Source organism: Thermobia domestica, chromosome 10 (genome assembly GCF_964235325.1).
Source record: "Thermobia domestica chromosome 10, izTheDome1.hap1.1, whole genome shotgun sequence".
NCBI classification, from domain to species: domain Eukaryota; kingdom Metazoa; phylum Arthropoda; class Insecta; order Zygentoma; family Lepismatidae; genus Thermobia; species Thermobia domestica.
Genome location: NC_137463.1, coordinates 248,900,499 through 248,972,587, shown reverse-complemented (window position 1 = coordinate 248,972,587; position 72,089 = coordinate 248,900,499). Strand labels below are relative to the sequence as shown.

The following is a 72,089-nucleotide window of genomic DNA, read 5'->3' as shown; positions in this document are numbered from 1 at the left end:
ATTTCATACTTAATTTTTTTGTTCATACGTCTCCCCTCTTTAGTCATTACTCGAGAACGAAATGTCGAATCAACGGTGGGTAAAAGATCACAGTTATTATTTTAAGCCTAGATTCATGTAAAGTACCACTGGATAAGGAACAGGTCACGTGAGAGAGCTACTGTTAAACCATAAGAGAAAATGCATGACGTCTTGGGCATATGAAAAAAAATAAATCCGGAACTGAAAACTGGCTCACATTCCACATCCGATGGTTACATGAATGCAATTAGACTTTAGACGATCACAATGTTCCTATACAAAATCTTGATCAGACATTTTAATATCTAGTTCTGTCATTCTCTGCAATTGGCGGTGGGCTATAGATCCGAAATGATGCCCTTTTGTACAAACGTTGGTCTATATTTAAATAAAAACAAGTTTTTTGTGTGAGGAATAATTTCTTAAATTTCGTTGGTGTTGTTTCCGAACACTGTGTATAATTGTATTTCTTCTCAAATCTATAATGCAAACTGTGGGTTCTCGGAGTTTACCCGTTTCCTTCTCCATTACCATTCTACCATTCTTCCATAATTATTCACTTTCATTAGTTATGCATTTCCTTTAGTCTACAGAGCATAGGCGCAGAATGTTAAATTAATCTTTATTTTATGTATTTTTATTCCACTACCCTTTAGTATTTTATGTATTATTTGCATTAAGTATGGCATAACATAACGCTGATATATATATATATATATATATATATATATATATATATATATATATATATAAGAGTTTGGCACATTATTATATAAGTATGTAAATGTATATATTCGTTTCATCCTTATCACATAAACATGCAACTGAAAATACATATATGATAATTTGCGGTATAATTACAAGGTTTATTATAGAGTGTGTTACAAAAATGTCCACAAAATTTTGCAAATAGATTCTTCACATCAAAATAAGAAAAAAGTTCATAATGACTTGTGGTCGGAAATGCATAGTTTCGCAGTTATAGGGTGCCAAAAACCTGAAAAAATGAACTTTAAAAGTCCACAGTTCAACTACTATGGGACCGATTGTAGTCGGGTCAAGATATCACTGAAGAACTAGTATGTGAATTAACCGAATATCCATCTTTCAGAAACTACTTGCACAATCATTTTTAAAGAGCCTGTTTAGGAATTCTTGATCACTCTCCACCTACCTCTCTAAAAAATTTGTGTAATGAACAAACTCCATGGCTCTGGATAAGTAGAGTAGCAAATAAAACACAGTTCTGACCAGAGCAGAATGAAATATATTAAAAACTATACTTACAATGTGTTACAGTTTCAAGGGCTCATTATATTTTTCTGTTGGCGCGGAATTGCCTTTATCCTCATTGGTTCCCTCCGACCAATGAGATAGAAGAAAGGGCGTGGCCTTTCACTTTCTCGTGTATATAAGATCTGCTGTCACCTGTCTTTTCTCAGTGTTTGTGTCTGATGAAGAGGACGTTATACTGTCCTTGAAACTGTAACACATTGTAAGTATAGTTTTTAATATATTTCATTCTGCTCTGGTCAGAACTGTGTTTTATTTGTTAAAAATTGGTGTACATGTACTGGAGCATTCTTAAACATGCATGGATTTTTGGATAGTTCACATACCAGTTGTTCAGTGATGTCTTGACCTGACTACGATAGGTCTCATAGTAGTCGAGCTATGAATTTCTAAAGTTCACTTGTTCCACGTTTTCGGCACCCTATAACTCCGAAATTAGCCACTTTTGACCACAGGTCCCTATGACCTTTTCTTATTTTGGTGCTAGAAATCTGTTCCCAAAATATTGTGTCCCATTTCTGTAACACCCTTTATGTTTATTCATTAAAAAAAAAAATAATAAAGTCCAATTCAAAAAGCGGATTATATTCTTTTAAAACACTGAAACAGAGATACGAACAATTATCCGTTCGAACTTCTAATATTATTTGTACCCTTTCCCCATATTGACCTGGGTATAAACACATTGTGTACGTAGTTATATAACATACATATGATATCCTTGTATATAATTATAATCTAATCTATGTACTGTAAAGTGCTAATAATTACTTGTAAATAAAAATAATGCAAAATACACTAACTTGGTAGCACTGAGTTTTCTTGTACAATTGCTTCAATGCAATTTAAAAGTATTGTCACTCTGATATAATGTATATCAGTAAAATGTTTGTAAATAAAACATAAATAGTTTTGGAAATTTGACGTTGTAAATAGTTAATAAAAGTACATAATAATAATATATATATATTTTGGTCAATGCTATCTTCAGTGACATGTATTTACAGGGTAGAAATTTATATAAATCACACTGGTAAAATATTACAACGGTGTTTATTATTATTATTATTATTATTATTATTATTAGTAGTAGTAGTAGTAGTAGTAGTAGTAGTAGTAGTAGTAGTAGTAGTATTTTGCAAGTATAAAATATTATTAACTTGTGTTTTCTACGTTATTGACTTATGTTTAAAAGTTATAAAGTGCGTTAACTACATTATGTTAAGAGTATTTATGTTTTGTGTTCACAAACTTTGTGTTTATTGATGTTAAAAGTTTAATTCACAAGATAGACGTATAAGATGGAGTCATGAACAAATGCAAGAAAATCAGAATTCCGTTTCACGGTTTGCCATGTTGTAACAGTCTAGAATACAAAAATGTATACATATATGTACTTAAAGTAGGTTCATATTGAAGTAGTTGGATACTAGTAGCACAGGTTATTTTGTAAATTTGACAATAATTTTATTTAAATATTTGAATGTATATTACCAACATTGAGCGAGACATCCATGTTTAGAAGAATTTTGTGTGAGTGATTTAATTTTGACGCCAGTGTGCGTATACTAAATACAGGGTTACCATAAGTGATTCATCCGTTTTGAAAAGGCTATATTTTCAAATGTATTACACACACACACAAGAAAGATATATATGAAATGAACCACAAACTCACCAAGTTTGTACTGTGTGGCAATACGAGTCGATTATCTTTCCGATCGGGTGTGGCAGTACGAGGTTAGTAACTATCGAAAATGGAGAGAAAGCAAAATAAAAGACGTTGAGTATTGTCTAGACGTGTGTCGTGTCACCAAAGGGGCACATATTGGTGAATATTTGTAGAGGATGTATAACCTGGGTGAGTTTATGGTTCTGTTCACACATCTTTCACGTGTGTACTTATAATACTTTTGAAAATATAGCCTTTTCGAAATGAATGAATCATTTTTGGTAGCCTTGTATTAAACGCAATATAGCTTAGGTGAAGGATTCCCAACTTCTTTCGATTGACGGCAGACTTAGGTTGGGGGTCTTTACTATTGACTTATACTGTCTCTTAACTTACTATTGCAATAAATAAATAAAATGTGTCGTATAGACTACTATCTAGACTCTTATAGGCTTCTGCATGGCATAATATTCATATTTAAATTCTAAAATTTCGGAACATAATTGCCTTAGACGACCATCCGTGATGAATGGTCAGTTCAGAAAACAGAAGCTAGTCCATACCACAGATACCAGCAATGAATATCCATCTACCACTGCATATTTCTTAAATTTAGGGGTTCCTTCACTAGTTGTTACGTACCATTATAATTTCGGTATCGTTAATTCGTAAAATGCATTTAAAAATCCAAGAAGTAGCTTATAAGAGGTTAAAACAAGCAAAAAAGTGAAAATAACAAAACATGACCATACCCGAAACTGTAAACACATCAGCTGCGGTTGCCCAGCATTGCTCTTCCCGGAACCGAATTATATATAAACTAACTCGTACTCTCAATCTTGTAAATAGTTTCTTTGTGTTTGTAAGTTGGAATAAGTATACACAATAACAATACCGCAATAATAAATGTTATATCTTTAAAGATATCCTTTACCCAAATAGTAAAATATCGTATCATTGAGTTTAAAAGCATTAGTAAGGACTAATGAGTTGCCAGGATTAAATTCTTGAATACATGGATTACGTCGCTCATTCAATAAACCATGAGTTGTGCTTCAAAGTTCTACTGTATCAATTGTTAAGGATTGTTCTTTTATTCAGCTGAAATTTATTAATCAAGTAAAATATTAAGTTTACTCCTCCAATGATAATTATATTTCCATGAACTAAAAAATTCTCTTACCAATATGATTGCCTTGTCTCTTGCTAGAATATAGGGCCGAGGTGGCACAGTGATAGAGCGTTCACTTCTAGTGCATAGAGTCCTTGGTTCAATCCCAGCCCCCAAATGAGCTTTGTGGTGCACAAACATCGTGTGCGTGGGTCTTCTTATGGTTCTCCCGTTTCCTCCCACTTTCTTCATTCCACCATTTTATTCATTTCTCATCATCACCGTCTCCTTTAGCCTAGCCGGTATAACCATGGGACGTAAAACTAAGATTTCATTTTCTTGCTAACATATATTTTGTTCAAAGAAATAATTCTAAAGGAAAACTCCATCTTATATATGGATGTCGAAATTCATTTTAAATCTTCAGTGATTTTTGTTTTAAATTGTCACAAAGTAACTTCGTAGATAATACGTAAATGTGTGTGTGTCTTGCGTTCGACTGCATTATCGTGCTGGCTTACGTTTATATTGAATGTTTGTACATGTAACTAATTAAAACTTCTTTAAAAGAATAACAGTGCTGAATTTACAAGTATGATATAAAAAGATATGCCTCATTGTAAAGAAAGATTAAAATAAATGCTAGCTTGGCATAAGCAGTATATATAAGTTCGTAATTAACATTAAATTTCAAATGTTTAGAGTGGTATTTGCATCAAGATATTTTTACCAAATTTTCTTCTATTTAAAATCACATAGATGCACAATCTCATATTATAATAGTAGTAACGGAAAAGATTATTTCTTGACACAAATGAATACTGCCTAGCAAATAAATATTAATGAATATGACTCATAATTCATGTTGTACTGCCAAACTTTTCTTCCGATGAAATAAACAGTTTTTTTGCTTGACATCGGAAAATGGTGAATCATTACCTGAAAAATCTTTTTAAAAAAAGTACTGTATTTGAAAGAAAATTGTAATCTGAAAAATACATTTCTATGATGCCTGTTGTTGTGTTATTGTTCCAAGATGTTTAAAAAGTGAAATAATAAAAAAACATAAATTGTTTGCAGAGTGCTTTTTATTTAGTTTTTTTTTTCAATGACATAATCTTATTAGAAGTTATCTGGAGAGTGAAGAATTTCTCACTTTACTCGAGGAGTGTAGGCAAAATACAGGTTTTATCAAAAAGGACTTTACAATTTTGAAAACTCATAGTTATTTATTTATTTATTTATTTATTAGCTTACCGACATAGTTTTCATGTCATTTTGCAGCAAAATACATCAAGTTTTTTTTTTATTTATACGCGCCGAGAAGCACGCCGGGTTGACTTTGTAGGACTGTTTACAAAGCTTTGTCTCACTTGCTTTACAACGTCTTCAGACGTACGACAACGACCTGAAGATTTGTTGTGTCTTACCGAACATCCAGTTCCAATAAAACACTTATTTTTTTTTCTATGCCACTGATAAATAGTAGGCCTACTGAGAGGATCTTTACCATACTTTGTACGAAAATTACATTGTACAGTTCTCGCAGACTTGGATTCTTCAAACCAAAACACAGTTAGAACGCTCGGGATCTGTAAAGGCAGCCATCTTTGTTGGAACTGCCTCTAATGCTTCCGGTGGCTTATTTCTGAACTAGTGTACTACATGAGTCAAACCTTGATGTATTTTGTTACAAAATGACACCAAAACCATGTCTGTAAGATAAATCAATATGAGTTTTCAAAGTTGTAAAATCCCTTTTGATATATCTTGTAGTAACATAATGGGGGAAAATTACTTACCACATAATTACTTACCATACAATACCACATAATTTTGTCCTCACAAAATGAAAAGGCAAGCAACATTAATCAGTTAAGGAGATTTCTTGTTAAGTGATAAGGTTATTTTTAGTGGTAGAAGAAACCACTGCTGATAATAGTAAACTCTGGCTTGACATTTACCAAAATTCTTTGTTTTATTTCTCTACAAGATACTGACTACAATTAAGAGTGATATCTAAGACATCAATTTTTATTACGTTAAACAGAGAGGCCAGTGGGACATTTTCGTGTATGAAGAACCCATAACTGTAGTACATGAAAGACACCAAATGATGATCATTAGGACACTATAGTGAATGAAAGACCCTAACTAATGATGATTGGGACACTGTAGTACATGAAATACCCTGACTGGTGATCATTGAGACACTGTAGTGCATGATACTCTGACCGATGATCATTGGGACACTGTAGTGAATTAAAGGCCTTACTGATTATCATTGAGACACTGTACTCCATGAAAAACATCAATTGATGATGGTTGGGAGACTATAGTGCATGAAAGACTCTCCTAACTGATAATGATTGGGATACTATAGTGCATGAATGACCCTCCTAACTGATAATGATTGGGATACTATAGTGCATGAAAGATCCTCCTAACTGATAATGATTGGGATACTATAGTGCATGAAAGACCCTCCTAACTGATAATGATTGGAATACTATAGTGAATGAAAGACCCTTGTAACTGATAATGATTGGGATACTATAGTGCATGAAAGACCCTCCTAACTAATAATGATTGGGATACTACAGTGAATGAAAGACCCTTGTAATTGATAATGATTGGGATACTATAGTGCATGAAAGATCCTCCTAACTGATAATGATTGGGACACTATTATGCATAAAAAACCTAACTGATGATGATAAGTGGTCATGATAATGATATTGGGAGAAAAATATGGCTTTGCAGTTCGAACCGTATTAGAAACTCGAATTCAAAGATTTTTGCACATTCGGGTTCGGGGCCACAAGCTGGTAAATGACAGATGCAAGTAGACAGAAGATATTTTCAGCCATCATACGCAAGTATTAACGTAGCAATAGTTTTTCACCGCAATGTCAGAGCTATCGTAATCACCTTGATAACATAGGTAAATACTTCTAATTTCAGTGATTTAAATACCTCTGTTCAATAAAAAACGGAAAATTATTTTCACTCACATTACATACATCTAATGAGCTTTTATTGACAAGGTGATATAATCGTTATATTTATTTATATTCCCTACTATTTTATCGCAAAATCGTGTTGGAGAGCAAAGCAATCGCATCATCTGATATTTCAAGTACGTTAACAATCAAATGAAATGGTGCGTTGAATATCGTCTCAATAGAGTCCTGATTTCATTATGACCTGAAGTTTGACTTCTGGATTGACCATGTAATGTTATTTCTTCGTTACCTTCCCTGATTCAAATATACTTTGAATACTTATAAAGTCCATGAGATTACAAATGAATTGCACCACAGTTATGCACTTTTAGATTATATATTTTTTCACATATACCTTATTTGTCACATTAAAATAATATACATCCAATTATAACAATATGGTTGTTAGTACTATATAACCATGTCAACCAGATAAACAAGTTGTCATAGCAACAACAACAAGAAATATCTCGATATAATATAAATATTTAAATTGTTTTTTCATATATTTCTTCTTCTTCTTGGTAGCTTGTGCCCTTTAAATAGCACTTTTGCCCGTAAATAGAAATAATCTTTAGGAGTACATACAAAAATATATACCATCGTTGTATAATGGCTTCCGAACTACGGGACTTCTTTAAATTCATTATAATTGAAGAAAGAATCTTGGACCATTAGACATTTCATATACACTAGTTACCTTACTTTTTGAATAGCCTTCATATATATAAAAATTACAATTGAAAAAATATATTTTCATTTTATCTCAATATCATTCTTACATTTATTCAATAATCAATTTTATTTTAATTCTATAAAATTATCGACGAGAAGACATTCAAAATGTGGTAAATTCGTTGGTTAATTTTAGGTCCTAAATAGATTCTTTAATTCGATGCCATTTATACTCGTTAACAATAAAGTTAGTATGAGTTAAAATACAACGCAACATGTTTCATTTATTTGGGCATATTTAACATAAATTTGATAGACAATATTTGTATTGATGCATAGATATAATTACATAGAATGTGATCGAAGTAAAAATTACAATGAAATCATAACCTAAATAGATTCTAATAGGTTCATATATAGATTAGAAATTACGTTTAATTCTCATGCACTCCTTGTAACCAATTCCGCAAACCGAGGTATGGATTTTCTAAACCAGATACATCCAAATCTAACAAATTAATATACGTAACTGTATAGAATTCAACCGAAGTATGAATAACAAATGGAATCATAACAATATTCAAAGTGAAACAAAACAAGAATTAATTGAATATGTTTTTGACTGATGCCGTAACTTTGGCCCTAGTTACATTATCAAAAGATTCGATTAAGTTACATTGAATGGTACAATCTTGAGTACAGTCCTGTATGTTATTTACTTCACCAGTTCATTGGTTCCTATTTTGAAAATTTCTCCCACCTATGTAATTACTTCGAAATCTGGGAGTTCGTGAGAAATTAGCTCCATCATTCACATTATTACTTCGAAATTCCAACGATACCTCGCGTATTACGACTACAATCCTCTCTAACATTGATATTTCGTACAGAAATATTATTAGCTTGGTTTCTGTTAGTATTGCCTTGCAATCTAGACTGACTCTCATAATTTTGAACTATCATTATTAAATGATTGAAATTAATACACTGCGAAGATATCAATTACTTGCTGTAGTCTAAACGGTAATAATGTTCTTATTGATGCAATAATATGTGATTCTTGCTGATATGGATTGATCTGCTTCAAGTCATTATATGTTGAAATTACAGAATCTGTAATACTTTTGTCTACTTTAGGATCAAACGTCGGTTTCTAATTTGAGCATCTCGGTCTGCTAACATAAAATCATTTTCAAACTTTGCTAAGAGCGCATTTTTAAAATCTGAATAACTACGCAGGCTACCTTTGATCGCTTTATGCAATACCGAACAAGGTGGTAACAATACATGTGGCAATATTTTAAGGACATTCGCCTTATCTATACTAATTAGATCACATTCTTCTTGAATTTTTTTCCAAAAAGGTACTTGCTGGGATATCCTAAGTTCTACCGCTGAATTTAGTTAAAGATCTGATTTCACTGAATTTCACGCGTTTACACTTAGCACTAAAATAAGGCCTATGGTATCGTCCTCAATATTAGAGATGGTGTCCTCCGTTTCGGAATAACCTTCTGATGGGTTGCTGTCTTCTTCACCGGGTCTTGATTCATTTCTCCTATGTTCCTCATATACCACGTTGAGGGCAGGATCAGGATTACACTTTGCAGTACTGATTTTCTCCTTGATGGCCTGCACCTCTTCTTGCAGTCTCCGTATTTGATTTGTATGTTCGTTGACTTGTGTTTCTATTACATCAACAGTACTTCTCACTTGCAAAGCTATGGAGAGTATGCTCTATCCTACTGTCGGTTATTTCCAGTTTGGTTTTTGTCTGCTGCGTTACTTACTCCAGTTTAGAATCCATCAGCTGTCCTATTTGTAGTTTCACTTGTTCCAATCTAGAGTCCATCTGTTGGGTTACTTGTTCCAGTCTGGAATCCAAATTTTGTGTTACTTATTCTAATCTGGAATCCATCTGCTGTGTCATGGAATCCATCTGATGTCCTATTTGTTGAGTTACTTGTTCTACTCTGGAATCCAATTTGGAATCCATCTGCTGTCCTATTTGTTGTGTCATTTGCTCCAATCTGGAATCCAAATTTTGTGTCATGGAATTCATCTGTCGTCCAAGCTGTCGTAAAAGATCAAACACCTCCGATGAATTCTCAGTTGCTGGAATATTATTGTCTTCAACTTCTGTACTGGTATTCATTTTATCTCTTCGATATGTTTTTCTTTTATTACGTAGTAAAATGTACTCCGTGATGTTGAGATAGCTTACTACACTTCTGACTAATCTCAAGGTTCCACGGTTCCGGCACCGTATAAATATGTAACGTTATTTCTTCGTGGACTGAGGTGTATAGAATGACTCCAGGAAAGCGGGGGATAAGGGGATCTTACCCGGTAACTTAAAAAAAAATAGTCTTCGCACATTGCATTTTAAAGCATTTTTGACTTCAAAGCTAAACAAATTTATTTTATACCTTTAATAGTTTATTCTTGAAAACTGGTAGTAAAAAAAAACACACACACACACACTTTACAACCTTGTTTTACAATTTTAGTAAAACTTAAATGATACCAAGTCGAAAACAAAATAACGATAAAAGGTAGTGTGAAGTGAATAGTCAGAAACGATAAAGTTTTAAAACAGGTTTTAGGCCTACAAGCCTACAACTAATGTAAATTAGGCTTAAAAAGTATAGTTAAAAAATAGTTGAAAATTATTATTTTTATCTAAACTCGCTTTGCTGCTCGCTATAAAGTTTGTTACTTTACAGTTTATTTCACCTTCACCTTCACCTTCACAGGGCCAAAAACTTACTGTCCTTTTTCATAACAAACAAACTTTTGTGTTACTTTTGTTATATCCAATATGTCTAACATTCTTTTGTGAACTTAGCAAACTGCTACATGGTTCAGCCTTTTTGTGGTCATAATTGACCTAAGATACTAGAAATATTAGGGGGGAAGAAAACAATTTTGCAAATATTGAGAGGGACACGTGTCCCCAGTGGAATTGACGCCCGTGGTAGTACATAGATTGAGAAAATAATGATCAACATTAATCTTCGTTAAACACGATATTTTTTGTTACTTCTCAAGAAGCAACCCCATTTATTTTTTCTTGGTTTAATATTTTATTTTTGGTGTATATACAGTTGTCATGTATCGTCCATTCATGGCGCCAGTTGGCTAATATCACGTATGGCTATTATTGTTCTGATATTGAGATATTAATATTAATCAGCCTTTACATACTGGATTCAAGTTACTTGTCAACGTCTGGTGAGTAAAAGACACCCTGCGCTTACTTTGTGTCTGTCCCATATGAGGGATGACGTCCCTCGGTGACAGTACCGTGCCGTAGAGGTGGGGCGAAGGCCTCGGGCGCCGAAGTAAGGGGGCGCAAAATGAGAGAGAGAGAGAAAAGGACAAAAGAGGAAAAATTACTTGGAATATATGTACGGAGATGCCGTCGTTTAGCTCTCGCCCCGGGTGCTGATTTTCCACGGCATGGTACTGCTCAGCAATCAAAATACCCGGGGAATTGTGGCGGAAGAAAAGAATCGGGAAAAAACGAAGCTACCTGGGACTATTATGTGAAGTACTATCAGGGCGTTTGCCTGGTGTGAATGATGAAGACTTGGGATACCTTACTTACGATGGCTGGCCTGGAAAAGCTTTTACCTTTTTCGATCAAGGATACTCACCGAATCAAACCTATGTACCGTTTGCACGAAAGAGAGAGTGCTAGTGACTAAAGTAGGCAGAGCCCCTAATTTAAGAAAAACTATCAAGCCCGTGTGTACATATTAAAGAAAGCGGAAGGAACAATACTCACAGATACGGATAGGACAGTATTTTGAATAGATAGAAAGATTTCTTTGACAGTTTGCTCAACACGAAGCCGGAAGCTAATGTACGTGGAGAAATTGAATTGCATACAACAGAGCCATTTCAGAGCCTAACCGACCAGAAATAGAAATTGCTATAAAGAAATTACAGAAACACAAATCTCCTGGCGTAGACGAAATTTCTGCTGAGTTAATTTTAACTTGAGGAACGAGATACACAAACTCATTCTCCTCATCTGGAACAAGGAGAAATTGCCACATCAGTGGAAAGAATCAATTAGTGTGTTAATTCAAAAGAAAAGCGACAAAACGGATTGTACAGAAGTAATAATTATCGAGGCATCTCCCTCTTGTCAATCCTATGAAATCCTCTCAAACGTACTGTTATCAAGATTGACTTCATATGTAGAGGAAATTATTGGAGATAATTAGTGTGGATTTAGGCGAAATCGATCAACTATCGACCATATATTTACCATTCGTTAAGTACTCGAAGAGAAATAAGAATACAGTATTCCGGTACAACAATTAATTGATTTCAGAAAGGTCTAGGATTCTGTTATGAGGAAAATATTGTATAGCATTCTTTCTGAATTTGGAAAACCGAAAAAGCTAGATACATTGATTAAGATGTGTTTAATTGAATCCCAAAATCCAAGTAGGAAAATATTTGTCCAGAAGCTTTCACGTCGAAAATGGTTTGAAACAAGCAGATACGCTGTCCGCATTATTATTCCATTTTGTTCAAGAATACGCTATAAGGAAAATCAAATATAGCAACCATGGCCTAGAAGTGAATGGCATTCACCAGGTTACAGTTTATGCTAATTATGTAAATCTGATAGAGGATAATACGAGGATAACAGAACTGCAGAGGTTTTATTAATAGCTCATAGGGATATGGGTTTAGAAGTAAAAGCAGATAAAACTAAATGTATGAAAGTTCGCCGTGCCCGCAATACTACAAATTAATGGATATGTTAAAATATCGAATAATACTTTCGACTAAGTGGATACTTTCAAAGATCATTGAACAAAACCATATTCACGAGACGAGAAAATTATATGTCGACTAATAGCAAGGAATTCGTGTTGTTACTCAGTCCAAAACATTTGTTTTTTGCGAATTCTGTCGAAGAATTTATAGCTTGAAATACATAAAACAATAATCACGCTGTTGTACCGTGTGATTGTGAAATATTCTCGCTCACTGTAAATGAAGAATACAGACTGAAAGCATTTGAAACTAAAATAGCAAGGCAAATGTTCGAACTCATTGGAATTGCGACAGACGGGAATTGCGAATGGTGGAAACTTCTTAACGAGGAACTGCATAATTTATACGGTTTGCATAACAAAGTTAGGGTCATTAAGTCTACGAGACTCAGGCGGGCAGGTTCTATAACTAGAATGGAAGAAAGTCGAAATGCTTTCAAAATTTTAACTTGAAAATCAATCGGAAAGAGATCATTTGAAAGACTTAGGCGAAGATGGGAGGACAATACTAAGATGAATCTCGCAGAAATAGGAATACAAAGTAGAAACTGGATCCAGTTGACTAAGAACAGAAGCAAAGGGAAAAAATTTCGTGAATGTGACATGTAACCTCTATATATGTCACAGTTAATTAGTTAATTAATGATAAGAAATCTTAAAAGTAGATAGAGAATATTTCTTCTCTAAGATTTCCACACAAGACACAAACTGGAATAGCAAATGAACAGCCAGGAGACTGAAAAAATTGCCTACTATGTGAGACTATCATGCAATTAACGTCGTACTGCCTAGACGATACAAGCTAGGCTTGGAAACGGATAGCCAAGAAACTGAGAAAATCGTTCACTATCAACAGCTACGATATAATTAACGCCATATTCTATGCAACATAAGAACATGGACGACAGTTAAGAGATTGAAGAAATCGTCTATTGTGTGGAGCCACATTGCAATCAACGTCATACTCTATACGAAATATTGTGTGTTTGGGTTTCCTCGGAGTTCTCCCGTTTCCTCCCACTTTATTCATTATACCATTTCATTCATTTCTCATCATCACCGTCTCTTTTAGCCTAGCCGGCAGAACCATGGGACGTAAAACTCAAAGATTTCATTTTATTTCTATATAAGATACAAACTGGGGTAGTATACGGACAGCTAAGAAATTGGGAAAATCGTCCACTATGTAAAGCTACGTTATAATTAACGCCATATTGTGTAGAACATTCGAAATAGATGACAGATGGACAGCTAAAAGATTTAAGAAATCGCCTATTGCGTGGATCTACAATGCGATTAACGTCATACAATATAGAAGATACAAACTGGGTTACAGTGTTGCCACACTTGGTACAATTGTACCAAATTCAGCCCTTTTTGTCATTCATCAGCCCATTGGTACCACGCTGGCATTTTCAGGCCCTTTTGTGAAAAAGTTGGTACAGTTCTATCCAATTCAGCACCATTTAACAAATACTTCGTATTATAAATACTTAAAATTATTAATAATGTGTAGTGGTGTCTTTCAAGAAAGGTGTTAGGACCCTGGACCGGTTTTACATTTTTTTTTTTTTTTAATAATTGTCAGTTTACTTACCTTGTATTCTTCTTACAGTCTATTATCCTCCTTCGATTGTGGGATAAGCGAGAATAAGGTGCAATAATTTATATTTTAGTATTTTATTATATCGTACTGTTAGCACACAAACTCGAAGATTATTGATTTATTCCTCGTTTTATATATATTTTTATATATGGCCATAATACCATTTTAGTTTATTGGTCACCTTGAAACAAAGGCGCGTTTGGTTTTCTTATAATACATACCGAAGATGATAACTGTTTTCCCTTTTAATTTGTGGCCTCTGTTATACTTCCTACATGCGAGAAAAGTTTTATCTACTTTCACGGTTGTTCCCGGTGATCCTATTTGGATGTTTTAAAAAAAGTAATTTTTAAAAAGAGCACTTTCTTGATTTTTACTCTTGGAAGAGCGGGGGAGGGGAGTATTCTAGAACTTTATCTCTTTTAGTTTCGTGTTATAGAGCCATGTATTACAGTGGTATAAAATAATGCATTCAGCCATTTTTGTTTCAATTTGGTACTTTGTTTCAACCCACTCCAGAGCTAGGACTGTGGCAACACTGCTGGGTTAGCAAACGGACAGCAAACAAACTGAGAAAACCGCGTACTATGTAAGACTACGGTACAATTAACGTCATATTGTATATAAGATAAGAACTTGGATGGCAGACGGACGGCCGAGAGATTGAAGAAATTGCCAACTGTATATGGGTACGATGCACTTAACGTCATACTCTTCTGAGATGACACAGACAAGAAATATACAGATAATAAACAAAAGCTTGAAATCACGTGGCAGGACTCGTGAGAGTCTGTCACAACAGAACAAAAGAAGAACGTACTAAAATCTTCATACCTATAAAGAAAATTTATGAGTAACGTAAGGTTCAAAAGAGTTTCTACTTTTGAATTAAATTAGAGAAACGAGCTAAACATTTTCGATATACAGAGTCAGCGGGAAAATCATAGACTTTTTCTTGAAATCATAGAACGAAGTTATAGTCCTACATTTGAAATACTAGGAATATAAAAAAATATTTATCTTGCCTACAGCCAATGAAGTCTTGTTTATGGATAATAAACAGAGGAGAGAGAGATGCGGAAAGTATAGTTTTTAGATTGACATAATCCAGACAAAACTTGTGTACCCATGCGACGAATAGATGCCCCACAAATTTTGTTTCAACAAGATGAAACGAAGGCCCATACATAAAACATACAACGAATGGCTATTCTCAGAAGGTACACTCGAGAAGTGTGCCCTCGGGATTTATGTAAAATTGATTCAGATGCAAAGCTCTTCGTGGCCCAATATGTATTGTGCTCATTTGCGCAGCCCGTACTGGTAATTTGCATATTTATGGACCTTCATATGTCCAGAATTCAATCATACACTACTATAACGCTCGGACACAAAATTACTTTTAGTTTCTTTAGATGTAACTGGACATGAATGGGGGCGTATGCAAAACAAGTCGGATAAAGTACTGCTTCTCTGATATGTTACCCCCGGCCGCCATCTTGGATCCACCATATTGGATTCAACTTTCGGCTTTGCAAATGGGAATAGGTGCAAGCAACCCCCAGGTTGAGATATTCTGCTCTAAAGTTACCAAACCCGCAAAACACCCGACTTTCTCCCTCTCCTCCTAGTGATATCAAATGGAACAGTTACAAAGCAACACTGTCTTGGTTTCTAACTCTATGTTATTGAATTTCTTACGTGGCTATTACAATCCGGACATTAAGGGAATTACGAAAAACAAAATTTTCGAAAATGAAAACTGTACATCTGTATATAAAATAAAAGGAGAATTTGAATTCCAGCGAGCGATGAAAATAAAATAAACAGAAACTATCTTTTGTAGTATTATTTGGTTATAATGCATTTTCTGATTATTATTTTTAGTAAATTCAAAATAAATATTACTCTTAGAGATAATTTAGTGTTCAATAAGTATTCCTTCAGGTTGTTATAGAACCGCTGTCTTGTGCGCTATCGTTTGTTGTTTGCTGGGCTAAAAGAAAGTCTAATAATTAAAAAAAAAAATCTGTATTTATACTATGAAGTCAAATCTTTCAGACGTTTTAATGAGATATTTAAGCTTATTTCTTGCTAAACCAGATCCTCGATTAGCGGTTGAACATGCCTTATTTTATATATTTCCCTCCACCCCCCCGTTAAGCCCTAAACAGTTATCCCAGGTTAAATATCACGGGTTTGCAGTGACTTGGCGTCTCAATTATTGACTGTGAAATAACGAGAATTTATTAGCTAATGAATAGGGCAACCAAGGGCGCTGATTTCTCTGTAAGTTTGGGTGCGCCCATTCAGATGGGTTGCAGACAAGAGTATAAGAAGGCATAGGCTATATCAGGATTTTAAGACAAATTCATTCAAATTATGCCGAATATTAGATTTTCATTTTTAAAAAAAATACATATAACAATAAAAATGCATATAGAAATACACGTAACAATACATATAACAATAACAAATACATATAAAAATACGTATTCATAAAAATATATAGGGCGGCCCATATGAGCTTTGGGGGGGGGGCTCACGATCGGCGCCCTTGAGGGCAATCCAAAAACATAAAAAGCATAACAGCAATTTAGATATATGGTTGGTATCTTCAACATGGTTGTGGTTGTCTAAGGGTCCATAAGAAACTAACTTTAAAAGCATAATAAAGTATAATTTTAGAAAATAAAGCATAAAGCACAATTTAAAATATATAGCACAATTCTTGGAAAATTCTGTTTAACTGCAAATTTAACATACTGTATTAATATTTAAAAAAAAAAAAACAATATTTACAATGCAATATCATTGAGAACATAACAATGCAACAATGAAAAGCTTATTTTTATTTCTGTAAATTTTCCGGTCTAATCTTTTGACGTGGAGAAAAGAAAAAAGAAGAAGAAGAAGAAAACTTCCGCCAACAATGAAAAGTACACAAAAACTCACACTATATTGTTATGTATACCTCACGAACTTGAGCACTTTCTGTACTTTTTGGTGGCATCTTTTAATTTCCCTTTCTGTTTATATACACCTCTAAGACGCACACAAACTGACTCGGGTAAAGCATATCTCTTTACAGTGCATTAAGTAGAAAGTTTATTAAATATGAAAGAAACTGGTTGCATAAAATATTAATAAATCTTCTTGTGTACTTCAACCATAGGTTGGTGGGCAACATGGAAATTTTAAAACTTTTCTCTCGCTTGAGAGAGCTGTTTTATACTTTGATAAGGCCTCTTCTTCGTAACTGCATGTAGATATTCTATCCTTGGTCTTTCTCTTCCTGGTTTTCCTTCTGCCTTTCCTTCTATCGGCACGGTGATCCAATTGGAGTGCCGAATAGGATGGCCAAGCATGTTGTTTCTTCTTTTTCCTATTATGTTCATGATCTTTCGTCCTTCGTTAGATTCAATTAGTACGTATTCATTCCTTTTCCTTTCGGTCCATGATATGCGCAGCATTCTACGCCAACACCACATTTCAAATGGTTCCAGCTTGGATATTTCAGTTATGTTACTTTCAGGAGGACGGTGCAACATGCCACACATCAGCTGCATCATTGTCCCTTGTGCATGAGATGTTTACACCAGAGAGGACAATCAGCAAAGGCTTGTGGTCTCCTCGGTCACCAGACTTGTCCACGTGTGACTTTTATTTATGGGGACTGTTAAAGGGAAGAGTATACGAAACAAATCCACACACAATTGAAGAACTCAAGACCAGGATCCAGGATGTCACCAATAGCATTACAACACAAGAACTGACAAGGGTATATATGAATCTCCTCAATCGTGCTCACATGTGTGTTGAAGTGGGCGGAGGACACTTTCAGCACCTGCTGTGAAGGCTGCTGTGAAGGTGAGTAGTCATATTCAATATATTACATTTCATTTATGTGTTGTAGTTAATCATATTCAATACATTACATTTCATTTTATGTGTTCACTTTACGGGCCGGTTCTACGTGCCGCACCCTGTACATTTCACTCACACTCACATTCATACAGGACAATGTATACTTCAGGTTGCATTTAGTTGAATTAAACTAACCTAACTACATTTCTATAGACATTTATTACATTTCACGAAAACTTAATTCGACAGGAGAAATTTCGATACATGAAAAGAAAATAAGACTAGTAATAACAATATGGTTTATAGACATGCATAGAAATTTGTTACTTTTCAATATCTAATAACACATTTCTCTTTGTAGATATATTAAAAGTTGGATTACGTTTTAAAAAAATCGACAAAACGAAAGACGAAGAGGGAAAAAAAATCAAAGGTCAACATTGAACATATTTAAGATTCAGTACAAAGAATACATATCAATGTGAAAGAGGAAAGAAAAAATATAATTGGTTAATCATTTTTCTTTTTAAAAAAAAGCACTTTGGTAGCATTTTTATTGAGTCTCTGTCTCAAGAGGAGAAATTTCGACAATTTTATGAGTCCTTTTCTCAAGTCGATAATAACTCCTTTATCAACTCTCTTTATACACTGTGATTGGCGTCCATGAGAGTATTTAATCGTTTGTCTTAACTACAGACGAAAAAAAATAGTTTCTTCATATTATATATATTTTTCATTTAGTCACTTGACGCACTTGGTATAAAAATTCAAAATTTATTAAGATTAAAAAAATATATATATCGAATCCAGTCCCAGACATTGGGAACATATTTCCATAATACTATACGATATCTCAATGGACCTATCTAGGTCCTGTATTCACATTACTAAATTATTAACCAAAATCAGTTCATCGAATTTTTTCTTGATCTAGATCGTGTAGTCAAAAGATTCTAGTCACTGAACTGACGAACGACATATAGTTAGGTTTCCGATCGTAAGGGAAGGATTTGGGGCACACTGTTTCATAGTTTACTGATTTCACTATTGTTTTACAAAATAACTTTAGATACAGATTAGGGTTTTTTTTTACGACCTGTTACTTGTTCTATTTACATGCAACATTTAACATAGTATTAAACTTTAATAGTTACGAACATTACTAACAAATCAGTAAGGTGTCATTTATTACAAGTTACGCGGTAATACTTTACAATCACAAATAGTTGGTCAGAGTCGGGTGTCAAAAATCTATGGCAACCTAAACAACCAGGGTAAATACCGAGCCCTTTACATACACATTCGCTCATATATATATATATTCATATTCCTCAATATAATAAATTTTATTCTAATATCAATCTTAGTATTTCATCGACAATTCTCTACATAACCTTTTCATATTTTATGAGTATCCACATTTTCTTGGCTCAAAATAAGCAAAAAACCCTGACTAACAAAATTCTTTTCTTTTAATAAGGTTGCAACATTGAAATGTATATATAAACCCGATAATCAATAATAATTCAATTTTATTAAGATCCGCGTATAGAGAAATGGTTGATAGTATTTAATAAGTCGACACAAAAGTGGAAATACAGCAAATAGAGCAGGCACGTAAGTTTCCAAACTATGTAAGCACACATATATAAATGTATATACAGAGAAAGAAAGAAAAAAATCAAGATTATTTAAAATTAGTGGGCCCAAACTACTAATACATACACACCATATAACCAATCAATAGAAAGAAACCAGAAGTCAGTAATCAATGGGTATAGTTTGTACGATCAATGAACAATAATCAAGTTTCTGGAAATCTAAAATCGTAGTGTACCCTCTCGTCAGTCCCTCTCATGGTGGATTGAGTATCGTGAAAATGGTCCTGAGTTGTGCTGAAATACCGGGAAATACCTGTTGATGTGATTTCTGCACCTTCTGTATTCCTCTTCTTTGTTTGATATCTTGAACTGTCTTCTTTGCTCCATAATTTCGAATATTTCTGCTGTAATCCAGGATTTATATTGGGTTATCGTTTCTCTTCCTATGTGCTCGTCGGCAGCTTTTGTAATCCCTGTTTTCATGGCTTCCCTTTTCGAGTGGATGTCATCACCTACTAAAGTTACATTAGACGTCTCTTTGTCTGTCGCATTTGCAAATTCCCTTTTCATGTTTTTATCTCTTCTAAGCTTGATTGTATTCCATCTTTTGTTTGGTGCTAACACTCTTTTCCTCTTTAGTCGAAGTTCGCTCTTCATCAAAACTAAATTCTGGTCTGAGTCAACGTCTGCTCCTGGGCAACTCTTACTGTTCTTCACTTGATTTCTAAATGCTTGTCGGACCAATATATAGTCTATTTGGTATATTTCTTTGTGTACTGGTCTTGTCCATGTGTATCTTCTTCCTAGTGGTTGTTCGAAGAGAGTGTTTGTTACAGTCAGATTATAGCTTTTGCAGAACTCAAACTAATCGTGTACCTCTCGCATTCCTTTCTCCTAGGCCTAAATTTCCAGTTACATTCTCTTCTTTGCCTTCGCGGTCTACTGCGTTCCAGTCACCCATGATGATTAAATTGTCTTGGTCTTGAATTTTCATCAATACTTCTATTTGCTCATAGGTTTCTTCTACTTCCTCATCTGTGTAGCTTAATGTAGGCATACATACTTGGATTATCGTCATATTCCTTGGTTCGGTTGCTATCTTCAACATTACTATCCTTTCATTGTATCTCCAGGTCCCTATAACTTTCTGACCTATCTTCTTATTCAGGACAAAATCGACTCTTGCTGTACCGTTTACAGCAACTGAATAAATCATTCTGAAGTCTCCGCTCCACATGTCTCCTCCATCAGGCCACCCAACTTCACTGATTCACAAGATATCTATCTTCATGCGTCCATTTCTTTCCTCAGGTTTTCCAGTTTTCCACACTGTAACAGTGACCGCACATTCCAGGTTCCTATCCTGCAGGGGTTTCGTTTGATGACGACCGAGGAGGCCCTGCTTTGTTTCCCTCCAGTGCCGGGGACGACCCTCTGTGAAACAGTAGTGTCGTATTTCCTAATATTGCATTCTCTTCTCTTTCCGTGTTGTTTCCTAGGGACTGAGTAAAGTGGTGGTGTCCCAGGTCCTCCCACCTCGCAGTGAAACAGCCATAGAGGACATCCTGTCCCTGCCTGTTTTTGTCCACATCTGAGCCTTGCCGATGTCAATCATCTTCAGCCTCAGTGTGGTAATGGTAGAGCTGCTGTCCACTAATATAAATTAATAAATAGATCAAGATATTTAAAATATTTAATGTATAGTAAATATTACAGATTATACACGATTAATGTAACACAATTATTAAAATTAACAATAAAGCATAATTTGGAAAAAATAAAGCATAATTAAACAAAAAATAAAGCATTATGTGAGTTGTTCTACTAATGAAACAATGTATTCGAATATGCTTACAACAGTTTATCTAGAATCCGGCTTGTCATTTGGGGAGGCAGAGGGAGCAATTGCGCCCAAGAGTTTGAGGAATACATATACTTTAATAGATTGTCTACTAATATATTAGTAACAAACTTGAAAGTCCTATGTCGGTGATGCTCTTGTCCTCTCTAGTGAAGTCTGAAATGACGCCTCTGTCTAGAATAACTCAAATCTACCCAATTTCTTATGCATTTGACCACGAAATGGGTTCATACGTCACATCTAACTTTAATTTTTAACTCAAATCTCGTAATTGGATAATGTGAACAAAAAAAAGAAAAAGAAAAAGAAAAAGTTAGCAGAATAAAAGGGAAAAATAACGGAAGATGGTAAAACTGGATGAGATGCTATTTATTTTTTCTCCAGCTTTATTTAATATTAATTTGAGGCAAGGGCGCCGATTTTTCTGCAACTTTGGGGGGGGATTCTTTAAAAAACACATATAACAAGAAAAATATATATTCATAAAAATACAGTAGGGTCCACATGAGCTTTGGGGGGCTCGGGCCTCACGAGAATCGGCGCCCTTGATTTGGGGGAGGTGTTCCAAAATGATCTTTCCAACTTTCTCGTTTCCCTGTGCTATTTTCAGCTAAATCTCTTCATTCTTGTTGTATCACAAATGGCCAGTCTTCAGAACGGCGTAATGAGAACTTAGATCGGGGGTAGGAACCTCAGAACCTCTCTGGTTACCCCACCATACTCCCATTCAAGAACACGTATTTTCCACTGTGAAAAGAAAGAAGAAAATGGGAAACAAACATACAAAAATAATAATTCTCATTGAAACAACATTTTAAGGAGGGTCAATTTTCAAAATTCTGTGGTGGAGGAACCCAAAACCTCCCACTACGCCTGAGTGGTATTCTATACCTTAAGATCCTCTGCTCGTGAACTGTGAGCGTATTTTATACATCCCCATACTCGTTTTCAAAACCCGGCGCCCTTCAATGGAACTGATGTTTGGCGATTTGTAGTAACTTTTTCGGATAAAAGAAACAAAAGATACATACTTATGAGATAAGGACTCATCACACACTAAAATCACCGTTTCACTGTACTTACTTAAGGGGCGGACAATGGAATGAGTCTTACCTGTACTGAACAATTTCAATCAAACTGCATTGTTATGTTTGTTCACATTGTAAGACACTTATAGAAATACACGGTAACATATTTAGACCCTATAATAGGTAATGATACGAGCAAATGCAACAAACTTTTTCTCGGAGGTACTCAAACTCGTATGCCACACCTATGATTCAGGAACGACAGTTCACTATAAAGGCATAAGCTTGGACCAATGAAGTCTTCAGATTAGTATCATGTGCTACACTGGCGTACTTAGAAGTTAGTCAAGAGAGGAAGTTCAACCCCCCAAAACCTTCAAATTCCTCCCGAAGCAAATTCCTAGGCACGTGCCTGCCCACAATTGTCCAATAACGCCCTAAAATAGTAAGTTAACTTACATACACACTCACACAAGCACATGCACTGTTTCTTAACTCATGAGAATCTGAACCTAATACGCGAAATTTCCGAAATGTTCTGCTCTGTCATATACTCTGAAACACCTTGGCTTCTTGCCAAGTGAAACATAAGATATCAATCAATTTCCCGCTTTGATACGGAGGTGTAGCTAAGGTTTTTAGCGCCTGGGGTCGAAGTCAGTTTTCGCGCCCCCTCCTGGAACCCTGGTGGCAACGTGTGAGCCACAAAAGAATACGTTATGCTTTTCCGGAAATTTTTGGGTTTCAGGACATGAAAGGCTGTATGTATCTCATGGTATATTTTTAGGGTAAGAATATGAAAAGCAATAAGGCAAGAATAAAATAATTAAGGCAATAATAGTACTTTTGAGAATATAATTGAATAACAGAGAAGATAGGGTAAGGCCGAAAAAATGCATTTTTTCAAGTCTTAATATCGCAGAGAAGTTGCGAATTGGGGAGACTAAACTCATCCCCAAGAATAGGTTGCTCATTATGATTTTTTTCGTAAGGAATATAATGATATATTATATATATGAAATATAAACAAAAAAGTACCTTAGTCGTTCTTGAGGAGAAAATCGTACGAAAAAATCTCACCCCAAGAATAAACAGTGGCGCATCTAGCCTGGAGCCGGGGGGGAACTAGGCCATTCCAGTTTTTCAGTGTCAAAAATATTTGAAGCTATTATTTATATATTTTTGGAAAGTTCATAATAAGCATTGGCTTTTATTCTTTATTGGAAAATTTTAGAAACCTTACATTAGTTGCAACTGCAGTTTTTTTTTTTTTTTTTTTTTTTTTTTTTTTTTTTTTTTTTGTCATGCATGTGTAAAACAATACTTGATGTCCACAATATCGAGTCCAATCTATCCATAATATTCATCGGGAAAAACTTTTGGAAACTTCTGGAAGACCCATGAAAAATTGTAAACTCGTGATATACTTATCATAGTCTGAGTTCTGGCTGGCCCCCCAGGTTTCTAACTTGTAAATCCGCCACTGAGAATAAATTACCCGCAGTAGATTTTCAGGATAAATGACTTATACAATATTGCCAGGTTATTAATGAAATATTTATTTATGAAGTATGAAGATAATCACCTGAGTTATATTTTCAGTAAATCGTCCAGAACATCTCTCCACCAAGAATGAGTTACCTCCTCTCTCTACTTCCCAGAGATATGACTTACACCATATGATAGAGTTGTTTTCTTTTCAAAAATTGATTTATGAAATATAAACAAAATTATTAGAGCAGTTTGAGAAAATTGCATTTTTTTTTTTTTTTTTAAGTTTTACCCTTAAGTAAACTACCCTTATTTTTAGGCGTAGGAACAAAATTCAGAAAACCTCCCCATAGAATCACATAAAAACCTTAAGTTTAAAATTTAGTTGAGATACCTTGAACGGCGTGGCCTCTAGTCGAATGTACATCAGGACGAACGCATGAACAGATGAACAGATGGCGAAAAATACATTTTCGGTATCTATGGGCCATGAAACGTGTAAATCTGTCGAATACTCGAATTTTATTTATTTCATGATTACCATACTTTCTTCTCTCCTTTCGTCGGTCGAAAGTGAAAAATTGCAAACATGTAGAAAATCGAATGATCTATAAGTACCTACAGGGTGGCCACAAAGTCAGGTTACCCCTTGATAATTGCTAAAGTAAGTTTTCCCGTTACTCCTTTATAAATGCACATGTAAAGTTTTCCATTGTTTTAGATTGTGTGAACGATGACAACACCAAAACTACTCCTTCAGATGTTCGACGCAATACCAGAACGCGGCAAAGTGATCCTTTCCGATGAATGTGCAATTTACTGGAGTTCTGGCGCAAGTAATGTGGCCCTTTAGTACAAGGACAATGTATGTTAAGAGTTGGAACATAATCACCTGTATGTGATGATATGGGCAGGCGTGGACAGCAGACATGTGTTTGGGCCATTCTTTTCCGATGGTGTTGTGAATCACCAGCGATATCTGGACATGCTGCAGAACAGCTTTGCTCTTCTCTTGGAGAAACACGGAATGAAAAGTACATATTGGTTTCAGCATGATGGGGCACTTGTCTATTACGCCCTCATTGTATACGAATATCTTACGGAAGTCTTTCCTGGGCGTTGGATTAGTAGAGGTAGTTCGAATATGCACTACTTGCATGGCCAGCACGAAGTGCAGATCTCACCACCTGTGATAGTGCACTATGGGCGTTCATAAAGGGCATCGTTGCACAAAACCGTCACAATGTCACTGTTGAACTGACAGAAGCTGTGAAACAAGCTTTCATTCAAATTACACCTGTAATCCTTAGCAAGATGTCGCACAGAACCTGGCGGCGTATTATCCTTTGTCATGAGAATGACGGTCAACAGACTGATACCTTGAATACTTAATGTTTCCTATCTCAATAAAACTTCTAGAAAGCATTGTTGTTCTTGTACTTCAGTTCTTTCCGTGTAGTTATATATGTAAGTTTAGTGGTTTATATTACTTATTTTCAGGGGTAACAGCACTCTGTTGGCGTATTATCCTTTGTCATGAGAATGACGGTCGACAGACTGATCCTTTGGATACTTAATGTTTCCTATCTCAATAAAACTTCTAGAAAGCATTGTTGTTCTTGTACTTCAGTTCTTTCCGTGTAGTTATATATGTAAGTTTAGTGGTTTATATTACTTATTTTCAGGGGTAACAGCACTCTGTTGGCGTATTATCCTTTGTCATGAGAATGACGGTCGACAGACTGATCCTTTGGATACTTAATGTTTCCTATCTCAATAAAACTTCTCGAAAGCATTGTTGTTCTTGTACTTCAGTTCTTTCCGTGTAGTTATATATGTAAGTTTAGTGGTTTATATTACTTATTTTCAGGGGTAACAGCACTCTGTTGGCGTATTATCCTTTGTCATGAGAATGACGGTCGACAGACTGATCCTTTGGATACTTAATGTTTCCTATCTCAATAAAACTTCTAGAAAGCATTGTTGTTCTTGTACTTCAGTTCTTTCCGTGTAGTTATATATGTAAGTTTAGTGGTTTATATTACTTATTTTCAGGGGTAACAGCACTCTGTTGGCGTATTATCCTTTGTCATGAGAATGACGGTCGACAGACTGATCCTTTGGATACTTAATGTTTCCTATCTCAATAAAACTTCTAGAAAGCATTGTTGTTCTTGTACTTCAGTTCTTTCCGTGTAGTTATATATGTAAGTTTAGTGGTTTATATTACTTATTTTCAGGGGTAACAGCACTCTGTTGGCGTATTATCCTTTGTCATGAGAATGACGGTCGACAGACTGATCCTTTGGATACTTAATGTTTCCTATCTCAATAAAACTTCTAGAAAGCATTGTTGTTCTTGTACTTCAGTTCTTTCCGTGTAGTTATATATGTAAGTTTAGTGGTTTATATTACTTATTTTCAGGGGTAACAGCACTCTGTTGGCGTATTATCCTTTGTCATGAGAATGACGGTCGACAGACTGATCCTTTGGATACTTAATGTTTCCTATCTCAATAAAACTTCTAGAAAGCATTGTTGTTCTTGTACTTCAGTTCTTTCCGTGTAGTTATATATGTAAGTTTAGTGGTTTATATTACTTATTTTCAGGGGTAACAGCACTCTGTTGGCGTATTATCCTTTGTCATGAGAATGACGGTCGACAGACTGATCCTTTGGATACTTAATGTTTCCTATCTCAATAAAACTTCTAGAAAGCATTGTTGTTCTTGTACTTCAGTTCTTTCCGTGTAGTTATATATGTAAGTTTAGTGGTTTATATTACTTATTTTCAGGGGTAACAGCACTCTGTTGGCGTATTATCCTTTGTCATGAGAATGACGGTCGACAGACTGATCCTTTGGATACTTAATGTTTCCTATCTCAATAAAACTTCTAGAAAGCATTGTTGTTCTTGTACTTCAGTTCTTTCCGTGTAGTTATATATGTAAGTTTAGTGGTTTATATTACTTATTTTCAGGGGTAACAGCACTCTGTTGGCGTATTATCCTTTGTCATGAGAATGACGGTCGACAGACTGATCCTTTGGATACTTAATGTTTCCTATCTCAATAAAACTTCTAGAAAGCATTGTTGTTCTTGTACTTCAGTTCTTTCCGTGTAGTTATATATGTAAGTTTAGTGGTTTATATTACTTATTTTCAGGGGTAACAGCACTCTGTTGGCGTATTATCCTTTGTCATGAGAATGACGGTCGACAGACTGATCCTTTGGATACTTAATGTTTCCTATCTCAATAAAACTTCTCGAAAGCATTGTTGTTCTTGTACTTCAGTTCTTTCCGTGTAGTTATATATGTAAGTTTAGTGGTTTATATTACTTATTTTCAGGGGTAACAGCACTCTGTTGGCGTATTATCCTTTGTCATGAGAATGACGGTCGACAGACTGATCCTTTGGATACTTAATGTTTCCTATCTCAATAAAACTTCTAGAAAGCATTGTTGTTCTTGTACTTCAGTTCTTTCCGTGTAGTTATATATGTAAGTTTAGTGGTTTATATTACTTATTTTCAGGGGTAACAGCACTCTGTTGGCGTATTATCCTTTGTCATGAGAATGACGGTCGACAGACTGATCCTTTGGATACTTAATGTTTCCTATCTCAATAAAACTTCTAGAAAGCATTGTTGTTCTTGTACTTCAGTTCTTTCCGTGTAGTTATATATGTAAGTTTAGTGGTTTATATTACTTATTTTCAGGGGTAACAGCACTCTGTTGGCGTATTATCCTTTGTCATGAGAATGACGGTCGACAGACTGATCCTTTGGATACTTAATGTTTCCTATCTCAATAAAACTTCTAGAAAGCATTGTTGTTCTTGTACTTCAGTTCTTTCCGTGTAGTTATATATGTAAGTTTAGTGGTTTATATTACTTATTTTCAGGGGTAACAGCACTCTGTTGGCGTATTATCCTTTGTCATGAGAATGACGGTCGACAGACTGATCCTTTGGATACTTAATGTTTCCTATCTCAATAAAACTTCTAGAAAGCATTGTTGTTCTTGTACTTCAGTTCTTTCCGTGTAGTTATATATGTAAGTTTAGTGGTTTATATTACTTATTTTCAGGGGTAACAGCACTCTGTTGGCGTATTATCCTTTGTCATGAGAATGACGGTCGACAGACTGATCCTTTGGATACTTAATGTTTCCTATCTCAATAAAACTTCTAGAAAGCATTGTTGTTCTTGTACTTCAGTTCTTTCCGTGTAGTTATATATGTAAGTTTAGTGGTTTATATTACTTATTTTCAGGGGTAACAGCACTCTGTTGGCGTATTATCCTTTGTCATGAGAATGACGGTCGACAGACTGATCCTTTGGATACTTAATGTTTCCTATCTCAATAAAACTTCTAGAAAGCATTGTTGTTCTTGTACTTCAGTTCTTTCCGTGTAGTTATATATGTAAGTTTAGTGGTTTATATTACTTATTTTCAGGGGTAACAGCACTCTGTTGGCGTATTATCCTTTGTCATGAGAATGACGGTCGACAGACTGATCCTTTGGATACTTAATGTTTCCTATCTCAATAAAACTTCTAGAAAGCATTGTTGTTCTTGTACTTCAGTTCTTTCCGTGTAGTTATATATGTAAGTTTAGTGGTTTATATTACTTATTTTCAGGGGTAACAGCACTCTGTTGGCGTATTATCCTTTGTCATGAGAATGACGGTCGACAGACTGATCCTTTGGATACTTAATGTTTCCTATCTCAATAAAACTTCTAGAAAGCATTGTTGTTCTTGTACTTCAGTTCTTTCCGTGTAGTTATATATGTAAGTTTAGTGGTTTATATTACTTATTTTCAGGGGTAACAGCACTCTGTTGGCGTATTATCCTTTGTCATGAGAATGACGGTCGACAGACTGATCCTTTGGATACTTAATGTTTCCTATCTCAATAAAACTTCTAGAAAGCATTGTTGTTCTTGTACTTCAGTTCTTTCCGTGTAGTTATATATGTAAGTTTAGTGGTTTATATTACTTATTTTCAGGGGTAACAGCACTCTGTTGGCGTATTATCCTTTGTCATGAGAATGACGGTCGACAGACTGATCCTTTGGATACTTAATGTTTCCTATCTCAATAAAACTTCTAGAAAGCATTGTTGTTCTTGTACTTCAGTTCTTTCCGTGTAGTTATATATGTAAGTTTAGTGGTTTATATTACTTATTTTCAGGGGTAACAGCACTCTGTTGGCGTATTATCCTTTGTCATGAGAATGACGGTCGACAGACTGATCCTTTGGATACTTAATGTTTCCTATCTCAATAAAACTTCTAGAAAGCATTGTTGTTCTTGTACTTCAGTTCTTTCCGTGTAGTTATATATGTAAGTTTAGTGGTTTATATTACTTATTTTCAGGGGTAACAGCACTCTGTTGGCGTATTATCCTTTGTCATGAGAATGACGGTCGACAGACTGATCCTTTGGATACTTAATGTTTCCTATCTCAATAAAACTTCTAGAAAGCATTGTTGTTCTTGTACTTCAGTTCTTTCCGTGTAGTTATATATGTAAGTTTAGTGGTTTATATTACTTATTTTCAGGGGTAACAGCACTCTGTTGGCGTATTATCCTTTGTCATGAGAATGACGGTCGACAGACTGATCCTTTGGATACTTAATGTTTCCTATCTCAATAAAACTTCTAGAAAGCATTGTTGTTCTTGTACTTCAGTTCTTTCCGTGTAGTTATATATGTAAGTTTAGTGGTTTATATTACTTATTTTCAGGGGTAACAGCACTCTGTTGGCGTATTATCCTTTGTCATGAGAATGACGGTCGACAGACTGATCCTTTGGATACTTAATGTTTCCTATCTCAATAAAACTTCTAGAAAGCATTGTTGTTCTTGTACTTCAGTTCTTTCCCTATAGTTATTTACGTACGTTCAGTAGTTTATATTACTTATTTTCATGGGTAACAGTACTCTGGTGACGTATTATCCTTTGTCATGAGAATGACGGTAGACAGACTGATCCTTTGGACATTTAATGTTTCCTATCTCAATAAAACTTATGGAAAGTATTGTTTTCATGTCATTCAGTTCCTTACGTGTAGTTTATTTATGTATGTTTAGTGGTTTATGTTACTTATTTTCAGGGGTAACGGGACTTTCCGAACACCCTGTACGTATAGTGGCATGTAAACCAGCAGCCGAATGTCTCCTCTCAGAGTTCAAAGGATATTGACCGCTCTAACAAGGAAAAGAAAGTTGTTTGTTTTTCTCAATTACAATTTAAAGTTTCTCGAAGGTGCAATATGAAAGCCTATATGTGAAAAGTTTCAGTTCATAGAACAAAGCGAGAAACATAATATAATCATAAAAGATAAGATATCTTAGATTTGTTATAACATTATATTTGAAAAAAAAAAATGGGGGAATACCTTCAAGTGAATTAGATTGTAGAAGAGAAGATAGCGATGTTCCCTGGAGAAGTTCTTCGCCAACAGAAGCTGAGATGAGAGGGACTTTTCCCATTTCAGGGTCAATTGCAGGTTATTCCAAGAACCTTGAAAGTTGTGGAAAAACTTTGATCATTCAATCGTAATGGAACAGCTTCTGCGGAGCCATAGCTGTTATGGTAGGCTGAAAAGTTCATGTCTCATTTTACAGATTCACAGACACTGATAACAATATTGTTCACAATAGGGAACTAAAAATCATTTATATGATTACCTCATTGGAACAATAGACGAAATCCCCTTCAAAGGCTTTGCACGAATTAAGTACTTGTATTATAATGTTGAAATGTCTTCTGAAGGGCCATTAAAGTAACCATTGTTAAAGTCCAGGAAAGGAGATACTCAACTAAGTAGTTGCTTTTGTGAATTGAAAACAGGAAAGGAAAAATACAACGTTGTAATCTTCTGAGCGACTATTAAAATCAATGCCACGGGGGAAAGTGACTCTTACTTTCCATCTAGAAGAAACACACACACATATATATTATATTATATTATATACACTTGTGGAAAAAAGTTAGGGGAACAATCCAGAAAACGTAAAATATGACCGAGGAAAATTGAAATTACCCATATATTTGGTTATATTGCGTTTGTTCCATGGTCACTTTGCTGGGCGATCAACATGATCTAACTCAAGGCGTGATTTAAGCACTTGAATTAAAAACATACGCAAGTAGACATCACAGTAACATAACAGAAATATTTTTACAGCTAAACATCCCTCTAGTAATGGGATGGTCCTCTCGCTCCAGCGGCTGCAACTCTTGCACATCTACTTGGCATGGATTGGGTAATACTGTCGATGTTCGTGTCTAGGATATTTCCCCACTCCTCCACACTGAGAAAAGAAATTGTAGGTGGTGTACTTAAAAAGATAGATTACATGCGTAATTCCTGTAGTTTTTTGACTTAACGTACAGCAGAAGTATAACTAAAAACGCATGTTTTATAATACTTTCTGTATAAGTGTTCCATCTATTCGTACTTTCTGTATGAAACAATGTAGGCGGCTCACATACAAATGGACGTATATAACATATAGCTGACGAAGGTAACATAAGTATATGCATGTGATATACGGAAAACTGTTAGATATCAGACATCCTCCAACGGCATGATGTAACATCTAAGGGCAGTGCCTATGTAGCATATGGATAACGTATGCTCCGTACTTATTTCTATAGTAAGCAAGAGGATAAAGTATATTTGTACAATATACCGCTGTTCAGAGAACGGATTTTTCTCTGTGCAGTATGGTCATTTTCAATTGTTGGCGAGTTGTAGGAGGTGCTAGTCTAGTAGTAATGTGTTTGCCGGGTGTGTTATACAAATGTACAATGGGATTTCGGATTAGCGGGAATACTAACTGTCTGCAGCACCATATCTACCAGAGGCGCCGGATTCGGACCCCCCCCCAAAAAAAAGAAAATTCGATTAACATTGGTATACTTTCTTAACACAACTATATTTGTTTAACAGAGGAATAAGTGGTGTACCCTCAAGATTTGATTTTACACTTCATCTGTACTCTTTCCTATAAAAAAATCTAGTTGTGTCATTTTCTTCTGATAAATATAAGTGGAAGTAATAAACAATTACTTACCGTCTTTACGGATGCAGAATAGCACAGATTTCATACTACATAGATGTATTGGACTGCCTAGAACCTAGGACCCTTACCAACAAAAAATTCTGGGTACTCGCCAGATATGTTGCAATGTACCATTACAGTCGGGGTAATGAAACTTTTGTTTCGCGAGGCCCAATATTTTTTGAACGTACTGTATACTGTAGATTTTTCAATATATATTCTTCGGACCATGTAGTATATTCATTTGTTCATTATTAAAACCAAAATTAATGTCGAAGCTTTGAGTAACCCAGTAGGAATTATATTTTGGGGAATAATATCTTTATTTATACATTATTTTATTGTAAATCCTGTATATGGACATTTCAAATTGGATGAGTATTGAAACTATACACTTTAATGCTATACGAAAACATAGGCCAGCAATTGGGCAGACATTCTTGAAATTATCCATCAATCTGATATTTGGCAGAATAATTTAGTCCCTCTTCGTCCCTCTGAGATGCCCATATCCTCTCAAAATCCGGTTTCATCCAGTTTTTACTATTTTCTATTCGCTTTATATTTTCCGCCGCCAAAACTCTTTATTCTGATTGGAACTATTTCCGACGCTAGTACAGGGTGCGGCACGTAAAACCGGCCCGTCGTAATATTTTGGTATATTGTGTTTTTGGCAACACTTAAATAATCTACCTTCCTACCAAGAGATGGCGTGTCGAGGTCGGGTCGACTTACGTGACCTGCAGCAGTCACGTGCAGCCGCAGCCAATGAAACTTGTCGAAACCAGTTGAGAAAAAGGCCTCGTTGTGTTAAGCCGGGTGAGTGTCAGTGTGTGATAATACCGTATTCGATACCCGAGCGTGTTGCCATTGTTGAAGGGTTCATTCTCACTGGATCTTTTGTAAAAACAAAGAATTTGTTTCGGGAGAAATTTCAAGGACGTTCTGTGCCAGCAAAAAGCACCATTCAGGAATTGATTGAAAAATGGCGGCGTACAGGATCGGTTCAAAATGCTCCCAGGAACAGACGACCATCTGTCTGCACACCTGAATTAAAGATGCAGGTGGAGGAGATAATGACAAGAAGTCCTCGAAAGTCAACCAGGAGATTGAGTCAACAGGTTCATGCGAGTGAGAGAAGTTGCAGACGTGTTTTAAGGGGACTGAAGTTAAAACCGTACCGGATAAGTGTTGTGCAAGAACTGAAGGAGCCTGACCTGCAGAAGAGGGTGCATTTCTGTTCATGGCTGTTGAGCAATGTTGCCAGTGGTTTCTTGGATCCACTAATGCTCATCATGAGTGACGAGGCGTGGTTCCACCTGTCTGGGTACGTAAATTCCCAAAACAACCGGTATTGGTCGACAGAAAATCCACACGCAATCCACCAGGTACCCTTGCATGATGAGAAGATTGGTATTTGGTGTGCCATTTCCGCCACACGCGTTATTGGGCCCATATTCTTTGAGACGACAGTGAACAGTGACGTGTATATGGGAATCCTGGAGGAGTTTTATACACACTTGACCGAAGAAGAGCGTCAGTCATGTTACTTTCAGCAGCACGGTGCAACGTGCCACACATCAGCTGCATCATTGTCCCTTGTGCATGAGATGTTTACACCAAAGAGGACAATCAGCAAAGGCTTGTGGCCTCCTCGGTCACCAGACTTGTCCACGTGTGACTTTTACTTATGGGGACCGTTAAAGGGAAGAGTATACTAAACAAATCCACACACAATTGAAGAACTCAAGACCAGGATCCAGGATGTCACCAATAGCATTACAACACAAGAACTGACAAGGGTATATATGAATCTCCTCAATCGTGCTCACAAGTGTGTTGAAGTGGGCGGAGGACACTTTCAGCACCTGCTGTGAAGGTGAGTAGTCATATTCACTACATTACATTTCATTTATGTCTTGTAAGTAATTATATTCAATACATTACATTTCATTTTATGTGTTTACTTTACGGGCCGGTTTTACGTGCCGCACCCTGTATTAAGGCGCGATTCTTGTCATTCTCTACTTGGGACGAGCTTCGAGTAAGACATCTGTTTCCGTTCTAGAAAATTATGGATTTGGGATAGAAAAGCAGTAAAATCCAGACAAAATTAGTTTTAATTAAGGAATAAATAGTGAGGAAGCTCCTGAGAGTCCCAATTCAGTGAAATTTCGTCTCAAACTGTCAGAAAATTGGTGAAATATAGAAGTCAGCTTGACAGACGCCATGTTTTATATTAATAAGTAGCTGTAGACAGGTTTCTTCAAAGTGAAGTGCATCGAGTTTCTGGTTATTCTTTAAGTGATCTTTTATACAGTTTGAAGATTAGTGTTTCACTTGATAACTCTCGTTATCCTTACAACTTCCTTTTAGGTTACGATAGGCCTGTCCTAACATAGTTTCTGTTTGTGTATGTAGCATATGTATTTTTTTACATGGCGGTAGGTGTAGGTTACTTTGTAGTTAAATTAATTTTCATAATGTCAGTGTAAGTTAGAACAGGGATTCTCCCTTATTCCTGAGTTGATCACAGCTTCCAACGAAAATGGGCTAAATCAATAATTCATAGGGGTTCTTTTCCCTTCAAGAAAGGGACCCTTACCATTAGTAGTTTCAACATGTCCTTTCTGCGGCATTGAAAGAAATGGGAAAATCATGATTTAATAGGTAGAAGGGCCACTGGGCATGTGGGTCATTGTGGGTCACGATGATTGGTGTGGATAGTGCGTCATTGTGGGTCATGGTGGGTGTTAGGTCAGTGGGTCCTGGGTTAAGTTTTCGTTGACAATGCAATCTCTGGGTCGATCAGGAACCCCCAAAATCCTAACCATTGATAAATTAAGTCTAATTTTTGGGGGATTTTAATACAATTTCTCCTGATATTGAATTTAGACACCCTCCGAAAACATCTCGACACCCCCGAAATAAATTCCTGAGTACGTCTCTGCTATGAGATTTACACATAAAATTGCGACTTAATAAACAGTAATTTTCTGTACTCGTAAGTAGTGCCGTAAATTTCCGAAAATTTTGAACCTCCAGGTAAAAAACCGTATTTTTCCGGTTTCTTTCCGGAAAGACTGGAAAATAACACAAATCTTTCTATTAGGTTAGTTTTACTAGTAATGGAACTTTTTTTTCCGAACGCCAGAAAAATATAAGTTGAGAAATTTCAATATTGTGAATTTTTTTTAAAAAAACAAGCATTCGAAAATAAAACTGTTGTAATTATTCTTGAAAATTAATTAAAAAATGAAATGAAATCTTTGAATTTTACGTCCCACAGTTATGCCGGCTAGGCTAAAGGAGACGGTGGTGATGAGGAATGAATGAAATGGTGGAATGAAGAAAGTGGGAGGAAACAGGAGAATCCCGAGAACCCATGCTCACGGTGTTTGTCCACCACAAAGTTCACTTGGCGGCAGCACGGTTTGAACCCGGGATCCTATGCACCAGAGGCAAACACTCTACCATTGAGCCACCACGGCTCCTAAAAGTTAATAGTCTGCACTCATTTCCTTTATGTGCCTTTTAGTCGTTTACTCCCGGTTGTGCATTAATTACAGAACTTTTACAGTTGCATATACATCTACTATCATGAAGCGTTTCTGTTATAACAAATAGAGCTCTTGAATAAAACGGAGTTTTTAATGTGCTCTTTGATGTGGTGAAATTTTGTTAATTTTAACCAAATTATATCTTAAAAGAAAGACCAGTAGGCAAATTTCACTAATCCTCATGCACTAAGACATATAATTACTATTATTTAATTTCAAATACAGAGTTTAATATAAAGTTTATGTAAAAAAAATTGTATGTAAATAAATCAATTATCAATATATAAAAAAAATGAAAGTGACTATATTTGTAACTTAACAACTCTTGAACCACCAGACTGATCTCGATAAAAAAATTCAAGATATATTAGGTTCAGGCCACAGATGGATTTTACCATTCCACTCTGAAGGCGCAAATTGGAGGAAAGAAGTGTGGATATATATTGAAAATTACCGATCTTAGTGTCGAGCCCATATTTTCCGGGGTTGCTGAGATGAACAGTGACATTTCCGAAGAGCTTAAACTCAAATTCAGAACTGCTGCTTGGGGGAAGGGGAAGGAGATATATAAAATGATCAAAAATGACAAATATTAATGTCAAATCCATACTTTTCGGGATTCCTGAGATGAACAGTAACACTTCCGATGCTGTTAAAATAAAAATTCAGGCCCGCAAATTAGGGGAGGGGGAAGTATATATATATATATATATATATATATATATATATATATATATATATATATATATATATATATATATATATATGATTAAAATAGCGGATATCAGTGTCGAATCCATAGTTTTAGGGTCGCTGAGTTGAACAGTGACACTTTCAATGCCGTTTAAATCAAAATGTATCCCCGCAAATTGGAGGAGGGGCAAGATATATAAAAATGATGCAAAGTAATCGATATTAGTGTCAATCCGTAGTTTTCAGGGCCGCTGAGATGAACAGTGACATTTTCGATGCAGTTTAAATCCAAATTCAACGCCAAAATTTTAGGGAGTGGGAAGGGGGTGATATATAACAAATTATCGAAAATGACTTATATTAGGGTCGAATCCATAGTTTTCGGGATCCCTGAGATGAACAGTGACACTTCTAATGCTGTTTAAATCCAAATTCAGTACCTGACGTGGGGGCGGGGTAGAGGGGAGATATATATAGGCATGATCGAAAATGATCGATATTATTGTCGAATCCATAGTTTTTGGAATTGCTGTGATGAACAGTAACACTTCCGATGCCGTTTAAATCCAAATTCCGGTCCGCAACTTGGGTAGAAAGAAATATATAAAAAATGACTGAAAATGGCCGATATTAGTGACAAATCCATAGTTTTCGGGGTCGCTGAGATGAGCACTGACATTTCCGATGCTGTTTAAATCCAAATTCATCCCCGCAACTTGGGGGCGGGAGATATACAAATATGATCGAAAATGACTGATATCAGTGTCAAATCCATAGTTTTTGGGCTTGCTGAAATGAACAGTAACACTTCCGATGCCGTTTAAATCAAAATTCAGTCCATATAAGTACTCCTAAAGGGGAAGGGTGATATGTAAAAGTAACTGAAAGTGACTGATACCAGTGTCGAATTCATAGTTTTTGGTGTCCTTAAGTTCATTGGTGACAGTTTTGGTGCCCTTTATACCTAAAATAAACGTATTTTTCCCGTGCGAAGAATGGGTATTCTGCTAGTCTTTAATCATAACGAACGGAAGTTTCTCATGTTAAATTCTTTGATATATTTGTCGCTGCTCAAATTTACGCACTTGTGCGATGTATGTGTGTCTATCTTTTTAAGTTGTTCGAAAAATATACAAATAATAAACAGGGGCTTTTATCAGAAATCAGAAAACTAAAAAGTAAAATTAAAAGCTGTTGCTTTAAGTATTTTTCCTGCTAGCGAAATACAGGTACGTTGTATATATGCTGCAGACAAGTTACAGCAAATAAGAATAGCATCAGTCGAAGAAATAGTTTTTAAATTATATTTTCCGAGTTTGCCAATATTTCCGAACAAAGGTTTTTTTTCTAATGGGTTTAAAATTTACAGAAATTGTACACAACACACGCAAGATACGTATCTCCATAAAATATCTATTTAATTTTAAGATACTGGTATTAACTTAAATGATTCTGGCCCTGTTATTTTAAAACTCCCTGGCATAAAACGGTAAATTTATAAGATTACTTACGATAATTTAAATACGTCTATATTAATTAATCAAACTAGGATTATATTTTAGTATTTTTGTAGCCATAACTCCATTCTATCACGGTGCTAACTTTAAAGGAATGGTGCACATATATTTGTTGCCACAAAATTTCCCTATTCTAATACAAGAAACATAACTAACTATTCAGTGATCTTAACTGTAAACTAGTAAATATAAAATACTTTTCATTTTAAAAGCATGGTGTAATAAAATATCGAAAATTTCAATGTTTTCCTATTTTTCCGTTTATTTCCAACTCGGGAAAAAACGGTAAAAAAAAAGTTTTTTATACCCAAAATTTCCGTTTTTCTCCAGGCCTTTACAACACTACTCATAAGTTTCTTGGTTTACTTTTTCACAAAAAGAAATGGGTCAATTGTTTTTTTGTTTGTTTGTTTGTTTGTCGTGTTCTTCTTTATTATTTGTAATTGAAGATTTTACATCGTGCAGTAGTGTATCGTGGCAGAGAAAAGCGAGTGAAAGAAAGACCGTGGATGAAGTTCATTGTATCGTAATGTTTATCGCACTTTCAATAGATTTGAAGAAAGGTTTTTGAAGCTGGAAATAAGACATACTGAAAATATACAACGTTGTGTATATCTCTTTTTATTATTTCATTGGATGTTTTAATCAAAGTTTTTGTTCAAGCACAAAATAGTTATAAATCATACCTATTTTGAAAAACACATCTGTGCAAGTATTTGTGCATGTGTCTCCTGATACAGAAAGAAAATATTAATGCCCATACTTTATTGGTACATACAGAAATGTTTATTACAAATATCATTTAAAACATCAAATTATTTACTATCATGTTTTACAACTCATCGGTAAGTAGTAAGCATTATCGTATGCGTGTCTGAACAGACCTTCAATATTACAAAATACCTAGATGTGTGTAAAAAGATAATATGTAAACAAAACAGATACATCATTAAGCACACACAACTAGAATGTAACCAGAACTCACGCACTACTAAGAGCACATTTTCTATTCTCAATACAGCTATTCTTAAAAATTATAAAGCAGAAGAATAATCGAAAACGTGTGGTTAAACATGTTATTTTAAAAGCTAGTCGCAAAGATGCCTACAGAAAATTTTACTCTCGATCAAAGCTGAAAAGTGTGAATACATACAAATAAAAAGTACATATTAAAACGAGATGTTCATGTCTATCAAACATCAAGTAATTAGTCCGAATGAAGTTATAACTAGATCTGATATGTGCATTAACACAAAATTCAGACTAACTTTTAACGATAGTCTCGCTAACAACTCTCGCTACCTGACTGCCTGTTCCAGCACCTAAAGCACCTCCAATTACGGCACCAATGGAGCTGCCAAGTGCTTGTCCTGGAACAGCTAAAACGCCGCCGAACACAAATCCAAATACTGTCCCAACAGTTCCACCAATTGTGGCTCCGATTGAAGACCCAACGCAAGCACCACCATATCCACCTGCTACTTCAGATGCAACAACAATGGTTTCTTTTGGAAAAGATTTTCTTCCGTTAGCCATTCCATCGAGGTCATCAAGCACTGCTCCAACACCTTTGACAGCATCAGCTGCCACTGATACGATATATGCTGCGTTAGCCACCTGCTTTAATGCTGTCGTTGCGGATGATGCTACAGCAACTGATCCTTTCGGAAGACGCAAATGCGGATCCCGCATTCCAGATAGCTTCTTGTTAATATTAACATGTGGATAAGGAACATTTCTGTGCGGAGCGTCAATGCGAAATGCCCACTCACCTGTAGCAGTGTCTTTAAGTCCAAATTTTGTAGATGTACTTAAGTCGTCCCCTGTCATAAGTTGATACCGACCAGCCTTCTTTGCGCCATATATGCCTTTTCCTGCATCACTAATTATATCACATGTTCCGATGGTTGCCACCAACAGAACGAAAGCGAAAACTAAAAAAGTATTCATCTTTGGAACTCTTCAATAGAAATAGACCTGAAACAGAACAGAACACTATCAGAATCTTTAACTATACCATTTCCTTCAAACATTATATACATATGTTTTAAACTCTATTAAGTATTCAAACTCTGCATTCGAGAAGACAGGAAATAAGGAATCCCCTCAAGCAACAAAGTTGCGTGATGTTGTTTAAACAGTGGTGTACTGTCTCCAATTATTATGATGAAATTATTTACTGTCCAGGTAACACTAATGTGGAGGATGTTCAAGTACAGTAAACCCACTATATGACGGACTAATTAGGGGGAAAGTATCCATTAAATAGGAAATTAGTTAAATCGCAAATCGCATTACGAACAATATTACTAGAAGACTACATTTGCATTGTACTTATAATGTAAAATGTCTAATGTACAGTATTCTTCAGAAAACCTTGGCTACTCATTTTGCTTTAAAAGACCATATTGACTGGCAACTATACATAAAAACTTAAGTGTTTTAGCACTAAATACAGATCTTAATACGTCAAAGAAAATACATATTTCTTTGGATTGATTTCAAATGTACATAAGAATACAGGGATTTTCAAAGAGAGAGAGGTGTTTACGTTTTATAATAAAACTGTACATACCATGTTAGTAACAAAAATCACCTTACAGCTGCGTATTAGAAGTGTGAAAATGGCAAACTGTTCTATGTACGAAGTACTAACACACACAATTGCATTTGTGGACGTGTCGCTGCAAAAATATGGTCCAAGTATTTCCCTCAACGGTTACTCTTTCCCCTATATTAGACGAATTCTATCCGTTAAACCTGGAAGTTATTTTGATTTTAGATCCACTAAACCGATGGTTTACTGAGGTATTATTGTGTCAAACTTATTTTAGGTTTTGCACGTATACTTTTAAAAATAATGATACAAAATAAATTTCAAAGGATATTTTTTTAATGCACAGCCCCCACTAGAAGACACTTATTTCTTTGCTTTTACTGTAACGGCACTTAAGTCTGTAAATATTTTAAGACGTTTAGGAAATAGTTTAGATCCACGTCCGGACCGCTGAAGTTCAAAATCTGAACCACCAAATAATTTTTGAAAGTATAAATTACTGAAGTAAATTATTTTCTTTTTTAAATCTGTAGATAACAATACATTTGAGTGCCACCTTTATCATGTTTATAGTATTTTGCAAGTAATTGCGTGACTGATTTGAGTTCTTAATGGTAAGTAGGTAGATTAAATACCTAATTGCTATGCTGTGTACCAGTGTTCATAGTTAAAGAGGCTGCGGCATAGTAAGAGGCTGCGGTAAATAAAATTCTGTTTTCGAAATACTACCTGCTACACAGTAATGTATGCACAATAATATATTACAATTACAGTATTTTTTTTCCATTGTAGATGATTATAGTAATGTGAAATACAAATATATATTTTTCCTATTTCTTGCAATTTGGTTGCTATAGAATTAATAATTTTGTTTCGATTTCCTCGCGGCACACCAGCGGTCCATTTGCGGCACACCGGTTGGGAAACGCTGGCCTAGAGTAACAACATTTTTGGACATTGAAAACATGTTTGGAAAGAGGAAACAACTGATCTAGAGTTTTGAATATGTGTGTGCATGTCGTCTGGGGTCATAAGTTAATACACAAAAATTTGCAGACCTGTAGTTGCTGCCAAAGGCCTGAAAAAAAAACGTAAATTCGGAGAATTATACCAATTTAGCATATTTCATTGTCCAACATCTCCAATAGGCCTGCGTAAAAAAAATCTGAAGTCAGTGAACACTTACTCCTGTAAACACTGACGGCGGAATATAGATTAAACGAAAGGACAACAGGACAACAGTCTCCTGCATGAGTTGACAGTTAAAACAATAATAAACATGATTGAATATCATTAATATAGCAAGCAGCAGGAGCAAAGAATACTTACAGACTTTTTTTGTTTGTTTGTTTGTTTTTTGTCAAGGGTGCATTTTGACTTTCCTCGCCTTCTGCTGATAGCGGCATTCTTCACCAGTGCAGCTGTGGGTCTGATAAGACTGTTACAACTAGACGAAAAAAAACGAGCTTGAGAGCCTTAACTGGACTAACCATTCATCCTACTTTATTTTTCTTCACAAATTTCCAGTAGATTTTATGAACAAAATACCTCCTAGAGTATGACGTCATTACTTAATACTTTCACCCCCTTCTGCTCAAAAGCGCAAAACGCGCTTTGTTGTGTTATGGTATACTAAAGGACTAACTATTCCCAAATTTTCAGATTTTTCTATCCAGACCCATTGCAGATATTGGACAATGAAATATGCTAAATTGACATAATTCCCCAACTTTACGATTTTTTTTCAGATCTTTGGGAACAGCTACAGGTCTGTAAATGTTTGTGTGTTAATTTATGTCCCCGGACTACATGCACTCACAAATTCAGACCTCTACGTAAATTGTTTACTCTTCCCAAACATGTTTTCAATGTCCAAAAATGTTGCTACTGCAGACCCTGATTTCACCCCCTTCAAGTGGTTTTAGGCAAAAATGTTAAGAGATCAAAGTTTTAACTCTACACGAGTTGGAGACGTCCAGCAATTTTCAATTTGTTAGGACAAATGCATGCTGAGATATTCAAAATAACGTAAACGCCTAAAATCGAAAAAACGCAGAATAGCGGCAGCCGTTGCGTCGCCATGGGATGTTGAAAAAAAAATAATAATAATTGTGGTTTTGAAGTACCCTGATATAGGATGAACATTCATGAAAAAATTAGATTTTTGGAAGATGGTCGAGAGGCACATGCTTAATCACTTAGACTCCATAGAATTTACGACAAAGAGTGCACGTGCACTTCGACAACTTTAGCATATGAAAATAATGCGCCTAAATCTGCCTTCGAAATGCAAGCTTTTTATCTTACTTTCCGGAAATTAGATTAGTGAGAAGACAGGAAATTTCCCTTTCTGTCGTCCTGTTATTGCAAAGTCTTGGGTAAGGAATTCATAAATGACACATCTGCATACATATTTTATAGCATTGAACCAGAAATATGTTTTTGTAAAATCCTCTTTATTTTTCACTGATATGGCGAAAGAAAAGCAGCTTTCTAAAAAATAGCTTTAAAAAATGAAAAAAGAAATTGAACTGGGCAAATTTTGGCTCGCTTATGTGAAATTAAGTTATTATATGTTCATCATTTAAAAAATGTAAGCTCACTTCGTGGACTAAGTAATTCCAATTTCCTGTTTCTTGGCAGGATTCAGCTTCAACATTACTTAATAAAAAGCTCCATGCGAACATATTCAAAACGAGATATCATCTTAGGCAAACTGTAGACTGACAAATTTAGTACTAAAAAAAGAAAGCATTCTTTTTCTTCTATGTATTTTGCTTTTGACTATCTATACGTGTTTATTATATACAAAATTGTTTACTTTACTATTTCATGTCTCATGTGAAAAAGTAAAATAAATCATTTCCATTTCCATAGCTGCCGAAGGTACTATACAACAAGAATTTTAGGAATGATCCAAAAATTGGATCAAAATTTTTGACCGGTCCCAAATTGAGTTTATGCATTTCTTTTTTTACGGAATAAGCACATCATACTGAGTTAAGTGATAGTTTGGGTTTGGCTACACTATATGTAATCCTCTAGATATGGGGCCTACAAGATGATTTTTGATTGAAATATATTGGACCTTTTAATGCATTTTTGGATAAGGGGTCACAAAATTTTTGACCCGCCCTAAAGCTTTATTTTTTATTTATTTATTTATTTTATTTTATTTTTTTTATTTTTATTATTTTTTTTTTTACGGAATGAGCACATCATACTTACGTGATATTTTGGGTTTAGCTACACTATATGTAGTTCTCCAGATATATGGCGTAAAAGATAATTTTTGCCTAAAATATATTGGATCTTTTGATCCAAAAATTATAAATTGCGATGGAATTTTAAATTGCTCCGAGAAAAGCAAAAATTAAAAAAAAAAAAATTGGCTGAATAGAAGAAAAATCTGACTACGTAAACGCGCTTTATCCCACTCAAATAAGGTACTTGAAAATTTTACTATAGGGAAGCATTTATTTGTTGTTTAGCTAAATATTAAGCAATACTGAACTTTTTTAAAGCGATATGCGATGCATTTTTCGGAACGTGAATCCAAGGTCTAATGAATGGGATACATGCGTTCCAATTTCCACCCTCAGTACTTGTTTAAACATGATATTCAAGGGATACTCCAAGACATTTTGTTAGAATTGAACATCCACAAATTTGCCCTAGCAATGATCTACAAGGAACTATCGGTTTCTCTCTTCTCACACAATTTGCCTTTGTAAGAAACAGGATATCTAAAAACATCCTTTACATTTACCAACATTTAGTTTCAGTAACTAGGATTTGCAAACTGTTACATTCTTTATATTACCACATCAATGATTTCGAGATGTGAGTCTGCCCTAAATAAGTACAGGTACTAAAGTCATATTACAGCATTTAATAATACTACTTGTACTGAGTAACTCAAAAAAACGTCCCTCATTTTGAAGGTTAAGAAAACAAAGTATTCCATACAGAAACTTGTCCAAAAATATAAAAATGCTATTAAAAACCGTTCGCAATTACTTTGTGCTGATTTAAATTACTCTGTTATGTTGTGTGTTCAAATGACGTAACAATTGACAATACAATTGTTGTCAATAATAGCCAATAAAACCTACTTTTTGATCGCTTGTAGCATTGTCAGTGGAGGGGTGAGAGGAGTGGGGATAGTCGCTTCCACTTACCACTCTGCTGCATTTTTTTTTTTCTTTCAAAAGTAGCAATGATGCAGAAGCAGAACTGGGTTGAGAATTTCCGAGCAACGCATTTAGCGTTGAAAACAAAACCACCTGGCTCAGCTAAAAGTACTCGTAGGCGTTAGAATGTGATGCTGTGAGACAGTTTGTTTTGCAGTTCCCGAAACGTTCTGCAAGGAAATGTGCAGTTATTAGCCTTCCTGGCGACAGTGTAAGACAAATTTTTACAAGAAGACTTGCAGTTAGATAGAAACGGTTATCATGAACATTTTATATTTTTGAATAAACAAGTTTCTATCTGCAATACTTTTTTATTGTTTTATTAGCCCTCAAAATGTGAGAAGTTTTATTGGATCACCCTGTATATTTGAAAGAGACGAATGGATAAATAAACCAAGTAACAGCTTGTTATTTCATTCTGTTCTACCTTAACGTTCATTATAGTTTACTTATCTATAGCACAGGGCACTAAAAAACTGTAAAGCGTGGTTAGGATGGCCATCTTTCCGAAGATTCAAAAATGCAGCTTTATAGAACACTGAAAAATTAAGAAGTTGGAGTGGAGGAATAAATTGAGGCATAGGGTTAGAAATACCACCTAAGTATATAAAAACTAATATGTAAGGGGCTCGCGGTGGGGCAGTGAAAGAGGGTTTACTTCTGGTGCGTGAGGTCCCTGGTTTGATCCCGGCGAAGTAAGTTTGTGGTGGACAACATAGTCTTCGTGGGTTTTCTCGGTCGTACTTCCATTTCCACCCACATTGCCATTCCACCAACTGTTCCATCATTATTCACTTGCCTTTATCATAGGCCTCATCAGCCTAACGTCACACGAATCTGCTCGTTATGTTGAAAGATTTCATTCACATGAATTCTATTTAATTACAGTGCCATTACACAAATTATCACTGCAGAGGTTAAATAATACTTCTTGATATAAGGAGCTCTGACTTCTACGGTGTCAAAAAAAAAAAAAAAAAAAAGATAATAATCTTTCACAAATTACTGTTACATGATTCTTAATGTTTCAACTTTTAGTTCACTGTTCCTTCTGTTCACGCCCTGACCAACTCGACGCATTTCTTTTTCATCTCTATTAGTTGCAGCTCTCCTTAGAAAGGAATCTAAACTTTAGATACGAATGAAAGGAAATTTCACTGTGCTAACAAATTAAGCAGGATCCTTTGTTTTAAAATTATACACGTAACACGATCTAACATTTGTGTTAGTAGAATCTGGCTTTTTTCAGTCACAAACGAAATACAGTGGGTCATGATGAATGGAGGGTCGGTAGTTTACAAGAGAAGGTCCCATAAGCTGTCGCTAAAATCTGATTGCCATATAGCACATCTGATAGAGCACCATGAGAAATGAAAATGAACAAAATTTAAGGTGCTATAGACCAGAAGGATAGGAATTACGGAGCTTCAAAATTTGAGTTGTTTAGCACGAGGCTATATGAGACGTGGACCTACTGATTAACGTGGAATCCGAACCACATGAACTCCCACCGGAGCTTCAAAATTTGAATATCCAAAAAAAAAATCATGGAATTTCGTAAGTTTAAAGTAAATATCTTGAAAACCGTTAAAGCAATCAAAACAAAAGTTGCACAATACAATGAGAACAAAATGCCCTATCGGAAACTACAAACAGTGTTGCCATAAATGAAGCAGTTTTGCCAACTCAGCCTACAAATATTTTGTTTGAAATAGCACCATATAAAAGTGTACAAAGATTTAAAATGCTCTATTATCACTAAACATAACAGTGAGGTGTAATGGCACCGTGTTGCACACTGTTGGAGCTACGTGTGCTGAACATGTTCAATGGAGAAATCTGATATGTGACGACAGATGGTAATAAAAGAATGCATTAGAAAAAAGTGTTGTGCATTATACTTCTGTAGCTCTCGTGAATAAGCAGACAACTCGCGAAAACCAATGATACATGCGAGGGAAGAAATACGTGTTTTCTAATTTTGTAAACTGGTTCTCCAGATTATCTTATCAATATTTGGAACAGTATTTTCTTGGTTTATGTCTTTCGTGTTAAGTGACATTTTCTCTTACTTCCTCTCCTGCAAACCATATGCTTATGTTTTATTACTACTACATTTCGTTTTTAGTCGACCCAGATAGCCGTGTGGCCTAGAAGGCTAGACAACCGACATATTAGGGACCGCGGGTTCCAATCCCGCCTCGGACATGCTTTTGTTGTACTTTTCACCTTACATTTCATTATTATCTTTCTCTTTCATGGTAGTTGGGATCCCACTTTACACTATAGGTCCCGTACTATATAGCTTCGGAGCTGATACAGGACGTGAAAATGGCATCACTCATATTCGTTTTCCAAACGCATCACTATTTTGTGACACTGCTGACATTTTGCTATGTTATACTATCGGTATTATGCATTTGAACTAAAGTCATAGTATGAGACCCAGATTTCTTTATTACCATCTGTTGCCACATATCAACTTCTTCATTGTACATTTTCAGCAAACGTAGCTCCAACAGTATGCAGTACTGTACCACTAGAGTTCACTATTATGTTTAGTGATAACAGTGCATTTTAAATCTGTGCATACTTGTATATGGTGCTATTTCGAACAAAATATTTTTATGTTGAGTTGGCAGCACTGGTTCATCTATGGCAAAATTGTTTGTGGTTTTCGATAGGGCATTTTGTTCTCATTATATTACGCAACTTTCGTTTTGATTTCTTTAACGGTTTTCAAGATATTTACTTTTAACGTACATTATTCCACGATATAACTTTTTGGATATTCAAATTTTGAAACTCCGCTAACTTCTATCCTTTTGGTCCATAACACCTTAAATTTTGCTCGTTTTTATTTCTCATGATACTCTATCAAATGTGCTATGTGGCAATCAGATTTAAGCGACAACTTGTGGGACCTTCCCGTGTCTGAATGATTCACGGTGGGTGGTGACTGATCCATTCTCAAACTCTAACCCACATGATCTATTTTACCCACGGCTCATTGATTCATTCTATTTCTGGCTAGAGATCATGAAATGTGTAAAGCCGTTGAAATTTCGAATTCGATTTTCTCTTCACAATCACCATACTTTCACCGTCGCTCAAAAGTAACAGAAGGAAAATAATTTAAACTTTAAAGAAGAAACACTAAGTAGACGGCCAAGATAGCTGAATTTAGTAAAAGAGACGCAGGAATAAAAGTAACCTTTCTTATCTCTTCAGAAAAGGATGGATTAATACTATATGTTCTTCCACTTCCCTTATGTTTTTCTGCTTGGTCCGTAACCGTTACAGATATACGACTATGACGTCAATCAAACACTTTCATAGTTATATACCTAGGTAGTTTCTGTTTATCTCTCAAGAATGCCTGTTTCTCGATTACCTGACATTTCAATATTAAACGGCGTGACAAACATCTTGGCATTGGACGGTGGCGCTCCAAGTTCCCTTTAAATGCTGCTAGCAAATGAGAGGCCAGCGGTATTGCCACGTTTATTTTGTACACATCCACGTCTATCCCCTATCGCCTGATCGTGCTGTAGTATGTTTGCTTAGCCATAGCCACACCCCTTAGCACTCGGCAACGTCGCGTCAGAGCTTGCGTTTTATTCGTTTAGCTGAAATGCCAAGATGTTTTGTCACAGGCTTTAATTATTGTTGGATTTGTTCCTTTCGAGAGCAAGTATAAGGTCAGGTACATTTATTTACATTCAAAGCCTGTGAATTTAGTTGACTTCCAAACTATGCTATACATAAGTATCGAAAGTTCTACAGAACGCCTATATATCTCTACCTATCAAGAAGTATCAGAGCAAAGAAGTTTTTTGCAATCAATTCAGACTTCCAAGAATATGTTTTACCTCAACCATTAACCGTCTATACAAAATGGTAGTGGGAGAAGTTAAGCAATTGCGGCATCAAAGTTGATCGCCATATAACAGAAAGGGAAAACAACGATGAGCAGTTGCTTGGAATCTAGGAAAGATAATATCTTTAAAGTGCTAGAAATTTACTATTACTTAGGGTTTCAACATGGATCTCCATAGAACAAAAATGGTAGAAAAGATACCGAGAAGAGGGTTATTGCAATCTGTTCAGTGCCACAAGGAAAGGTTTCGTCTATTTTCTTAACCCTTTATTCAGACAGGAAGTTGTAGAAATTACCGATTTCTGATTTCAACGTCAATTGCCGTAAGGTAAAATCGATAAGCGATAGCTAGAACTGGTCATTTGAAATCGATTTAGCGTCGCACGAACAAGTTCCATCTTACCCGTTAACCATTTATTTAGACAGCAAGTTGCAGAAATCAATCATTTCCGGTTTCAACCTTAATCACAGTAAAGCAAAAATTGTCAAATATAGCAAAAAGCGGTGATTTGGAATTGATTCAGCGTCCCAAGAATAAATCATTTCTTATCTTTACTCAGACCGGAAGTGTTAGAAAACCATTTCAGGTTTCAACGTTAATCACTGTAAAGCAAAATTGGAAAGAGATAGCAAGAAGCGGCCATTTGGAATCGATTCAGCGTCCCAAGAACAAGTTGCATTTCACTCGATAATCTTTTATTCAGACCGGAAGTTGTAGAAGTTAACTACTTCCGCTTTCAATATTTATCGCCGTAAAGCAAAAATGGTAAAACATAGTAAAAAAACGATCATTTGGAATCAATTCAGCGTTCCAAGAATAAGTTCCATCTCACCCATTAACCTTTTATTCAGACCGGAAGTTGTAGAAATCAACCATTTCCGGTTTCACGGTTAATCGTCGTGAAACAAAAGCGGAAAGAGAGAGCTATAAACGGTCATTTGAAATAGTTTCAGCGTCCCAAGAACAAGTTGCATTTCACTCGATAATCTTTTATTCAGACCGGAAGTTGTAGAAAATAATTACTTCCGGTTTCAAAGTTAATCGCCGTAAATCAAAAACGGTAACGGATAAAAAGAAGCGGTCATTTGTAATCGATACAGCGTCTCAAGAGTAAGTTTCACCTCTTCTGTTGACCGTTTATTCAGACCAGAAGTTGTAGAAATTAACACTTTCCTGTTTCAACGTTAATCGCCGTATAAGATATAGCAAGAACCGGTCATTTGAAATCAATTCAGATTCCCAAGAATAAGTTCCATCTAACCCGTTAAGTTTTTATTGAGACCGAAAGTTGTACAAATCAATCATTTCCGACTTCAAAGTTAACAATCGTAAAGCAAAAATGATACGAAGATGTCATTTAGACAATATAGCAAGAAGATGTCATTTAGAATCGATTAAGCGTCCAAGTAGTAAATTCCATCTCAGCCGTTAACCCTTTATTCAGACATTAAGTTGTACCAATCAACCAGTTCCGATTTCAACGTTATTCGTCATTAACAAATCGGCCATATTTGATAACTGTAAGGTATTTTTAAATCGATTCCAAATCTTAAAACAGTTCCACTACTAAAACCGGAAGTGTTTGAAGTTTAGTATTACTTCCGGTATCAATATTGATTCCCATAAAGCAAAAATGGTAAAAGATAGCAAGAATTAGCTTTTGGATATGGATTCAGCGTGCAAAAAAAAAAAAAAAAAAAAAAAAAAGTTTTGTGTCGACTTGCACTGCAGCAAACCAAAGGAGCTGGAAATCGTTATTTTCGATTTTAACACTGACCCCAAAAGCGTAAAAACGGAAATAGATAGCGACAAGTTTTTTTTTTTTTTTTTTTTTTTTTTAATATGATTCAGTACTGCAAGAATATATTTAATCTCTGACATTTCCCTTTTGGAACCGGAAATGATATACAGGATATGTTTTAACAATAATCTCCATAGCGCAAGAACAGTAACAGATAGCGAGTAATAGCTTTCGAGTATGGACTCAACATCAGGGAAACAGGATAATTTTACCTCTCTTTTGCAACCAGGAGTTATAGATTTTCTACTTGAAGTTTGAAAATTGAATTTGCATAGTTTGAAAGTCTACCGTAGTTTGACACTGTGAAACGATACTCACTTGTTTGCAGGGTGGATTAATTTAAATCAGTCTGATTTAAATCACTTGATGTTTTAAATCGTTGATTTAAATCAAATTCCGAAATAAATTAAAGCAAAAATTAGTAAAATCTCATTTCTGTTCTGTTATTTTGATTATGGAAGACAATAATCATATGGCTAAGTGGTTAGCGTACATGTCTATGGCGTGGGAGACCCAGGTTCGATTCCCGGCGGGAGCTCATGTGGTTCGGATTCCACGTTATTCAGTAGGTCCACGTCTCATATAGCCTCGCTGCTGAAAGGGACGCTAAACTAAAATCAACTCAACAACTCAACAATAATCATAATACAATGAGACTCAAATGTATGTACAGCATTGTATGAAAACGAGTGTCATGCAGAGAATGATTAGGAAAAATCCCGTTTTGAAAGGTGTAAAGGGAGAATCCTGCTTTCTATTCTTCGTAACATAGGGTTTTTAAATCGTTAACTATTCCAACGGGGAAATCACCATCGACATTTACGATGAAACTTCTCTTCTATGCGCGTCTGTTCGGTTGTTTCCTGATAACAGGAGAGTATTTAGAGGGGTCCGATCCCATCACCGAAACTTAGAAAATTTTTAGATTTTATAACTTTAGGCGAACTTTATGTATTTTATACGTATTTCGTGCCGCAAGCTAGTTCCGATTTTTTAAAAGTATGTCCATGCCAAATATCAGTAACTTTTGTGAAAAAAAAAAAGTCTCATGTTGATAAACGTTCCTGTACTTTTTCCTTAATTCTTAAAAAACATAGTTTGGGATTGAAATAGGTTAACAATTGGGGATTAATTCAAAATTAAGCCCAAATACTCACTTAAATGGCATAATTAACATTTAATATTAATTTCTAATGTTTTTTCTTTAGTTCGCGACTTGTATTATACGAGGAGAAAGATTTAATTTCAATCACAAAAAATCAACAAAAATTATATTCTTTTTTAAAACAATCATAATATTTCCCACCCTGCTTGTTTGAGTATGTTTTTGGCTTATCGCTAATCAGATTAGTATTAGTACTTGTACGTGAAATATTTATATTTTAAAGATATCTGCCAAATAATAAATATGATTATATATTGAAAATAATAGTGATTATGAATTTGAATACAAACCAAATATAAGGTAATACTTTATATTTGTCTATGGCACAGAATTGGAATAACTGTACAGAGCACTATCAAAAAATTCTTGTACAAAACGTAATACCCAAATGATGTTTTGCAAGTCCATCTGCCACTTAGATGACGTCATGCACCAGAGCGACAAGAATTCAGCACCGTGTTGCATTCACCTGGTAGTCTTTCCACTATGGTGGGGCCGCAGTAGCTCAGTGGTAGAGCGCTTAACACTGGTGCGGGAGGTCCCAAATTCGATTCCCGCCCAAATAAGTTTGTGTTGGATAACATACTGTCCGTGGGGTTTCCCCTCCGGTACTCCCGTTTTCTTCCACACTCCACCACTTCCACCAATTCATCTATCATCATTCACTTGCCTTTTAATCGTCTCCGTTTAGCCTAAAGGGCATAATAGTGGCACATTAAACTGAAATATTTTGATTGACTTTTCATTGACATAGTTTCATGTGTGCAATCGCTCAAATGCCCCATCTCCAAAAAGTGTGTTAGGTACCTTGTACTGGAAGTGACGAATTCCTGTAGCAATCGCTTTTAGTCAAGATGAGTTGATTTACATGTAGGTTGCACGTGTGCAGTAGCTGCATATACCCCACCCCCATAAAGTAAACTAAGTACCGTGTGCGGGAAGAGGGTGACAGGAAGTGGACCAATTCCGGTACGGTACCTATCGCTTTGTTCGTCAAGACGAGTTAAGTGACCAATTTCGGTAGCTCGATCGAAAGAATTCTTTCAAATGAAATGAAATGAAATATTTCAGTTTGACGTCCCAGGGATATGCCTGTGAGGCTACGGGAGACGATTAATGCAAGTGAATGATGACGGAAGAATTAATGGAATGAGAATGTGCGAGGAAACGGGAGTACCCCGAGAAAATCCACGGACGCATGTTGTCCACCAGAATCAAACCAGGGATCCCACGCAATCACATTGAGCTACTATGTCCCCGAATAAGTTTCAAAATAAGTTAACTGATACATAGGCTGCATATGAGCAACCGCTGGAAATATCCCACACTAGGAAACTTTATGATATAACGTACAATAAGCATACGTATCAGTGCATTACATAACACGCATCATACAATGTACAAAATTTGGATTACACGTACCAACAGGGGTGTAGCCAAGGGGGGGCCCATCGGGGCCGGGCCCCCCCAAATGGTTTCCTGCCCCCCCCCCAAATGACCAGCTTTTAAAACATCATAGTAAAATTATCTCGCTTCATTCATTTAAAAGTAACAAAGTTCATTGACAATTAATAATTCTGATAATTTTTCATACCGATCGAAAAATAGTATAGTATCTCTTCCTTATACCGATCGAAAAATAGGATACTTTTTGTGTGTGTGTGTGTGTGTGTGACAGCAGATTACACAACTTACTTTGATTTATATTTGACAGTTTGAAGACAAACGTTTTAACAAGGTACTACAAATACAGATATAAAACAAAGGTATTAAACTGATTTGTAAGTACAGTATATTTTTATATGCTTTAACAAGTGTTTTAACAATGTTTTTATTCAATTTGGATTTCATTCGCTCTCTCTTTTATTTCTTTTCAGTGTAATTATTTCTATTCAGTTTTTTTAGTCACGAATAATAAATATTTTTGTCAGGAAACCGTACAGAAATTAAGTGAAATTTCAAAGAAAATCAATCTTGTGTAGATAGGTTCTGTATACAAGGTACTAAATTTAAATATAAAGGTAACCAAGAAAAGTTTTGTTGCTTTTTTACCCACCCCTTCGAACATTGATATGTCACCTAACCTCGAAGATCAAAAATAATCCCCATCAGCATCGACGACCTTCTGAAAACGTTCTGGATGGCCATGGGATCCATCGCGGTGGAACTTCGTGGGCCGTGAAACGAAGAAAGTGTCAGGTGCATTTTGGACTTTTACTAGGGATTGGCGTCCTCTAAGGTGATTGTTCAAAGAATGGAACAGGTGATAATCGGACGGTGCAATACCCGGGGAATATACTGGTTGCAATATTGTTTCCCATCCAAGGCGGAAAATGGTGTTCTAAGTCATCTTAGCCACGTGGGCAGGGCCGGATTTAGCATTTTGGCGCCCCTAGGCCCAATAATTTTTTCCGCCCCTAGTCTGGTTAAAGTTACTTTCCTAAAAACCTTTATTAAAAAATTATATCAGGCCTATATGTTAATTGCTTAAACACCACTCCACGATGCAATTTTATCATTGCAAATTTTTTGAGGAATTTACTTGGTTCTGGGCTTAACAAAATACCGTTAATGTATTAACAAAAGATTGGTGAATAACTTTGGTTTTGTTCAATTTAGCATTTGGGCAAATAAATAAAAAAACTCTAATAAAGAATGCTTTATTAGCCTGATTTTTTAATCAATTCGAAAATATGTTATTATGGCTATTTATTTTTTCTTTCGGCCGTGCGCCCCCTGGGAGCTTGCGCCCATAGGCCCGGGCCTACCGGGCCTATTGGGAAATCCGGCTCTGCACGTGGGACTTAGCGTTGCCCCGTAAACGAGGACGCATTTGCAATTCAAAAGTAATAGCTCCAGTGTTTTGAGTTCTTGTTGAGCACAGCTCAACTGCTGACCCCACACAGTTGCATTGATACTCTGACCAGCTGGTAGCAGTTCCCGATGCACGATGCACCAAACACACAGAAGGACCTTATTCTGGTACAGTGCTGGTTTCGGCTGTTTTGAAATCGGTTCATGGGATGCTAACCAATGATGACGGCGCCGTGGAGCTTCCTATAGGACACACTTTTTATTACATGACAACGCCCTGTCCAGAAATGGCTCCGAAACAGTAAATAAACACAGGGACTGCCGCGTTGCCTTCTGGCCCGGAGTCAAAATATATGAGACCCATTGACCCAACTTGTAGTGCTTCACAAGTTGATGGATGTGCTGCCGAATGGTTTCTCCACACACTTAATTGTAGTCCCAGTTCCTCTTTGTAAATGTGTTGGTCTTCTGGCACGTGGTGTTTTCGGGTGTTTCGTCATCGTCCTTAAACTTGTTAAACCATCGCTGCAATGTCCGCGTCGTCACGACACCCTCACCAAAGGCCTGGCATATCGTCTGTCCCACTACAGCGGCGTTTGACCTCCATTTGAACTCGTTCAGCATACATGCTCTTATGACGCTCTGTGGATGTCCCATGTTCCCTCTGTCTTTACGCAAGTTCACGGTGTGTCTGAATTGCCACAACCAGGTAGTATGTTGGATATACCCACACCAACAACTGACGTTCGCCTTATCTCCACTCGCATTCAACTTACGCTGTGAGGTCCAATTGAACACAGACTTCCACGAAAAGGGACAGAACTTTCTTGGTTACCTTTATAGTTATGCACAAAAGTATAGCGCTCGGTCCCGGGCAGTAGCTCTTGATTAAGCATAATAAAAACTATCTTGAATATAAAATTTGGATAATAATAATAATAATAATAATAATAATAATAATAATAATAATAATAATAATAATAATAATAATAAGCTAAAATAGAGTTTTTAGTTTTTCAGAACAAAACCAAAATTTTCCCTTCTTTCAGACCTCAAAAACACTAGCAGCAACACTTCTTCTTCTTCTTCTTCTTTTTTTGGCTTTGTACATTGTAGCTGGCCCCCGCTCAAAAACGACGGGCCCCCCTACACAAACCTGCTGGCTACACCCCTGCGTACCAATGTACTACAACTACTGTACCAAAGCATTAACCTAATTTTTTTTAATATATAAACTAATTTTCGGGTTATGTTTAGAAGAAGGAGTCCAGAAGCACATAAAAGAACATAGAATTTACAGGAGAAATGGATGATGCAAGTACTTCGATCTAACATAACGTAACCAAATCTAATCTAACCTAAACTAATCTATGCTTACCTGAAATAACCTAAACTAACCTAATATTAACAGACATAAGCAAAATTCTATCATTTTTTTGGGGGGGGGAAATCATGCTGGACCCCTACACTAACATAAACTAACCTAACGTAACCTAACCTAATGTGAATAGAAATTACCGAAATTGTAACACTTTTTAGAAACAACTGCTGAAATCCTCCTGCTAAACATTAGCTCAAATTTTAAAGCACATCAGATTATACGAGTATTATCAATCTGTACGCAATTATTTAAATATGCTTTAGAAAAAGTGTATCTTAAGGAATCATTTGACGCAAGAAAGTGAAGACTTTTTGGGTTAAGTTCCAAAGCTGGGCGTCCGTTTCCAGCAAAATTTTTAAAATTTACAGGAAAGATATGGATAATTTGATCGTTTGTGTGCTTGATAATATACGAGAGTCTCGAAAAATATGTTCATTTGATATATATACGCGGCTATAAACATGGGACTATACGACGAGCGGAGGGAACTACTTGGCGCAAGGTAACCGAACAGTTGCATTGTGGGAAAGAAACGAGCATTTATGTTATCAACATAGCGATGTATATACAAGGGCAATGAACTAACAGTTTTAACATTTGTGAAGCAATACGTTGATAACGAGAAAATCTTTTAAAATTTTGTGAAAAGCACGGATTAATGAACCTAATAACAAATTGCAGAAAGTGTGCAAAAGGAGATAACAGCGAAAAAACGTGGCGAAAGCGGACGCCCAACTTCGGAATAAATGCCGACTTTTTTTTCTTTTTTTGACACGTGTATTGCAAATCTGCACGAAATAAATATTTACTATAGCATAATATTAAGATGACATAGCCTACATAAAAATCACGCGTGTCTTTGAAAGGATATGGAATTGAATTCTTGAACTACCTGTGAAATTGTGCGTACGCCACTGGTGCCATAGACTATAAAATCAAAAACATGTATAATCTATTATGCATGTTGCTAGTTGCTTACCTGTGAAAATTAATATGCAAATTCTGTGCGTTAACGCTTTAGGTACAGACTGCCAACTTCCACTTCAATCTGGCAATTTCTTAATATCAGATTTTAACAGCTTGAAACTACTTTCACATTCAACAGTATAAAATTCCTAGGAACGTAATTGCACGTTCGATGTATAGGCTATCTGTTTCTTCTTTTGTTAATGCACAAATAACTCCAATACACAAACTCAACCTAAGACAACGCAAAACACGAGACGTAAAGATTACTTGCGCTTCCGCTTATGCAATTACTCTCATGCTCTCGTCGCAGTGTTGCCAATTACTGAAAACTTGAAAGACGTACGCGAGTTACAAAATTTACTATATTTTCACTTTCAGACTGAACTTTTGTTTTTTAACTAAAAACTCACTAATACACTGAAGCTTATGTTAGCTACAGCGTTACGTGAGGCCGCTTATTTTTAGCGCACTGATAATAGAAAGAATCGAAGGAAAATAAGAAGTGTGAGGAAACGGAGAACAATAAAAAAATAAAAAAGTGTAAAATGTTTCCACCTGAAATTCGTATGGACACTGATCAAACCAGGAACTCTACACATCAGATAGTGATGTGAACCGGCTCAGCTCGGCACGATTCAATTGAGCCAACAGCTCGAGCCGGCTCGATTGGAATGAGCCACCGTCTCGGTTCAAGTGAGCCATCGGCACGAGCCGGCTCGGTTGCAATGAGCCACCAGCTCGGTTCGGCTCGGTTGAGCTGAACCATCGGCTCGGTTCGGCTTGACTCAGGTGAGCCATTGGCTCGAGGCGGCTCGATTGGAATGAGCCACCGGCTCGGTTTGGCTCGATTCAAGTGAGCCATCGGCACAAGCCGGCTCTTTTCCGATGAGTCACGAGCTCGGTTTGGCTCGGCTCAGGTGGGCCATCGGCTCGAGCCGGCTCGGTTGAGCTGAACCATCGACTCGGTTCGGCCCGACTCAGGTGAGCCATCGGCTCTAGCCGGCTCGGTTGGAATAGGCCATCGGCTCAGTTCGACTCAGCTCAGGTGAGCGATTAGCTCGAGACGTCTCAGTTGGGATGAGCCATCGGCTCGGCTTAGTTCGGCCCTACTGAGCCGAGGTCTCAAGTCGGCTCGGTTGGGTGAGCTGTAGGCTTGGATCGGTGGTGACTGAGCCGAGAGCCTAGCAGCTCGAGCCGTTGACAACACTACACAGAAGTTTTGTCCGGAGGAGGGGAAAGCCAGAATTAAATGTGAAGGATACACTGCATGGGAGCCCGAAGAAAATTTTCAAGATGGCATTTCCCTGGTTGCTATATTACGTTTGATATATATATATATACTGGGTGGTAGGTAACTCCACCGACAAACTTCGGGAGGCGATTCCTTATACAAAATGGAAGAAAAAAGTTGTAATAAACATGGGCCGAAAAATGCCTCTTTTCAGAGTTATGATCCATTGAAAATTCGAAAAATCATTTTTCAAAACTCCCTAACATAGAAACTATAGGACCTATCCCAAGCGGTTTAATGAATTATATAGGAACTAGTATGTTCTCTATCTAAATATCCATGTTTTACCATCCTCAGTTATCGGTGAAAGGAACTGTAAAAAGGAAGTTGAAGTATAGGAATACTCCTTTAAGTACTAGTGGTCCGTTCGCTTAGCTGGTACCGGTGAATTCTGAAACATCGATATTTAGATAGAGTGTATACCAGTTCCTGTGTAATTCCTTAAATCGCTTGGGATAGGTCCTATAGTTTCTAAGTTAGGGAGTTTTGAAAAATGATTTTTCGAATTTTCAATGGATCATAACTCTGAAAGGAGGCATTTTTTGGCCCATGTTTATTAGAACTTTTTCTTTCATTTCGTATAAGGAATCGCCTCCCAAAGTTTGTCGGTGGAGTTACCTACCACCCTGTATATATATATATATATATATATATATATATATACAATTTCGTGAGCCAGGTGCTGCTTCCCTTCGGGCGCCTATGGTGCACTGGAACACTATTTACTGAAGAGCATGCACTTCACAAAAGCGACTTCACCTTCAATTTATCTTTGCTCCGGAAAAGAGGAAGAAGAAGATAAAGGTCCCCGAAAGTATGAAAGAAAAATAACTATCACTGACCTGCAGCACCCACTCATTGTTTCTCTTATTCTTTTATTTGTTTTTACAATTTTAACCTAAGGTGTAATAAAACTAGGGATTTATCTCTGTAGTACATCCTATCAGGGGATCAAATGTATCTACGTGTTTCGCCTCAAGTTTTTGTTATTACCAAATTTAAAATAAATGCGTAAAGATAAAGGCATTTCCCTCTCCCATTCGGAATAGCCAAATTGATCCTCAGGCTGTTCCAGACTTCCGTGGCCTCCTCAAGTACAGAAGAGGATGTAATTAGCTTCACATTTATCTCTGCCACCGTTTAGTTTTACCACGTTTGTAGAGATTGCCACCATTTAAATTACTACATTTAGTGGCCCTACGTCGGTTAATTGACGGAATATAGTTTGCAAACGAGAATTGCAAATATTAAATTAAAAAAAGTTGGCCAATGAAATTTAAAGCATAAAGCATAAGTTGGACAACAAAAAATCTGCCAACGTTTGCCCAACAATTTCAATCCCGTAATCCCAGCGATTAGCATGATTTTGTTTTCCACAAATTGGTTGGCCGTACGGAGGCTAATTGTTGGAATATGGTTGGCAAGAGAGAATTGCAAAAATTAAGTTGAATACATGTTAGCCCAACGAATTTTAAAACATAAGTTGTAGAACAAATAGTCTGCTAACGTTTGTCAAACGATTTTAATTCCATAATCCCAACTGCACAAGCATAAAATACCTTGACCAAGTGTTGGTAATTGGTTCAAAATTCGAGTTTCATAAACATTTGTCGGCTCCATGTTGGTATATATTCATAATTCTTACTGTAAAATCACTACTATAAAACAAAATTATGAAATAAAATACTGTTGACTATGTAGGGGGTCATTTGGGGAGGACAGATGGACTAATCCCACATCATTTTTAATAAATTTTATACTTATATACTAATTTGAAAAATGACCCCTCTGACAGATCCTAGAATGGCGGTGCTTTTACTATTCAATTGGAAACGTAATAAAGGAGCATTACATATGAACATGAAATAAAACGAAATGGAATCTTTAACTTTAACGTCCTACAATGACCTCTAGGCTAAGGGAGACGGATGATTAAGACATGTGAATGATGATGGAAAAATAAGTCGAATAAGAATTTGGGAGAAAATGCAAACACCCCGAGAAAACCTACGGACACATATGCTGTCCACCTCAAGCATTTGACCAGGGATCGAAACAGAGACTCCACGGTAGCTCAGTGATAGAGCTATTATCTCTGGGGCATGGGGTCCCTTGTTCGATCCCCGACAAGTAAGTTTGATGTACAACACAGTGCCCATGTGTTTCCTTCCACATTATCATTCCACCAATTCTTTCATCATCATTCAATTGTTTTAATCATCGTCTCCCTTAGCCTAAAGGCTTGGAACGTTAAACTGAAAGATTTCATTTCGCAGCTTGAATAATTAGTTTCGAGCACTGGAACCATCTTTTTCTATATGAAAAGATCTTAATACCATAGGATGAGTTCGCGACTTTAAGTATTTGTATGTTTCAATATATGGCAGTCCTGAAGTAACTATATTTTAATTCACGACGCTGAAGTGCCGGATTACCTGGCACATATATAATCATTGTATGGTTTTGTAAAGAACATTATAATCCATACTCATGGTAATAAACTATTTCGTTATCTAGTATCATCTCAAAGATACCAACTTTCGAGATTAACTATAGTTGTTAGTGCATTAAGAAGTAAACAGTTTTGAATGTTTAATAGCACTAGGTAATTATCGATATCTTAGTATATTTTACAATAAATTTAACTAAGTATAGATATACCACATTGACTTGACAGCTGGTCTTGCGTTCCAGGCGCTGGTATCGGCTGAAGGAATTCCACTCCCTTTCGTTAAGGCTCTCTCGCTTAGCAACAGCTGAACACTTATTGGCTCAACGCGTGGGTGTGTCCAGGGTGTGAGCTTTAGTTCGCATTTTTGCCACGGCTCAAGACATTTTGGCAGCACTATAGCAGCTTGGTTACTATTGAGCGAGGAGCCACTCTGGGTTAAGGTTTCGAGTAGGAGGGGTGTGGTCCCCCAGACCCACCTTACGCTCCGCTACTGCATTTAAGTCTATGATAATCTTGTTTGCTACCAGTTTCCCAAGGAAAGAGTATTCGGTGGTTTCAATAAAAGCATAGGCACTCATTTATATATGTGTTTTATGTTTGGGTGGGAAATACTGTTTTATTTTGAACACCATTATTATTGGAATTTGTTCATCTGATTACGTAATGTTATTACTGAAATGTAGCACTGGTTGGAAACCTTGCTCGCAACTCAGAATCACGTGCTGTTGAAAGTTTCTCCCCTCTCTGTGTCTGTGAGCACGAACAGTAGGGAATTCCCCGACATCACCTGCTAAACTCACGTGATAACGTTGCTTGGATCCTTGCCTACGTTTTAAATATACATAGTTCGTTGTTCCAGTTACTGCACCCACTGCCCACACGATAAGAAGAAAAATAAATAGATAAATAAAATAAAATAAAAAACAAAAATAAATGAATATGAAATGACTGAGTATATTCTGTGCGTATTTGTTTCTTAACTGACTAAAGGCGGATTTTCATGCCCGCGTTAGAACGGAAGCATCGCATGTAGCGTATTCACCGTAAATTATTTTCGTTTTCATACATCCGTGCGTGTATTGCGCCAAATTACTACTCGCTAGCTAATGCGCATGCGTAAAATAGAAAGTTTGCGACTTCAATTTGTGATAATGGATTCCCGAAGGAGAGCTATCGTTTTAGCTGGAATATATTGTATTTCAAAACGCCGCCGTCGGAAGTATGTTAGGAAAATGTGGTGGGGTCACCCCATTTTCCAGCTTCGCCCCAGGTTCCAGGTTCACCCCATACCAATATTCTCAGCAATTTGATGCCATGTTTTTGTCCTTAATACTGAATCCTTGTACTTCGGATGCTTAAGGTTGTACAAAATTTCGTTTCCTCTTACTTGTTCTACGAGCAGTTCTTCAAACGTTGTTCTTACCTCCGCCATTTTAGTCAGTGAATACAACAGTGTACGCGCGCTACTTCCGTCAGGATTGAACCAATTTCTACTCTGACGCGAGTGTAGCGCGCCATCTCCGATGCGTAATTTCATTGGCTGTTTAGCACAATCGCTCGCAACTCGCGGAGGTAAAGGACACATGAAAACTCGCCTTAATGGAAAATGATGTTCCCTTCTTCAGGGATACGGCAATCAAGCATTTATTTAACTTTGTGTGTGTGTGTGTGTGTGTGTGTGTGAATAGTATTTTCTTATTGAATGAAAGGATTAGGGGAAACCGGGATATTCGCGAACACTGAGGTAATGCCGAACAGCGAAGTTTACGCTCAAGGAAGCTTGTTAGAAAGCAGACGATTTTGCTGCACGCTAGCGGAGAGACCTGGAAAAGTGAAGCATCAGTAATGCCAATTTAGCCTATTTTTGGCTAAACTTAGCCTATTTGGAGAGGCATTTAGCCCTACAAATCTACGAAATGCTTATAGCCTTAAATATACTGTAGCTTATTTTATGAAACCCTTTTACCATTTGTGGCTTTTTTATTAGCCGATAAATTAATTCTAAAAATACTTCTGCTTTGAAAATAAAGTATAATTTTTAAAAAACTTAGCCTATTTGTCATAATATATTATCGTATTAACTGATTTCTCTAGATAGCAGGTGTTTAATTAAGCAGCAAACACTTGTTTTTCGTTCTTCTTCTATCTCCCCCATACAGATTTACAATTACTTAACAATACTTATCGACGCAGAAAGAATTTTAATGTCCCTCCCGTAACGGGCCCGTTTTGCTACTTTTTAATCATTTTAATTTTCGCATTTCATTGCGAGAATGAAAGTTTTTAATACAAATTTAGTAAACTGTTCGGTTCTTCAAGCCACAGAGATTGGTTTTGTAAAGAACAAATAGGATATCTAATTAGCTTGAAAACTCTCAATGCAATCATGATAATTTATGTGGGTGTACTGAAAAATAAGAAGTGCTTGTAAGCAGGCCCGTATTTTTATATTGTGCGCCCCTGTGCTCTAAATAATTTGCCGTCCCCTCGAAAACGACGAATATTAGAGTTGAATTCATAGTTTTTGGAGCCGCTAAGATGAATAGCGACCGTTTTAATGCAATTCAACTTCAAGGTCACACTCCATTCCGCAAGGAGGGGGTGAGATTTTAAAAGTAATCGAAAACGACAGACATTAGTGTTGAATTCATAATTTTCGAGGTCCTTGATTTTAACGGTGTCAGTTTGCATGATGGTCAAGGTCATCCTCATCCCTTGGGTAGGGGTGGGAGAGAATTACGCTTTTAGAAAGAAACATATAAGCTATACATATACCACATTGACTTGATCCCTAGTCTTCCGCTGCAAGCGCTGCTATCGGCTGAAGGAACTCCACTCACTTTCTCTCGCTTAGCAACAGCTGAATCCTTATTGGCTCAACACGAGGGTGTGTGAGGGTGTGAGCTTTAGTTCGCATTTTTGCCACAGCTCAAGACATTTTGGCAGCACAATAGCAAATTACTAACTCTGTAATTAGAGCAAATTAAACACATTAGCATATTTTCTCGCGCTTGCACGGGACTCAGCGAGTTGCTAGTTTTAAATGTTACTTCTTGTGAATCTCAAAAAAAAAAAAAAAAATCAAAATTTTGCCGCCCCCTAAATTTTGCAGCCTTGTGCTCGAAAACAGAATAGTACTTTCCTAAATACGGGCCTGCATGTAAGGGCTATGACCTGTCGAAAGATTTACTGAAAATTGGAACAATGACAGTTTACAAAAAAAAAAAAATCCACAATCTAACGATACGTCATCGATGATAACATTTCCTTGTAACTTCAACTGATAATATGGCTGCGACTTTCACAAATCAAATTAGTTGTTGATGGATTTTATTATAATTTAAAGTCATGTATGTTGCTTGTTAGTCTTCAGCGAATAAAATTCAACATTTCAAATTTTACTCTAACTCACTTATAATCCAACACAGGCCCGTATCCAGGGGGGTCTAGGGCCCCCCAAATTTTGGCGGGCTCCCTAAAATTTTCACGGTAGGCTTGCAAATGAACTATAATATGGTTGTGAACTATAATATTTTTGGATCGCCCTCTCCCCCAACTTCAGCCGGGCCCGCCCTACATTTTTGGGCTGGCTACCGGCCTGATCCAACACACAAAAAAGGGGTTTAAAATCTACAATGTGGGTTACAGGTTAGCAGTTCCAAATCTAGTCATTTTTTATGTAAAAAAAACTTATTTCTGAAGGCCATCTAGCCTATTTTCTTCAGAGGTTGTTGGCAACCCTGTGTAGCATCAATTTGGCGACAGTCAGTTGAGTGGATTGCCAGGAAGAAGACGTTTTGTTGTTTTTCTCGATTCACTTATAACGTTGATTCAACAATGTGGGCATCGTAACTTGGCTCTTATCTTATCTATATTGTTACAAATAAGGCTATATATTCCCCTATATTTGAGCATTAGTTATTTGAAATCTTAGTAGCCTGTATGCAGTCAACAATAAGATTCAACCTCAACAATAAAATGACGATTCACGTTGAAATCCAGACAGAGTGCTTGCTATTACCCCGGAGTGTTCGGGATTGTCCAATGGTGTGAAATAAATTATCAAGAATTTTTATACAGCGTGTTTCAAAAGTCCGGGAACACTTTTAATATTTTATTGTAGGCAAACTAGTAACATTGGAAAGTAACGAATTGCATAATTGTAATGGGTAAACTGTAAAGTTTGTTTTGAACAATGCTTATTTCACAGACACTCTATGTGAGGACCATGTATCACCCTACGCGTCTACTCGATAATCCAACTCTTGCCACACACGACCCAACATGTCTTCCTAGACTGTTGCTGTTGCTTGCTCAATTTTCCTTTTCAATTCCCTAACATCACCTGTCAATGGAGGGATGTATACAAGGTCCTTCACGTACCCCCACAAAAAGAAATCGCAAGGGGTGATATCTGGAGACCTAGGAGGCCATTTGAACACACATTGGTCTTTTGATGCACCACGACCAATCCAACGATTTCGTAGCTCTGAGTTCAGATATGACCTAACATCACGGTGAAAATGGGGGCTGCATCATCTAACTGAAGGACAAAGTTCTCTGATTCAGTTTGCAACAATGGCAATAATCAGTCCTACAACATTTGAAGGAAGGACTCTCCATTAATAGTTTGTTCTTCAAAGAAAGGCCCATACAGTTTCTTGTGGGACATAGCACAGAAAACATTTACCTTTGGAGAATCTCGCTCGTGTTCCAAAATTGCGTGAGGGTTTTGTTCCCCAAATTCTACAATTGTACCTGTTCACTTTTCCACTTGTACGAAATGTTGCCTCGTCTGAAAAAATGATTGAATTCACAAAAGCATCCTCTTTGTCCTGCAATGCACAACAAAACTGGAATCGCTTCTCTTTGTCTTTGGGATATAGCTTTTGCACTAACTGTAGTCTGTATGGTTTCATGTTTAATTTTTTACGCAAAACACGCCACACAGACGTTGTTGACATTTGCAACTCAAGTGAAGCACTGCGTAACGGTTTTCTCGGGCTCCTTGTGAAAGCTTCTCTCACTCGTTCAACGTCATTTGCACTCACACTTGGCCTACCACTTCTCTTCTTAGCACACAGACACTCTGTTTCAACGAACTTCTCATGCCAATTGTAGATTGCCTTTCTTGTTGGTGCTGCTTTACCGTACTTCAACCTAAATTTTCGTTGGACATTTGTTGCACTCTTTGTTTTGTCAAATTGTAGGACGCTGAAAGCCTTCTCACCTCCAGAAAGTGCCATCTAGATTTTGGTAGCACCTAGTGGCGATACATGAAACTATACGTTACACCTGCAATGAAAAATAAATTACAACTTCAATGTTTTAAATTATTTACTTCGTTAGTTTACAAAGCTACTAGTTTGGCTATAATATATTTTTTTAAAGTGTCCCCGGACTTTTGAAACTGTATATGCTGTATATATATTTTTAAAAATTGAAAAGTAAGTAGTAAGTTAATGAAATTGGTTTGGGAAATAGATCATGTCTTGGTAATACAGTAAAACCTGTCAACTTGGCCACCTCTCTAAGTTCGCAACAGGGACGGATCCAGAGGGGGGCGATCGGGGCGATCGCCCCCCCCACAAGAGGAAACTTTCTTATTTTATATATAAATAAACCCATCCATAACAAGTTTGGAGCTCTTAAAAGTAGCAGTATTACCGCCGACCGCCCCCCCCAGAAGTCCGTCCTGGATCCGCCCCTGGTTCGCAACCTGCTTATCTTGGCCCAGTTCGTCTTGAACCTGCATTTTCCCATAAGGTATTCGTTACTTATTACTCTGTAAGTTGGCCATCTGTCTATCCTGAAAGTTGGCCGCATTGAAGCAATGTTTATCCTATGATGATAATGATAAATTTACCTGCGTATCTTGGCCACGCAAAATAGGTTTTATTATTTTTCTTAACTCTTTCGTATTCCCATATGAGAGACAGATGTTCTGTAACTGGAGACAAAGAAGCATAGATTCGCACGATTTGTTCTTGGTCAATGGCCAGAACACTACCCTGACAAAGGGGTGGTGAAGAAAGATGCGAATAAGAAAAATCACGTACAGGAATTCAGGAAATGGTTGTAGGTACCTGTTTACCCTGTCTGTTTTGGTAAAACTATTAGCTATATCGGCTCCTTTCATCAGTGGGGAGCTTTAGTAATTCCGGAAAATTCTCAAGGTTAAAGCTCAATTGTCATTTATTGGCACCTGACTGCTTGTCGAAAGATAACGAAGATTTTGAGATATTAATTCCCTTAATATTTTCTCTAAACATCTTTCGCTCCAAGGAAAACACTTGCAGCTCATTAAGAAGAGGTAGTTACTACAAAATTAGAATGTGCATATGTGCAAAAAGAATAGGAGACATATGTCTAAAATGAGCCCCCATGAATAAATTTGTTATAACTAACTGATTTGCTACTTTTCGAAAGGTATCTACAGAAAATATTTCTCACTGTCGTAAAAAAAAAAAAAATCATTTAAACTGCATATAAATTATTGAATTTACAATGTTGCTTTTCAATCTGAATAACTCAGTGTGCTACACTACCTATTTCAATAAAATGTGTACATATGTTTCGATTTTATGATTGTTGGTGTGATTGTGTTTTCCATCCGAAAAAATTAAGTGTACCAGACTAGTTTTCAGGACGAAAGAGGTACATATATTAAATATACTTTAGTATTTTTTGTAGTACTGTGTATTGTTATGATTACTCTATATACATTATTTAAAAGTAGCTGTCATGGTATTGCTTATTGAAATTTTACAATCAAGTAATACTAAAAATCGTATTCTGAAAATACAACCAATCGCACTTATTTTCTGTAAGTTGACTACCTGTCTAAGTTGGCCACTTTTCAATGGAACCGATGGTGACCAACATAGACAGGTTTCACTGTATGTGTTATTAGCTTTATTAATTAGAACAGTATGCTATATTTATTATTTTAGGCCATTAATAGCTTACTTCGTTATTTTATAGTTAGTTATTCTGTTTTACATATCTGATCCTTCATCATAGGCTGGATTTTTTTCTGTGTGTGATTCACAGAGTGTTTTACAAATTTATTTAGCCTAGTAGCATCCATTAGGAGTTAGCCAATTTTGTTCATCCTATTAACTCCATTTGATCATTGGACTAATAAAGAATGCTGTCTTTAGGAGCAAAACATTAATGTGTATATCTGTAATTTCTACAATTCCAAATAATGTTTTCATTTTAATGAATGTTTTATTTAACACACCGTTATTTCTAAATTGGTTTCATAAGAGTACATTTTGTTTTGTAATAGTTTCAAAGATGATGAGGTCTGGACAAGTTTTTCATTAACTTGAGTTATGTTTGTAATTAGAATTCTTATTAAAGATTTAAATACTAAATTACGGTATAATTTTAATGTATTTTAATGCATTTCGCTCCTTTCGTAAAGGAAAGTTTAAAGTAAACAGTATGTTCGGGATTAGGGGGGTCTACTCCGGCCGCGAATATAGGTACATTTTTAAAACATCTCATTGATTTGTTGAAAAATGTTACTTTTGATTTTTCTCTGCACTTTAGTAAACAGGGAAGACTCCACGCTTTCAACAGACAAGAAATCTTAGTTTTATCTCTAAAAACAAAAGAGTTATTTATAATTAAAGCATAAGTGTTCGTGAATACCCCGGTTTCCCCTACATAATTCTCTATTCAGGCTAAGAGGTGGCCAAGTTGGGCTAAGTCCAACCACGGACGCATCCATGAGGGGTCCACCGGGTTCCGACCACATCCCTCGCAAAAAAAAAAAAAATAATAAATAAAATAAAATAAAATAAAATAAAAATAGAAAAGTTCGTAACTCAATATCATCATCATCATAGGCATTCTGCCTTTATTGGCAGGTAACTTGCCACAGCTGAGAAGCTTCCATGCTCCACGGTCCTCCGCTAACCTCTTCATCTTCGCGTATGATCTTTCTGTTTTAATATCATCCATTAATTGTAGTCTCCTTCGCCCCCTTCCTCTCTCTCCCGCCACCATACCTTCTAGAACGTCCCTCATGATTCAATTTCTTCTTAGGCAATGTCCCAACCAGTTTCTCTCCCTCTTCCTAATAATATCTAAAAGTGTTCTTTTCTCACCCACCATTTCTAACACTCTCTCATTCGTTTTCCGCTCGACTCAGCTAATTCTTTCCATTCTTCTCTACACCCACATTTCGAAGGCTTTCATCACTTTTACGTAATGTCCATGTTTCCTCCCCATACAGTACAACACTCCACACGAAGCATTTTATGAGTCTTTTTCTCAACTCTTTCTCCAAAGTCCCACAAAACAGACTTTTCTTCCTCTTAAAGGCTTCTTTCGCCAGTCCTATCCTTGTTTTTATTTCACGTTCGCACTTCATATCATTACTAAGAATACTACCCAGATATCGAAAACTATTCACTTGTTCTATTTTCTCCCCTCCTACTTTTATATTTGACACAGACCCCTTCGTTCCAATCACCATGGCTTTTGTCTTTCTAACATTTATTTTCATCCCAGTAAGTCAATATAATAAAACTATATTTGTTTAGCAAAATAATGATTCATGTAGCATGAAGATTTGGTCTTACACTTCATGTGTGCTCTTTTAAAAACAATCTAGTTCAGTCATTTTTTTCTGAAAATATAGGGTGGAAGTATTTTATAATTAGGGCCGGATCTACCATGTGTGCAACACGTGCATTTACACTGGGCGGCAAAATTTGTCATAACTATATTATTTAAAATAAAATAGTTATGCTTGATAGCACGTAATAGAATTACTTGATTGTTGTCAAATACAAGAAATCGATTCTCGAACAGTAGCTAACATCTGTTCCATTTAGTTAGTTATCACAGTTTTGATACGAAAACTAATCTTCTTTTTGTCACAAACCAGTTCCGTATCATTAAAGGTGGATACAAGTTTTTTTTATTATTATTATTATTTCTAACGGATGTAGAAAAAAATCAAGAAATAAAGATAAAAGAGCTAGTTGCTCTGGATTATTGCAAATTCATAGAGGCCTATATTGAGAAGATAATGAATTCTCTAAAAAGGTTACCATATTTTTTTCTGCAGATGTGTTTGCTTTATCTTTCACTAACATAATAGATTATTATTTAAAGAAAAAAGACATAATGAGATCGTATTTTTTGTGTTTAGGCCTTTCTGAGTGCAAGTGCACTTTCCCTCCCCTTCATTGTTCATGGTAGGATAGCATACTTCAAATAGTGGATTTTAACATTTGTTGTTTCTGGTAAAAGAGGGCGGCATATAATGCCATTGCACGGGCGGCAAATTGCTTAGGGTCAGTCCTGTTTACAATTACTTATCGTTTCTTTCTTTCTTTTTCTTTTTCTTTCTTTTTTTTTTTGTGCAGGATAAAAACACGTTCAATACCACATAGACGTAGTGGCTTATAGCATTGGATCCTTCCCCGCCCTCGGACACTGTAGAAGGCCGATGTCCTTCTCCATCATCTGCATATCGAAATGCAGATGAGGGGCACATTAGCATATTGAAATGTAAATATGATAATTTGTGGTTTAATTATTTGCTTAACATTAGCATATGCAGTGCATAATTATTTGATATTATTAGTAATGCAGTGTGAAACACCTAGCATAGTACGTAAATATTAATACAATATTGTATTATATTGTATTTATTTCAGTGTGTTTATTCCATTTATTGGCATTATATAGAGTATTAATGGGTTGCATATAATTACTTCGTTGTTGCATAATGCATAACTTACAGGGGATGATGGAAGATAATGAATTAAAAGCAGAGATGAAGAATTAATTAAAAAAGGAAATGAGCAGATTCTATAAGAATCATACTTGATTTTTCTGAACGTTTGGAAGAGAGCTAGAGCTGAGAAAAGTTTTTTTTTTTCTTTCCCGACTGACTGTCGCCCATACTACAGGATGGGAGGTCTCTCTCATCTCACCACGGAAAGAAATACCAAGAATAGAAACTAAATAAGTATTGTATACCCAGGAAGTAGCCTATAGACTTCCTTTGGTGAATTTACACTGGGTTTGATACAGTGCGTTGAAACACGGAGTTCGTATTGTTTAAAATGCCATAAACTTTTTCACTTCTACATGCGAAATTTTAGGTTTCTATAGGTGTGATTTCCAATGTACCTAGCGTCAGCGTCTCTTCCTCCCCCCTTGTTCACCAAAAACCAGTAACCTGGCTAGCGAGCCTCTTGCTTGGTTCCCAACATGCAACACCAATTTGAAAATGTATACTCTAATTTGACTTATTTTCTGTGTTTAATATTAATATTTACGTACTAAGCTATACTCGTTCTTGGAAATACCGCACAAAATTCTGTTTATTTTTAACAACGTGTTCCCCTTATCGAACAAGACACTTAGATCTTGTATTTGTGAAAAATAAATATTTAACAAATATGTTTCCTTCAATCTCTCTCCAAGCAAGCATGTCTGCATTAGAAGCAGACACTTTGAACGACAGCCACAGAAATTGGGTGTACCGCTGCTTCTGAGAGAGATGACAGTTAATAAAATGTATAAATATGTATTCTTTGTAGGTTTAACTTTATTTTAATGTATAATATCATATGTTTCTATATTTTATTTGTATGTAACTAGCGAAGGAAAACAAAAGTAGGCGGAAATCTATCATAGTTTCTGCTGTAAGCAATAACTTTCCGTGCTGGCCGTTACCGGAGAAGGGGCAGCACATATCAGCCAAGAAAGGTGAAGTTGGCTACGAATGGTGGCTGAAGAAGGGCATTGACACAGGAGACCACCCGCAATATTCGCCTCAAGGCAAGAACCTTTTGTCGAAGGGTGCTTGGAGAAGCGAGTGTCTTCGTTTCCTGTGTTTTGCCAGAAACATATACTCGTTTTCCTTGGAGAACGGGGTAGTTGAAGCTAGACTCGTGAAGTAACAAGAGATAGTTTTGCGGTGTGGTAGGAAGTCACCTGACTTCCCGTACAGAGTTCGATACCCAGGACACGGTGAGAACAATTATTTCGGTTCCCCGGGATTTGTCCTGTGAACAACTGTATCGCGAGTGAGTTGTACAAAATTCTTCAAGATCACGATATAGTCCAGTGACAAACAGTGTATGGCTTACACACATTTGTAGCTATACATCAGTGGTGCTTATTATATTCAGTGACAATGGAAGTTTAAAATTTAAAGTCATTATTTAATATTCATCCATTCTCTGAGTGCCTAGAACACTCAGTAGAGATCAGATAATTTGAAACTTATTCGTAACTCCCAGTGTTAATATGGAACAACCGCATTTTGCCAACTATGGGAGAAATATATATCCTAACATATCTCAAATAGAGATATAACGCCGAGGCCAGTAACGCTATTAAACTGTGCCTGTCCTTGGACATTTTTAGCACAAGGCTTACAGCAATTAATTTGCTTATTAAATTGGAGCTACTAAACATTCTTTCATAGAATGCTTGAAATTCAGCGTACCATATCTTCTACCAGAACATTTTCGTGTAGTGGAATGAGCATCTAGGAGGACACTGTGTTCAATCAATTTCAGAACTTGTGTACGTCAAGTGAAGTTTGAACAGTGCATCACCATATAAAACTCTTGTTTATGTTTATCTTCAATCTGTGGTGTTAGCCCACAAATATAGTGAAATATGTTTCTTCGACAGTGAAATACATCTCTCCTCTAAAAC

The 72,089-nt window shown here is 36.1% G+C and overlaps 1 protein-coding gene across 1 annotated transcript; it reads right to left on the bottom strand.

The window, feature by feature from the left end:
* Nucleotides 1-38,480: 38,480 nt before the first annotated feature.
* On the bottom strand, nt 38,481-56,941 carry LOC145663157 (uncharacterized). Its single transcript, XM_081729478.1, has 2 exons — nt 56,654-56,941; nt 38,481-39,859 (listed from the first exon to the last, which is right to left on the bottom strand). The coding sequence occupies exon 2, from the start codon at nt 39,830-39,832 to the stop codon at nt 39,146-39,148; it is 687 nt and encodes a 228-aa protein (XP_081585604.1). The 5' UTR covers nt 39,833-39,859; nt 56,654-56,941; the 3' UTR covers nt 38,481-39,145.
* Between the last annotated feature and the right edge of the window lie 15,148 nt (nt 56,942-72,089).

Excerpts from the sequence above, each read along its gene's own strand:
- LOC145663157 (XM_081729478.1), bottom strand. The coding sequence starts at position 39,832 with ATGAATACTTTTTTAGTTTTCGCTTTCGTTCTGTTGGTGGCAACCATC.